General features: G+C 41.6%; 1 protein-coding gene across 2 annotated transcripts; it reads right to left on the bottom strand.

Moving 5' to 3' along the window:
- Positions 1-2607: 2607 nt before the first annotated feature.
- Positions 2608-23157, bottom strand: LOC140487845 (arylsulfatase J-like). Of its 2 annotated transcripts, none has more exons than XM_072587199.1 (2): positions 22845-23157; positions 2608-4409 (listed from the first exon to the last, which is right to left on the bottom strand). In XM_072587199.1, exons 1-2 carry the CDS (start codon positions 23144-23146, stop codon positions 3038-3040), a joined length of 1674 nt encoding a protein of 557 aa, XP_072443300.1. In that variant the 5' UTR covers positions 23147-23157; the 3' UTR covers positions 2608-3037. The 2 variants fall into 2 exon arrangements, with proteins under 2 accessions (XP_072443300.1, XP_072443391.1); XM_072587290.1 differs by lacking the exon at positions 22845-23157 and adding an exon at positions 4528-11664.
- Between the last annotated feature and the right edge of the window lie 48932 nt (positions 23158-72089).

A 72089-nucleotide genomic window follows, 5' to 3' on the forward strand; every position in this document is an offset into this window, starting at 1 on the left:
TGAGAGTGTCGGTGGAAGGGTACTGTTGGGGACGTCTGGAGAGGAAAAAACGGAGGGCTTGGAGGCCCTGGTCATGGCGGATGGAGGTGTAGAGGGATTGGATATCCATGGTGAAGATGAGGTGTTGGGGGCCGGGAAACGGAAGTCTTGGAGGAAGTGGAGGGGCTGCCTGAACTGCTGTGCTCTTCCAGCACCACTAATCCAGAATCTGGTTTCCAGCATCTGCAGTCATTGTTTTTACTCAGCTGCTTATATTGTTCTGTCTTATTCTCTCAATTTAAAAAAAAATCCTGACATGTTTAGAGAAAGTACCAGGATTTAAAATGTAATTTGAAGATTTTCCTTGCTCATCACACAGTATTTCTTCACTAATTACAGATGTGCACTTTTCACTAACAAGAGATTTTCACACTCATGAATTTCTAGGAGATATCACTTTGCAAAATAAGATCTAAAGGATATGATGACACTGGGTGGAGTAGGGACAGCCAGCAGGCCACAGCCAAGTGGTGATTTACAAACATTCTATTTCATTCTAACTGTATCCCAGTGATTTCATTCAGAAAATATGCTAAGTAAAGGTTTATAATCCCTCAGAGGATTAGTGTTCTTATTTTGTAATTCTGATTGTACAAAATGATCTTTGCATGCAAGTGTGACACTCTATTTCTAAGGGGAAAAGAGAATCAGATGTTGTTGTATGTGGACAAGGAATAGAGGCACATTATTAAAACTTATTCTATGATGTGATCTGTGCCCAAGCAATATCAGAATAGATGGTATAGTCATAGAATCCCAATGGTGTGGAAGCAGCCAATTGACCTATCACGTCCACACTCACCCTCTGAAAAGCATTTCGTCCAGAGCTACCCCATCCCTGTAACTCCACATTTCCCATGGCTAATCCACCTAGCCAGCACATTCCTGAACACTATGGGCAATTTAGCCTGGGCAGTCCACCTAAGCTGCACATCTTTGTACTGTGGGAGAAAACTGGAGCATCCAGAGGAAACCCACACAGACACAGGGGGCATGTGCAAACTCCATACAGTCGCCTGAGGCTGGAATCAAACTTCGGTCCCTGGTTCTGTGAGGCACATGCTAGTTATTAAGCCACCATGTGCAACTCATTCTTTAAAGAATTCCAAACTCTGTACATGTCCCATGGCTTTAACAATTGAACATTATAGTTCAAAAAGCACCAACAGATTAGCTTTGAAGGAAGAAATAAAGTGAATATTGTAGTGTTGACAAAAAAAAATAGCTTCCAGACTAGACTGTATCTCACACCTGACCTTACACAGTCAAACATTCCTTGATTAGCAAGACGTTTTGTATCTTCCAATTCTGTCAATAAATACCAGAAACAGAGGGATGATAAAGGTGATATCCACTTCCTTTCATTGGCAGGAATGGACTAAGCAGTACCTAATGTGGAATTGCTGCCTTTCCTGCTGTGTTGACTCTACTCACTGTTTTTAACATTTGTGGTCTTAACATCAATAAACAGACTTCAGTGGGAATTTCTACAAGAAATGCAACTGAAGCACATAGCTCTCAAATGGAATTTGAATCCATTCCTCTAGCACTGCCAAATAATCCTGTTTGGATATCAGAAGGGTGCACAAAACCAAGTATTAAAATATTTTTTAGTGGACTGCAGAGGAACAGAGCTACAATGACGTTCTGAGCTTCTGCAACCCTCAGCTTCTTCCCTCCACATAGCCTCTTACCACTTATCAACTGGACATAACATTGGTGGCAGCAACGTTCTGCTGATGTAAGTGACTGGCCTCAGGGCCACGAGCTTTTTATCTTCCTTTATTGCCAGCTGTCACTTCTCACCAGAGTTGGCCAAGCAATGGGAACAGTCTGTGGCCCGAAACAGAGTGAGAACAGCTAGTGGGCCTGTGCAGAGTATGGACAGCCATGGGCCAGATTGGAGTGGGGGCAGCTAGTGGGCCAGATTGGAGTGGGGACAGCCAGTGGCCTGGAGTGGAGTGGAGGCAGCCTGGGGTGAAGATGGATACTGGTTGAGAACCGGTGGAGCCCATGTATATCACGTCAAAATCCGTATGGAAAGACTGTAATGTCTATCCTTTTAGCTTTCATTCTTATTTTCCTAACTTAGATAGATTACTTATAGGGTGGAAAGAGGCCCTTCGGCCCAAAAGTCCACATCGACCCTCCGAAGAGCAACCCACCCAGACCCATTCCCTACATTTACCCTTCACCTAACACTACAGGCAATTTAGCACAGTTGCCTAAAGCGGGAATTGAACCCAGGTCCCTGGCGCTGTGAGACAGCAGTGCTAACCACTGTGCCACCCCCTATTAACTATACCGGTAACATGGAGTGTCTTCTTTCTTTATTTTCTCAATTTTTTGTACCTAAGATTTGTACGCAGGTACTTTGTGTTGGTGCGTATGTTGACAACATTGTATACTTTTCACCGTACTCCTGTTCTTTTGTAACTGGAATACTCGTGACAATAAACTGAATTCTAAAACCTAACTAAACCTAATTTGACCAACAGCATTAAAATGAGATCACACTGTTAAAATCTCCAAGGTTGAAGACACAATTTTTTTTTATTTTGTGTAGAAATTCAATTAGAAATCTGATATAAACATTATCATTAGAAACACATGTTCCCAAACTTGACCCAAATGCTAGCAAAAATATATTTTTAAGTACACCTGAGAAGAAAGGGATGTCTTGGATTTCTGCTGATACAAATCTATGCATTCTGTAAAAATAAAGACATATTTACAGCTTTCACCCTGTATCTCACGATACTGGTGAGTGAAGTGCAGAGGGAGGGAGGCCCTGTCCTTCTCCTGAGCAGCCCTCATTAATCGTCTGTTGGTCCTGTGAGGGTGGCAGGGAAGATAAAACACCCTCCCAGATTGTACATTAACTTGTTGCTGATATATCACAAATTACTAACACTAGCACCATTTTAAAGTGTAAAGTGCTATCATAGCACTAATTAGACATATTTCTTTTATATAACTTAAATTTCTAAAGTGAGCATTAACCCCAAATGGGTTTTTTGAAACGTAGTATGGTATTACAGATGTTGCAGGGCTTTGCTCCTGCATTGCTATTAATTTGGTTATTTTCCTCATCATCCCCATTGTCCCATGGCATCCAAGCACCACCATTGAGATTAGGATTGCTTCTTGGGTCTTTTGGTGGGTACTTGACAGGAACTGCAGTTTTGTTATACTGTGCAAGTCTCAACAGCAACCTTTTGACAACCTCAGGATACTGCTGAGAAAGGTCAACTCTTTCATACGGATCAGCTGTTATGTTAAACAGCCAAACCGATTTTCCTTTGGCCCATATTATTCTTTCAAGATTCCACCACTTCCCGCCAAAATTTGGGAAGGTTTGAGGCGGGATCCAGTCACTGAAGCCTGGGTTCCCGGTGAGTAATTTCCAATCTCTAACTCGGATTGCTGCCTGGATAGCTGTGTCCCAAATTCCAAATCCATCGTGAGGTGATCTGGTTTTAAGACGTGTGTAAAGAGGATCAATGTTATGCAGTATATCAGTCCGTGGAGAAGGTTTACCTTCACTGATTGTTTCCCATATATCATATCCATCAAGTCCCAAATTCTCCTCAAGTTCTCCCTTTGCCAGTGTCACTAGAGTTGGGTACCAGTCTGTGATGTGCATCAATCCTTGACTCACACTCCCTTTGTTTTTTATTAGAGGACTATGGACAAAGCCAATACCACGAATTCCTCCTTCCCAGTAAGTTCCTTTCCGCCCACGTAGTGGCCAGTTGCTCCCCCCAGCTAATGGTTGGCCTCCGTTGTCTGAGGAATAGATTATCACAGTATTGTCATAGTAGCCATATGTTTTTAATGCCTTTGTAATGTTATTCACTGCCTCGTCCAAACACGTAACCATAGCAGCATATCTCCGCCGGCCTACATTCTCAATTGACAAGTACCGGCCCAGGTACTTTTTGGGTACCTGCAGAGGTGTGTGTACAGCTTGGAAAGCTATATAGAGAAAGATTGGCTCTTTAGGGTTGTGCAATTCCAAAATATCGATTGCTTTTTGGGTATACAGGAAGGTTGAATAAGAGTGAGCTCGGTACTCCCAAGCTACATTTTCATCCTTATGCAAGTCAAAGCCACAACTCTTGGGTCCATCGCAGATGTCGTGGGTGTAATAATCACCACTACCAGTAAGTGATCCAAAAAAGGTGTCAAATCCTTTTCGTGTAGGAAGACACTCCTTTTTATAAAAGCCTAGATGCCATTTTCCAATCATGTGTGTTGAGTAGCCAGCTTCTTGAAGTTTCTGAGGTAGTGTTACATTGGCAAGGGGTATACAGTTAGGCTGCCCAGCCCTTATGATAGAGTGCTGAAGTCCTGTGTGTATCTGGTACCTACAAAATGAAATAAAAGAAGACAATATCAATCCATTTCACTGTGTAATATATCTCCAATGTATAGACACAATAAATTGGACCAGGTTCTGCTGTGAGCAGTAAATGAATATCTTGCCAGGCAATAATCTGTACAAAGGAGGAAGTGAGGACTGCAGATGCTGGAGAGCAGAGTTGAAAAGTGAGCTGTTCGGGCATCAGGTTCCTGATGACGGGCTCATGCTCAAAACATCGACCCTCCTGCTCCTCAGATGCTGCCTGACCAGCTGCGCTTTTCCAGCACCACACTTTTAGGCAACGATCTGCAGAAACACTAATAATGCATTACGATATACCACACTGATAAAAGTAGCATTTAGAGTGGAAGCTTAACTTTCTGTGGTGAGTTTTGTTTGTATTTTTGATGTTGGTATAGGCGCATCATGAAATTTGATGCCATTTTCGCACAGCTCATGAAGGAGCATAAGAAACTTGGACAGCAACTTCAGATGTCATCCCAACTCCCACAGGATAGGTCACAATGCATGTTGCTAAGAATCTCATCAGATGCTATACACCCCTGCTTACATAACAACAAGAACTGACCTAATTGTGGTCAGGACAATAAGAACAATGTAAGCTAAGGTTGGCACAATCGTGTTCATTGAGCAAAGTCACCCATTTCCTCTGATGTTGAGAATTAGATAAAGTTCAGGGTTAGAACACATGCACCTAAGAAGTTGCTTTATCAGAATGAGTAAATTAGTGCATTAGGAAGAAATGTGTAGACTGACACAACACTGGAAATAAACAGATGGAAGGAGGACTCAAGCTATTTAGAACAATTTTCAGAGATGATCAGAAGTCGACAGTTTATGAAGGACAATGCTGAGTCGTCTGGGGGGTCTTAGGGACACGGGGTTTTTTAATGCTTAAGAAATGTGAGAAATTATTACATTTTAGGTGTCTGTGTGAAAAGAACTAGTTTCAACAAATGTGATCTGTGAAAAGTTATTTGCCTAAAATCAGATTCCTGAAAGCAGTCACTGGAAGTTGTTGGCTGATTTGCACATAAATAGCAAAAAGCCTTTCCAGCTACACCATTACCCTCTCAGCAAAATTCATATTGAGATCTGAGGGCTTAATCCATTAATAAACCAACAACTGAATTGAAAGTGTGAATGATGCACTGTTTCATTCCCGTTAATTGGATGAGATACTTGTAAATTACCTTGTCTTTTTAGACTAGTTGCAAATACTGCATTTTTAGAGAACTCCCTCAAAGGACCGAGGGTAGCCAGAAATTCATTTTCTCAAGAAGGTGATGTTCTGTTGCTGTAGCAACTCATCTAGAGTTTCCACATTAACTTGCAAGGCAAGGGGACATGCAGAAGCCTGAAGAAAGCATTCTTAGCAGGGGGGTTTGTAGATCTGATAATTATTATAATATGTTTCGACATTTGATTTACATGAAATGAAAAGAAATTGGAGCAAATGGAATTTGAACAATTAATCCGCAGGAAACTCACAAAGTGACTCCCCATTAGAACTTGAACTTAAATTTACTTTCATCAAATTACTTTCAAAAGTAACTCTGTGGTGTCAGAACTGTAGTGATTGGAACAAGATCAGCTAGGTGGACATCATAGAATATGAGTTTCCTGATTGGGGCTGTTAACTGGTGGACAGATAAGAACAGAGTGTCAGAATGCATTATTTTTTTCCGGGCAAATGGCATTGGAGCAAATGAAAGACAATGCGTAATTCTCCTGACAACTTATGGATCCGCAGCTTTTTCTGTTATTAGGAGCCTGACTTTCCCTGAGACACTAGATATTAATACCTTTCAAGGGTTGATGAAAAAAAAAGAACAGATTGTCTGATCACGCAGCATTCCACTTTGATGTGAAGGGCAGTGCTTGTCACTGGCCACCTGGGTGTTTCCCTATCTTCCTGGTGGTGGAAATGGAATAAAGATTCGTGCACCTTGTGTCTCTCACTGTGTCTCACACCTGCACACGCACACCATGGGTGCTGGGGAAAAAAATAAGCACTACCGTAGTTAGGCGGTAGTGTAGGGGTTAAAAAAGAAAAAGAAAAGAAAAAATAATAAACAGGTGTGAGCATTGCCCTTTGATATGAAGGGCAGTGCTTGTCACTGGCCACTCTGGTGTTTTCCCTAAAAATAAAAAGAACAGAGTGTCAGAATGCATTATTTTTTTCCGGGCAAATGGCATTGGAGCAAATGAAAGGCAATACGTAATTCTCCTGACAATTTATGGATCTGCAGCTTTTTCTGTTATTAGGAGCCTGACTTTCCCTGAGGCACTAGATATTAATACCTTTGAAGGGTTGATGAAAAAAAAGAACAGACTGTCTGATCATGCAGCATTGCGCTTTGATGTGAGGGACACTGCTTGTCACTGGCCACCCGGGTGTTTCCTTTCTTCCTGGTAGTGGAAATTTGAATAAAGATTTGTGCACCTTGTGTCTTTCACTGTGTCTCACACCTGCACACACACAACATGGGTGCTGGGGAAAAAATAAGCACTACTGCAGTTAGGCGGTAGTGTGGGGGTAAAAGGAAAAAAAAAGAACAGGAGTGACAGGAGTGACACTGTGAGAGCTGCCTCTGAGGGAACTAGATGAAAAAATAAATAAACAGGAGTGTCAGTGGTTTTGTTCACTCTGAGAGCTGACTATGAGAAAGCTGGAGCAGTGTGAAATGCCATACACGTAACTAAAGGGTCACTTAGTGATGAGATATTTTTGTGGGGACAAGAGTAGTGTTAAGAAAAGAAAGAAAAGAAAAAAGAAAAAAAACACACAAAAAAAGAACAGAGTGATCACGCAGCATTGCCCTTTGATGTGAGGGACACTGCTTGTCACTGACCACTCGGGTGTTTCCTTTCTTCCTGGTAGTGGAAATTTGAATAAAGATTTGTGCACCTTGTGTCTTTCACTGTCTCACACCTGCACACACACATGGGTGCTGGGGAAAAAATAAGCACTACTGCAGTTAGGCGGTAGTGTGGGCGTAAACAAAAATAAAATGGAGTGTCAGAAAAAAAAGAAAAGAAAGAGAAAAAGAAGAAAACAACAGAGTGTCAGAGGTTCTGGTCACTCTAGGAGCTGGCTCTGAGCTAGCTGGGTACGTGTCACATCATAGAGTCAGAGACGTACTGTATGGAAACAGGCCCTTCAGTCCAACTTGTCCATACTGACCAGATATCCCAACCTATTCTAGTCCCACCTACCAGCACCTGGCCCATATCCCTTTAAACCCTTCCTATTCGTACAGCCATCCATTTGCCTTTTAAATGTTGCATATGTACTAGTCTCCACCAGATCCTCTGGCAGCTCATTCTATACACGTACCACCATCTGCGGGAAAAAGTTGCCCCTTAGGTCTCTTTTATATCTTTCCCCTCTCACCTTAAACCTATGCCCTCTAGTTCTGGACTCCACAATACCAGGGAAAAGACTTTGACTATTTATCCTATCCATGCCCCTCATAATTTTGTTAACATCTATAAGGTCACCTCTCAGTCTCCGACGGTCCAGGGAAAACAGCCCCAGCCTATTCAACCTCTCCCTGTAGCTCAAATCCTCCAACCTGGCAACATCCTTGCAAATCTTTTCTGAACCCTTTCAAGTTTCACAACATCTTTCCAATAGGAAGGAGACCAGAATTGCACGCGATATTACAACAGTGGCCTAACCAATGTCCTGTACAGCCACAATATGACTTCCCAACTCCTGTACTCAATACTCTGACCAATAAAGGAAAGCATACCAAACACCACCTTCACTATCCTATCTACCTGCGAATCTACTTTCAAGGAGCTATGAACTGGCACTCCAAGGTTCTTTGTTCAGCAACACTCCCTAGGATCTTACCATTAAATGTATAAGTCCTGCAGCACCTCACATTTACCTAAATTAAGCTCCATCTGCCACTTCTCAGCTCATTGGCCCATCTGATCAAGATCCCGTTGTAATCTGAGGTAACCTTCGCTATCCTCTACACTTCCAGTTTTGGTGTCATCTGCAAACTTACTAACTATACCTCCTATGTTCATATCCAAATCATTTATATAAATGATGAAAAGTAGTGGACCAGCACCAATCCTTGTGGCACTCCACTGGTCACAGGCCTACAGTCTGAAGAACAACCCCTCACCACCACCCTCTGTCTTCTACCTTTGAGTCAGTTCTCTAGCCAAATGGCTAGTTCTTCCTGTATTCCATGACATATAACCATGCTAACCAGTCTCCCATGGGGAACCTTGTCGAATGCCTTACTAAAGTCCATATAGCATTACAGATGTACTGAGGGAGGATATTCCCAAAAATGCAACCAGGCAAGTTATTTGGGTGGAACTGAGAAATAAGAAAGGGATGGTCAACTTATTGGGATTGCATTATTGACCCCTAATAGTCAGAGGGAAATTTCAAAACAAATTTGTAAGGAGATCTCAGTTATCTGTAAGAATAATTGAGTGGTTATGGTAGGGGATTTTAACTTTCAAAACACAGACTGGGAATGCCATAGTGTTAAGGGTTTAGATGGAGAGGAATTTGTTAAGTGCGCACAAGGAAATTTTCTGATTTGATATGTGGATGCATCTACTAGAGAAGGTACAAAGCTTGACCTACTGTTGGGAAATAAGGCAGGACAGGTGACTGATGTGTCAGTGGAGGAGCTCTTTGGGGCCAGCGACCATAATTCTATTAGTTTTGTAATAGTGAAGGAAAAGGATGGACTAGATCTAAAAGTTGAAGTCATAAATTGGAGAAAGGCCAATTTTGACGGTATTAGGCAAAAGCTGATTGGTGGAGATGTTCTCAGGTAAAAAGACAGCTGGAAAATGGGAAGCCTTCAGAAATGAGACATATAAATAAAGGGTGACTTGGTGACATGATACCAGCCTCTCTGGAGTTATTTCAGGAACAGTCTTTCAAATTTTGATAATGAGACCACTGCATGTATCTTGAACTTTAAGTTTCTGTGTTCTCTGATTTTAGGCAACATGCAAAAGGTTCCTTGGAACAGTAAGACTCTTTTCCAAGTGATATTATCAGAATTTGCTTTGTTCCACTGATGCAATTTCCTGTTTTTTCTTTCATCTCTCCAGTTTGCAAGTTCTCAAAATTAACAGTGGAGAGTTGCAAAGACAGCACTGGTGTTTACAGATAAATTATAATTAGAGGGCTAATTCCAGTGATATTAAAACTTTCTGCAGACACCAAATACATGCATTTGATAAGTATAACCAAATCTGACAGGATTAAGCAGTGAAGAAGCATTGGATGTTTTTCTTCTTAATTCATGTCATGTCAAGGCACAAAAATACAGGTGAACCTTAACCTTAACCCAGATGGAAAGAAAATACAAAGAGGACAACACAGCTCACACTGCTCTCAAGTGACCTCAAGGGCCCTATGTTTGAGGTTTACTTGTTCACTTTCTGTTCATCTTTTTCCTTCAGAAGTTCTCACCTTGAGATTTACTGTTTAAATTTTAATGTTTGAATGGTAATGCATATAAACAGAATTATACTCCAAGAAACAAAAGGGTTAAGTCCGTCGACCGATTATGCAAAACAACCTCTTACAAGGATAACTTAGAATCCCATTAATATTCACACTGAATGATTTCCCTAACAGCTGTTTGATAGTACAGAAATTGAATAGTGCCTGAAAAAAATGACATATTTTGACAAGGTTTTTTATCTTATCCTTTCATTTGCATGTCAAATGTCCAGATGAGGGGAAGATGAAAAATTTCAATAAGATGTGTCTTTTCGTCAACAAGGCACAAATTTCACAAAGCAAAGCTGGGATTTGTGCACACCCAGGCACCCTCCACCAACCTTCTCACACCGGTCAGGCTCTGTCCAGATTGTATTTCATTCTGTGGTTTCAGGAGGGTATAACCACTGGCTGATAAGGGCCTTGTAAATATTCACATGTCAGGATCCTGTTATGTAATTCAAACCCTGACAAGAATTGACTTCCAAGTCCTGAAATCTTAAAGGGTGTTGAGTATGTCTATGAAAACTAATATTGGAAGGACTCAGAGGAGGCCTGGCATAGTAGCATTATTTATTTTTGTTTATTTCCTTATTAGGCTTGGACCATCCCTACCTTGAACTTTCCCTCCTCCCTGTCAGTGTGATTGGTTCTCAATTCTCCCACCCTGATGGTTGGATCAATGGGCTGAACTGTCTATTCTGGTTTCTACTTCTTGTGATCCCAGTGTTTCTAATCATTTTCAACAGCCCCCAATGGCAGCCCGAATTCCCACTCCTTCCTGCTGATGCCTCCATCCTTGTTTGTGTGAGAATTGATTTACAAGGCTTCAGAAGCAAAAACAGAAATTGCTGGAAAAGCTCAGCAGGTCTGATTGCATCTGTGGAGAGAAATCAAGGTTAACATTTCAGGTCCTGTGACCCTTCTTCAGAACCAGCAATTTCTGTTCTCCTTTCTGATTTCCAGTATCCGCAGTTCTTTCCGTTTATTTTTGGCCTGGGCTTCACCGCTGCATGGGTGTGCAAGACTATTTCTCACTTCAGCTCCTACAACCTATACTGATATTATATTGAACTGTGCCGAAAAGACTCTTACCAATTTTTATAGATGCATCATAGAAAGATTCCTATCTGGATGCATCACAGCTTGATATGGCAACTGCTCTGTCCAGGACCATAAGAAACTACAGAGAGTTGTGAACACAGCCCAGTCCATCACACAAGCCAACCTTCCATCCATTGACTCCACCTATACTCCTCGGAAAGGCAGCCAACATAATCAAAGAGGTAAAAACAATGACTGCAGATGCTGAAAACCAAATACTGGATTAGTGGTGCTGGAAGAGTACAGCAGTTCAGGCAGCATCCAACGAGCAGCGAAATCGATGTTTCGGGCAAAAGCAGTGGAGTGGATAGGTGGAAAAGAAGAAAGGCAGGTTGGACAAGTCAAGGAGACAGTAACTGAGCTGGAAGTTTGAAACTAGGATGAGGTGGGGGAAGGGGAAATGAGGAAGCTGTTGAAGTCCACATTGATGCCCTGGGGTTGAAGTGTTCCGAGGCAGAAGATGAGGCATTCTTCCTCCAGGCGTCTGGTGGTGAGGGAGCGGCGGTGAAGGAGGCCCAGGACCTCCATGTCCTCGGCAGAGTGGGAGGGGGAGTTGAAATGTTGGGCCACGGGGCGGTTTGGTTGATTGGTGCGGGTGTCTCGGAGATGTTCCCTAAAGCGCTCTGTTAGGAGGCGCCCAGCTCAGTTACTGTCTCCTTGACTTGTCCAACCTGCCTATCTTCCTTTCCACCTATCCACTCCACCCTCTCCTCCTTGACCTATCACCTTCATCCCCTCGCCCACTCACCCATTGTACTCTATGCTACTCTCTCCCCACCCCCACCCTCCTCTAGCTTATCTCTCCATGCTTCAGGCTCACTGCCTTTATTCCTGATGAAGGGCTTTTGCCCGAAACGTCGATTTTGCTGCTCGTTGGATGCTGCCTGAACTGCTGTGCTCTTCCAGCACCACTAATCCAGAACATAATCAAAGATCCCGCCCACCCCGGTTATAATCTTTTCCAACCTCTTCCATTGGCAAAAGATAGAAAAAAGGCTTAAAAACACAGACTAACAGATTCAAGAACAGCTTCTTCCCCCCGTTATTAGACATTTAAATGGCACCTCTCAAGTTTCAATTTAATGTTGACCTCAGTCTTTGTGCACCATCTTTGCAACCTAGCAATGTATTCTTTGCTCTGTTCTATTACCCTAATGCACTTTGTATGGTATTATCAGCCTGAACGGCACACAAAACAAAACTTTTCACTGTATCTAGGTACATGTGACAATAATAAATCAAAGCAAAAAATCATACTTGTTCAAGCATGTGGATGAATAAAATCTCATTAAAATTGAATTGAAAAGATCAAAGATGACTTTGTTAAATCATCTGGATTGATAGCTTAAAAAATGTTGCACCACAGAACCTCTGGCTTTCTAATAGAGTCTGGTGTTATTACATTAATTATTTCACATTCCAGATGACGGCAGCTTTAGATTTGGGTTAATGTTCCCATGGAAGTATTTCAGTTGTGATATCATCATTGTCAACACTGCAGAGAAAGCCTTCCTGATAACACTGCAGAAAGTCATTAGTTATACTTCTGGTAAAAAACAGAGATAAGACAACTACAAGCTTTTCCTGTAATTGTTCTCCTCCCTCTTGTCCCTAATGAAATAAAATTCCCTTTTACAGGATCCATTTATGTGCAATACTTTTTACATGTTCAGTCAGAACACAAACTATTTGGAACTATTCCCGTACCAAACTGGAGCATTTAGTAGGCTGAAAAGAATGTAGTTAAATGAATCTGTGTGAAAAGAATCAGCTTAGCTTTGTTGAATGTACTTCATTCTGTCTGACATTTCTGCATATTTGAAAGCTAAAACCCATTCTACACTTTCTGGTTTAACGAATGGTGCTGTAATAGATGTGGAATTTTATTGGCATAGGTCCAAAATGTGTTCCTTATTATGGGCCTCAAAGAGATGGGTAGGCAGTAAAAACTTGATTTTAAAAAAACACCTAAATAATGCTAGCCTGCAACATATTAGGTTCTGATTAGAAAATTAGTGTTTCAGGGGAAACGGATCAACATGGTTACTTTTTAAATGTTTATTTGGTACTTTCAGTATGTCAGACAATGTCCAGATACAATCAGTCTTCTGTAATTGTATTACCCTGACAACTGCTTCTCACCAATGTGCATATGGCTGTAAAAAGTAAATATTTATTTTATATTCGAAACAACTAGAACTTAGCTTAAACAAAAGCATTGGTATAGGGCAGCTATTTGCCAAAACCAATTCCAAACTTCCTACTCACTTATGATTTTATTGTTTGTTATTTATGCCCTGGGTTTCCACGTTCAGCTTGAAAGAAACAATCAAAATCACAATGTACTATCTACTGGAGAACATTTCTCCCATCAGCTCAAAAGCTGGAAAATAGAAAACCACTAAATCAATGTGCATAGTCCTCACAATTTGGCCAGATTTATTTACAGTTGGAAGATAGACATTTTTAAGGTGCCAAAACTGTGCTATTACCAAGCATAGCACCTGTTTCAAACAAAGTGGAAACTAAGTCAATAAATAAAAATGGAAAATGTTAGAACTGGCAGCTTGGATAACATCTGTGGAGACTGAAGTGAAGTTAGCAACCTGGATTTTGCCACAGACTTCAGGACTCCGTCACTCGAACCAAGCGAGAGCCCTCGGCTTTCATCTTCTCTTTCGGGTCGGGTAGGCATAGGTGGGAGAAGTGCCAGCTCTACAAACCTGATATTGAGAAACATCTACCTGCACTTTCCCATTTTTAGTAGAGCAGAGGGCATTAGCGTGAGCGAAATCTAGGCTGGGCAACAGGGAGGAGAAAAGGTGCACCCAGGCACTGTGTTCACAGTTCCAAAATTATCATAAGACCATCAGCAATAGGAACAGGAACAGGCCATTCGGCCCCTCGAGCCTGCTCCACCATTCAATATGATCGGATACTCCTCACTTCCACATAACCCTCAATTTCCCTACAGATCAAGAATCTATCTGTGCCAGCCTTAAATATGCACAAGGATTCTGTACTCACAGCTCTCTGTGGCATGGAGTTCCAAAGACTCAGAACCTTCTGAAAAAAAATCCTCCTCATCTCAGTCTTAAATAGGCACCCTTTAATTCTGAGACTATGCCCTTTGGTTCCAGAGTCTCCCATGAGGGGAAACACCTTAGCATGTATCCTGTCAAGCCCCTTAAGAATTGTATGTGTTTCAATGAGATTATCTCTCATTCTCCTAAACTCCAGTATCAGCCGGAATCGAATGGTAGAGCAAACTCGATGGGCTAAATGGCCTAGTTCTACTCCAATGGGAAAGTGAGGACTGCAGATGCTAGAGATCAGAGCTGAAAATGTGTTGCTGGAAAAGCGCAACAGGTCAGGCAGCATCCAAGGAACAGGAGAATCGACGTTTCAGGCATAAGCCATTCCTGAAGAAGGGCTTATGCCCGAAACGTCAATTCTCCTGTTCCTTGGATGCTGCCTGACCTGCTGCGCTTTTCCAGCAACACATTTTCAGCTCTAGTTCTACTCCAATGTCATATGATGGTCTTATAGTGAATAGCGTCCCAACCTGTTTAATCTTGACTTATAAGACAATCTTCCCATTACTGGACATCATCTGAGTGAACCATTTCTGAACTGCTTACAATTAAATAATATCTTTTCTCAAAATCGCACACAATACTCTGGATGAGATCTCACCTTGTATAGTTGCACTAAAGCTTCCCTGCTGTTATATTCCAAACCTCTTGAAGTAAGAGTTAACATTCCTGATTACCTCATATATTGGTGTGCTAGCTTTCTGTGTTTTGTTCACAAGTACTCCCAAGTCTCTTTGCATTGCAGCCTTCTAAGCTTTCTCCATTTAAGTAATACTGTTTGTTCTTTTCTCCTTCCCAAAATGAATAACTTTACACTTTGCCACATTATACTCTTTTTTTACCCACTTTACCTATCCTATCAATATGCTTCTTGCAAGCTTTTTGTATCCCTCTCAAATTGCTTTTCACATAGCTTTACATCCTCTGCAAATTTAGCTACAGTACAGTCACTTCCTTCCTCTAAATCATTAATATATATTGTAAACAGTTGCAGTCCCAGTACTGATCCCTATGGAACCCCACTGATCACCAACCTGAAAAAGAAGCCCTTACTCCCACTAGCTGTTTCCTGGCCATTAGCAAATTCTGTATTATACCATGGAGTCCCAGATAGATAGGATAGTGAAGAAGGCATTTGATATGCTTTCCTTTATTGGTCAGAGCATTGAGTGTAGGAGTTGGGAGGTCATTTTGCAGCTATACAGGACATTGGTGAGGCCACTTTTGGAATATTATGCGCAATTCTGGTCTCCCTCCTACCAAAAGGATGTTGTGAAACCTGAAAAGGTTCAGGAAAAATTTGCAAGGATGTTGCCAGGGTTGGACGGTTTGAGCTATAGGGAGAGGTTGAATAGGCTGGGGCTGTTTTCCTTGGAGCATCAGAGGCTGAGGGGTGACCTCATAGAGGTCATGGACAGGGTAGATAGACAAGGTCTTTTCCCTGGGATGGGGGAGTCCATTATAATACAAAGCATTTAACTTTGTTCTTTATCAAGTTTCCCTACACCTTTATCCTTCCTTGGACATTGCTAAGACATTCACACATTCTGTCCTTTCCTTTCATTTTCTGGTAACAATCTGCCCATTTCTAACCTACAACTGAACCCAACCTCCTACTATTTAGTTTAAAGCCCTATCCACAGCCCTAGTTTTGCAATTCGCCAGGATTCGGGTCCCAGCATGATTCATGGGGAGCCTGTCCCATTGGAACAGCTCCCTCCTTCCTCAGTACTGGTGCCAATGTCACATGAATTCAAACCCATTTCTCCCACACCAACTTTTCGGCTACATGTTTACCTCTCTAACATTAATCTTAATCCTCTTGATCCTGTGCCAATTAGCTCATGGCTCAGGTAGTAATCTGGAGATGGACCACAACAACTGGATCTTTCCCCTCCCATTCCAAGTTCCTCTACATCCCAGATGAGATATCCTGAACTCAGGCATCAGGTAGGCAACACACCTTCGGGACTCTCAATCCTAGACACAAAGAACAGTGTCTATTCTCCTGACTATACAATCCCTGATTACAACCATATTTCTCTTTTTTCCCTTCTAATCTAATCTTTTGAAAGGCTCCCTGTACCACAGTGCTGTGGTCAGTTGATTAGCTTCCCTGCAGCCGCCACTCTCATCTACACAGGGAGCAAGAATTTCAAAACTGTTAAGACAAGCTGAAAGGCTGAGGCTTCTTCAACATTACCTCCTGGATGTCTCTAACTGCCTTGCTCATAGTCACATCCTCCTGTCCCTGACCACTGACTAAATTTGTGGTAGCTAATCTATGGGGTATGACTGCCTCCTGAAACACAGCATTCTGGTAACTCTCCACCTCTCTGATGTGTTGCAATATTTGAAGCTCAGACACCAGCTCATCAACTCTGAGTTGGAGTTCCTCAAGTAACCAAGACTTGCTCCAGATGTGGTCATTATGTAGACCACAATGGGGTCCACCAGCTCCCACAGGTACAACACATCACCTGGCCCATCATCGCTATCTGATTTACTTAATTCTTAACTTGTTTTTAAGAAACTTTTCCTACAAGTCTTCTAGTTTTTAATTTGCCAACTCCCACTGAGACCATGAACCATGGCCCATGCCCAATCCTGCCTCAAACAAAAATGTGAGATGCTGGATTTTAGGGTGGGATTTGGAACTCCTGGCTTCTCCAGTAGTTTTGCTGCAATGGAGCCTCTCTCCAGCACGGTGAAAATCAGTGCCCTGAGTCCAAATATGGCAGGAGAGTCAGCCCATGAAATAATCTTCCCTGTGAATGCCTATCCACCTCTGAAGTTGTGTCCCATTAAGAAGAGCAAGCAGTTGGCCTGCTCACTGGGCTAGAAGCTCTGGAAACTCAATAGCCTTGCTTGGAGAGGTGGCTGCTGCTGAGGTAGGTTGGGAATCAGGAGAATGGCTCAGCAGGTACAACAACTTGTTGAAAACCCTACACCCTCTTTGCCACATGGAGATGCTAGTGACACTCAGGAAGCGGGTTCCAAAGACCTACAACCCTCTGAGAGAAAGAAGTTTTGTCTCACTTGTTTTGAATGGGCAATGCATGATTTGTCAACAGATATATTCATAGCTTCTCCAATAAGAGGAAATATCCTGCCCATATCTATCCTGTGCAGTTCTCGCAGGATCTTAAACATGTCAGGAGAAAGTGAGGACTGCAGATGCTGGGGATCAGAGTCCTGAGTGTGGTGCTGGAAAAAGCATAGCAGGTCAGGCAGCATCTGAGGAGCAGGAGAATCAACGTTTCGGGCATCAGGAAGGGCTTATGCCTGAAAGTTTGATTCTCTGCTCCTTGAATGCTGCCTGACCTGCTGTGCTCTTCCAGTTCCAGACTCTCAGCTCTTAAACGTATCAATCAAGTCAACAATACAAATCTACTCTTGTCCAACCTTTCCTCAGAAGATAACCTTTGAATTCCAGGTATTAGTCTGGTAAATCTTCTCTGAATTGCTTCCAACGCACTCACACTCTTCTTTACATGGGGTGACCACTACAGTGCAGAAATACTCTGAGTGTAGTCTCACAAATTCTCTACAGAGTGTACCCACCTCTCAAAGTTAGACACTCAACAGCATGAAAATTCCTGAATTCTCCACTATCAACATTCCTGGGGTCACCATTAACCACAAATGTAATTGAACCAGCCATATAAATACCGTGGCCACAAGAGCAAATAGAAGACTGGGAGTTCTGGAGTGGGTAGCTCATCACCTGTCTCTTCAAAGCCTATTTACAAGGCACAAGTCAAGAACATGATAAAATACTCCCCACTTGTCTGGATGAGTGCAGCTCCAACAGCAGTCATATAGCTTAATACCATCCAGGACAAAGTGGACTGCTTGATGGATGCCCCATCCAACAACTTCAGCATTCACTCTCTCTACTGTGGATGCATTGTCTTAGCAGTTTGTACCATCTAGAAATTGCACTGCAACAACTTACTGAAGGCTCTTTAGATGCATCTTCCATCACCTCTGCAACCTACAAGGACAAGGACAGATCCATGGGAAAACATAGCTGTAAGTTTCCTTCCAAGCCATGCACCATCCTGACTTGGAACTATATCACTATTTCTTCACTGTGTCAAAACCCTGGAATTATTCCCCTTCAACATCTTGGGTGTTCCTACATCCCAAGGACTGCAGCAGTTCAAGAAGCCCCCTCGCTTCTGTCTTTTCAAGGAGAATTAAGGATGGGCCATAAGTGCCACACAGCCTACATCCTGAGAATGAATAAAATAAAAGCTGATTACTTGTGGGAATTTTAAAGATATACAGTCAGTTTGCCACACTGGTTGATTTCCTGAAATAGACAATTGAAAATACAAGTAGCTCTGGTTGATATTTACAACCTATTAGTTCCAGCATGAAAAACTTAGCTTCAGTCTCATGGTCTATCTGATAATACAAGTGAATGACTTCTGATAATTCCTAATATCATTCTCTGTGTACTGGCAATACCTTCACCAGAATGTAAAGTGCAGCTTTGAAATAAATATTTGATTTTAACTTAACATTGCACCTAGTGCTTCAGTCTATCTAGGCCACCTAACAGGAGCTGATAGCTCAGCCAAGACTTGGAATGAGATCCAAGTTTCCTAGTCTAATTACTCTTTTTTTTCCACTTCTTAAAACTTATGCAACACAATTTTCAGGTTGGGAAATTCTACTTTTAATCCTCTGCTGAGACTCCTCCTTGGTCAGCTCCTGACTTGGAAAGCATTGAGCAACTACTTGGCAGTCAGAGTCATATCATGAACAAGAAACCAGCTGTTTGAGAGCAATGCAAGTGTTATCCTGCATCTTTTTGCTACAAGCCAACTTGCAAGCAGCATCTTGCTGCATCACTAAAATGTCATGAGAGATTTGTAAAACAATGTTAAATCATTAGGATGTAAAAATGAATGGAAGTGGTTGAAGTGCTCCTTATGAGAACTGATAAGTCCTCATTATACACACTAATGATAAATTCTGCTCAAAAATTTGATGTCTAAGACTATCCAAAATTCAATGAGGATGCACTATTAATGGATTTACTACTTCATGAAAACTGATATACCCCTCATGCTCTCTGTTTGAAGACCCTAGTATTCTGGGCTGTAAGATTAGTATCACTATTTCATTATGTTTTCTATTGGCATTGAAACTTAGGGTTATCTAAAATGAGGCTTTGTTGCTATATTCCTTCAATTCCTGATGAAGGGCTTATGCCCGAAACGTCGATTCTCCTGCTCCTCAGATGCTGCCTGACTGGCTGTGATTTTCCAGCATCACACTTTTCAACTTTGTTGGTATATTACTCATTTACTTCATGTTACGTTCTACCACAATCTCCATTCTTTCTCATACATACTTTAATAATGTGCATTCTGAACTGATGCATCGATAGTTCAGAATTTAGCATTTTAAGTAGGGCTGCCAAAAATACTCCATTTCTCATTTATGAACCAACTTTTATGTTGCAAATTGCCCAAGGCCCTTCACAGAAGTGGAAGTACAATCTGATATTGAGCCTAATCCTAAGGGACAACAACTCTATTTGTTAAAAAGAAACTGGTGTGCACAATTAGAGAGGTAAGGGACAACATAAAATGAAATAAAATGTAAAGGAAAGAAAAATCACTCAACCTAGTAAATGGGAGAGTTACAACAAAAGCAAAGGGTTACTAAACAGATAGCATGAGCTACAAAAGTGATTAGATGCCAAAATCATGATAAAAATCTTTTACATTTATATAAAGATGGTAAATGACAGCAACATGAGTCATTTAAAAACTGGTGATAATATAAATCAAAATGAGAAAAAGAAGGGCATGTGTAAGATTATTTTTCATCAGTATTACAGTAGACGATAAGGACAGCATTGTGGACTTTCTAAGAAACCAGTACCAAATTAGGGATGGGAGTTGGTGGTGGGGGAGTTGGTGGTGGGGGAGTTGGTGGAACTCACCAAAATTAACATCAGAAAATTAACAAACCTGTTACTAAATAATGTTACTAAAAAATGACAAGTAGCCAAGATCAGATGGTTTTCATCTAAGGATTAAAAGAAATAGGCAAGAGTTTTGCAGATGACCTAGTTATGGATTTATAATCTTCTTTTAAATAAGGAGTGATTGCTATTGATGGGAAATTGCACAAGTTACTCTACTAAAGAGGTGAGAAAAGGAAATCAAAGAGTTATCGCCCTTTTTGGTTATTACGTTGTCACCAAATTACAAGGTACTAAAACAGCATTGGAGTGACTGAGCATTTTCAGCTGATTGGAGTGAGCCAAAATGGATCTGAAAAGGGTAGATCATGCTTAAGAAACCTGATTAAATTTCTAAAGTTATAACTAACACAGTAATCAAGTGAGCATCAATGGATTCTTTGACGCGGATTGCGAAGACATTTGATAAAGTTTTGTTAGCTAAATTTAAAACTCGTGAAGTTGGAATTGATTTACCTGTACTCAGGAGAGTGACTGAGTGGCAGAGTGTAACAATGATGGGCAAGTACTCTAAGTGACAGGATGGCAACAGTAACATACAACACTGGCCTCAACTGCTTGCTATTTCGTAATGATTTCAATGCAGGGATAGCCAAAATTCAAGTAATTCACAAGTATAGTTGTCAATATTATCAATGTAGTTGGAAGATCATGCTTAAGAAATCTGATTAAATTTTAAAAGTTATACGGCATAGTGGCACAGAGGTTAGCACTGCTACCTCACAGTGCCAGAGCCCTGGGTTCAATTCCTGCCTGTGGCAACTCTCTGTATGGAGTTTGTACATTCTCCCCGTATCTGCCTGGGTTTCCTCCCACAGTCCAAAAATGTGCAGGTTATGTGAATTGGCCATGCTACATTGCCTGTAGTGTTGGGGAATGGGTTGATGTGGACTTGTTGGGCTGAAGGGCCTGTTTCCATGCTGTATATAATCTAATCTAAAAAAAACATTTCAAATTTATAGTAATAGATTAAGTAAATGGATAAGACTATGGCAACTGGATTTCAATGTTGTTAATTGTGAGGTCATTTATTTTGTATGTATAAAGTTTAAAACAGAGTGTTTCCTGAACAGTGACAAGCTGGAAACAGTGGAGCTTTAAAGAGACTTAGGAGTCCATGTACAGAGATCATTGAATGTCATGGATATATACTTACATGTATATAAAGGGCAATGGAATGCTAGCCTTTGCATCTCAAAGGGAAGATTACAAGCAGTTTAAAGTAATTCTCTTGAACTTCCCTCATAGACTATATCTGATGTAAAGTATTCAGTTCTGGGCACATCTTTAGAAAGATATTTTGGCCTTGGAGGAAATGCAACATAAATTTACTAGAATGCTGTAACTCCTGACACAGAGTAAGAACAGTGTGCACATGCTTGCTCTGTCTGCTGACAGTTGCATGGTTTCTCCCACTGTTAACATTGTGTCTGCTGTGCACATTCCACTTTCTTCACCTGACTTGACCCTGGCCCACATTCAACTCATCCTCATGCACTTTGCTTTGCTGTGATCTGCATTTCACGGCTTCCACGCATTGTCAACCGTTCAACTGGACCTCAAGTGGATTGAACCATACCCCCCCCCCCCCCCCCCCCCCCGCAATGTCCTCTCCCTTGCAGGTAGAATTCAGGTATCAGCTGCTAACTGGTGATGGAATTGCACAGTGGTGGGCATTATTGAAGTGGCCATGCTTGAAGCCATGGCCAGCAGCTGGATTGAAACTATCAAAGATGACAATGTCCCTCCTTCCCACTTCATCCCACCATCCCTTTGAATTGCAAATTGAACCCGGTGTGAGAATGAGCTCTGAAGAAGTCATATCAACTCTCCACAGATGCTGTTGAAACTGCTGAGGTTCTCAAGCACTTCCTGCTCTTTTTTTTAATTTCAGATTTCCAGCATCTTCAGTATTTTGCTTTTATTTATGTAAAAATGCACACTGTGGCTTCCCCTGTTCTCTGACCAGACCCCTATCCTTGCACTATTCTCCTTGAACATAGCCATGGACAACAAGCTGGCTAATCAGCAGGGCAGGAGCTTTCGAAGTTAACCCCTTAAGCACCGTTATCATTCTGCTGGATCTGAGCTGTCCATCATTTCCAAATCCAACAAACCTTTCCTGACGTTTAGTCTCCATTCTGGTTACAGTGGTTGAGATTGGGGCTGACCAAACTCTGTACAATGAAGCCATTGTTTGCACACGTTAGTATTCAAACCCTGAGGGGGAAAGGCCGACATACTCATCTTTCTGACTGTCACGAGGAGAATAACTCCTCTTTGTAAAAATCATAAGAGGGAGGACATCTCCATAAGATATGGAGGATACCTCTCTCCAGTACTTGCTGTGAAGGATTACAGAAAATAATAAATCAAACAAATTACATTTACCTCTTCTGTCAACACCTCGTAAAGAGGACGTTTTAAAGAGCCATGCTTTTATGTCTTACCACACACTGTGAATTCTTTATAACTTGTAATCCAGAAGAAAATATATATTTCAGCGCATTAGCAGGGTTCCGGCAGGTTTTATAAACTTCACCTGCAGTTTTTATTTGCGTTACCTGCAGGTCCCGTCTGACTCACATTTATTCACGGCACCTAACTGTCGACTGCCTTGCAATTCTTGGCGGCAGCGTGCAAGGAGAGGGAGAGTGAGCGGACAAGCAGTCAGGGGCAGGGATCTGCAAAAACAGAACGTGCTCAATACTTAACCGGCCTGTCATGAGCTGGCTCCTGGACGGGGTGCAGATGGGCTGGATGTAGTAGTTCTCCAACTTAACTCCTTGCGCAGCAAGTCTGTCCAGGGTCGGGGTGTGGATCTCGGAGCCGTGGTAGCCCACATCGTGGAAGCCCTGGTCGTCAGCGAGGATGAAGACGATGTGCGGTCTGGAGGCGATCTCGCCGCCGGGATCCTGCAAACCGGGGGCTTGGAGTTCAGGTTCCAGCCAGTCCCAGGACAAGTAACCGAAGGTCAGTAAACTCGCCACTGAAAACCCAGCCAGGGCACCAATCATGACGGAGACGGCGAAGTTTTCCTCCCCCCCACTCCCCTCCCCACCCCACCCCAACCCCCTCCACTCGGTTGACTGGAGAGGTCAGGTCCTGGAGCACTCTATCACTGTGACTGACATCGGCGGGAATGTAGCCGGGCTTTGGGGAACATCAGCAAGAGAGCGGTTAGTTTGTTTGGAGGAGAAGCCAGGCACAAGGGGATAGAGCAATGCAGGGTGGCGTGGGGATTTGCAGCGGGTTTTCCTTCACCATGCTGGGCTCCAGTGCAGGGCGATGCTGCTGCTGCTGCTACACTCGGTACTGGGGCCGCTCGCCTCTCCCTTTCGGTCGAACCGATCCTCGGCATTGCCCGCCCTCCGCCCACCTCCCTTCATTCACCAGGGTCGGCTGCCTTCTGAGGTGGTGGGGGAGGGAGCTGCTGCTCCGGGCACCAGGCTCCGAGCCGCTGCAGCACCGCCTTTGCCGGGTGACAAACACCTCCGGACGGTCCCAGCTCCCTTCAGCGGCTCAGCGAGGCGGTCAAGCGTGCTCCAAGTCACCCCGCTCAGATCACACCGGTCCACCCAGCTCTCCACGGCACTCCCATCCCAATCCACTCCGTGTGCAGTAGGACACCGCCTTTACCGTTCAAGGAGTTGCAGAGTTGGGTCGTGTGCTTCTTTTAAACAGTGCGAGAGGGGGATGGACTCTGGAATTTCGACTCAGGGACTTCCTGGCTGGGGACAGCAGAATGTACAGTGGGGTCCATAAGAGGCCTGAAGTTCTCTGTGCACACCGACTCGATTCAATATTCTGCCAAGTGAAATAACAGAACTTCAGAGCACAAATAAAATCACTTCACTGCGTAAATACATGCACTTCATAACACAGTTAAAATTGCTTGAAAACACAAATAAAATCACTTAATAGCACAAATGAAATTACTTATTTAAGGCTGGAGTGTAGCTCTTTTTAAAATCTTTTTGTTTCCTGTACATCAATTAGCAATTCGTTTTTTAAACCTGCAGTGTGTCTATGCCATTTTTCTCTGATACTTTCAGCAATAACCTGACAAAGCAAATATTCTTCCAGGCTCTGCCAAGGTACCAGACAGAGCATCTTGACCTGCATCTATTGGGTATTGACCCCAGAGAGGTGGACAGCTTAGTTCCCAAATTAAATCAATAGATGAGAAAAATGATGAGCAAACACCTTCAGTAGTTTGCAGCTGAAGAAAACAAGTGGAAGCATCTTTTAGTAGCTGTAAGTGGATTTGTTCCCATAAAACTGAATCTCTAAATAAAACGAATCAGAATCAATCATCATGTATCCTCTTCTAACAAAAATGTCAACTTGTGTCAAACCGGTGTTCATAGTAATAATTGATGTCTATCCAAATGATATGGTTGCCCACCTGTGATAATATCTTTCTGTCCATCCCATTTTAACACAATATTCATGGGGATTCTCTTTATTTCTGCTCTGTGGCTGCTCCTTGCCACAACATCCACTGCTGATTGAGGATGAACGCAGAGAACACTGGATAAACTCAGAAACTTCAGAAGAGCGGTTCTGGAGAAGTCATTCTGGGCTCGAAACATTAACCTTTTCTTTCTTCATGGATGTTGCCACATTTGCTGAGTTTCTCCAGCAATCTCTGTGTTTGTTTCAAATTTCCAGTATGTTGTCTTTAAACAGGGAATTACTGCCTTTATCTTTAATATTCTCCCAATAGAAGTGCCCCCTTTCAATGCTTTGATCTAAGTTTATAATTTTGTTCATATTACCTTAAAATATACACATAATAATCCATAATAAAACATTGAAAGAGCAATATATTCCACCGTGGATCTATTGCAGTGTTCCAGAGAAGCCCAGTGTAAGCTAGTGAGACAGTATCTCATTTTCTGGATTCAGCATTGAGTTCAACAACTTCAGATCACAAACTCTGTCCTCCATGTTTTTCCCCACCTTCAACTAAAAGTAAATCTAAGGGATAAATGTGTTGGGAGAGAGCTTATGGTGCCTTTCCAGCACATTTGAAGGTGACTTAGTGTAAAGGAAGTGGGGGCTGCTTGCTGTATGCCCATCAGAGACACTCTCCTTTAAGCTCACATTCCCTTTATCCCTTCCCCCATCCTGTTTCAGTAAGCCAGCCCTCACTGCCACTCACTCCTTTCCCTGGGTCCTATCAGCTAGACCCTGCCAACAGCCTGAGCTTACCTTTGATCAGGCCTCCATTGGCTGTTCCTTTCCATGGAGCAGCTGTAGTTCCAGCAGTGAACACTATTCCAACTTCTACTGCTGGGGGTCAAGAGCTACCAGTCATCTAATTCACTTGCAACCCTCATAAGTGGGACTTCCTCCTCAAAAGCAGATCTATGTCTTGCCTTGAGCCAATTGATAGCCTGTCATTTGTTAAATGGCTGCATCATCGATATATTGGAGAAAGACTTGTGGCAGACTCAAGTAGGACCACTGGGGAACATACCCCACAAAGAGACAGGTAGAACTGGGACCCATGTCTGTACTCACAGCCACATGTTTGACTTTGGAGAAAGTGAGGCAAGGAGAAATTGTTCAAAGTGAGAGTGAGCACAGCTAGACGAAGGAGGGTGGTGGTGGGTGTAGACTGTTTTGGGTTTCTTTCAAGGAAGAAGTTGGAGGTCTTCAGACCATCCTGATGGGGTGAACATGTCAAGGGATTGCATATCCATGGTGAGAAAGAGGCAGCTAGGGCTGGAAAGCTGCCATCTGTGGAACTGATGTTAAGCATCAGAAAAATCACAAAGAGACTGGGAAGAGACTGAACAAGGGGAGAAAAAATAGTGTCATCACGGGAAGAAATAAGTTCACTGTGGCAGGGACAGCTATAATAATGGGTCTGCTGAGCAGTCCTGTTTGTGGATTTTGGGAAATAAAGATGGAAGTGGGATGTGTATGGTGTATTATAAAGCTGTGGATGGAAGATCTCCAGAGGGGAGGAGGTCAGTGACTTAACATGGCTCCGGTGTATTTATCTCTTTTTTGTTGTCCCCAAATGCCATGTTTCCTGTTCTAGTTGTTATCCATGAAAAAGGTTTTGACATAAAATAATGTCACTGGCATTAAAAAAAATATGAACATTGAATCGACATTAAATCTGGAATCCACATTTTAAGAAAGACATGATAGTACTGGAGAGAGAACAGAGGAGATTTACCAGGGTATTGCTTGAATAAAGAGCTTTAGCTGTGAAGAGAGATTGGATAGATTAGTGTTGTTATCTTTGGAGCAGAGGATATTAAGGTGAACATGATTGAGATATATAAATTTGAGGGGCATAAATAGGGTAGGCAGGAAGAAATAGTCCCCCTTGGTGGAGTGATCAATGATCAGAGTACATAGGTTTATGATAAGGGGCAGGATGTTTAGGGGGATGTGAGGAAAATAATTTTCACCCAGAAGGTGGTGAGAATTTGGAAATTGCTGCCTGTAAGCATGGTAGAGACAGAAATCCTCATGAAATTTAAGAAGCATTTAGATGTGCTGTGCAAAGACAAGACATGCAAGGCTATAGGCCAAGTGCTGGAAAGTAGCATCAGAATAGTTGAGTGCTTACTTTTGACTGTCAGAGTCAGGATGCTGGCCACATAAAGGGTAAGGAGCTGAATGTCAGTCTTTCTGCCCTTTTGCAGGCTGGATTTCATCCTGAAAGTATTGTGGGAGATGAAAGTGGGTGGCACCTTTGGTGCAGATGGGAAGTGTCCTGAGCGAATGATAACAGAGGGCCACTGCAGCTTGGGGTGGGTGATGAGGTGTCACGGGCAAAAAGTAAGAGTGGTAGAGCATAAACTTTGGTGGGAAGTGGGTGCAGTAGCAGAGATAGAGTGAGTGTGAGGTATCGGACAGAAACTGGTTGCACTTATGTTACCAGAGTGGACATTCTTCCTACAATTTTGTTCCCACTGACAGTGATGTGCATTCCTCCAGATGGCTGAGACTGCTTTAACCTCATTGGTAAGCTCAGACCAGGCTGGTATGTTGTACTGTCATGTTCTACATTGCTGGATATAATGGAAGAGGAATCCACACCTCTGCACTATCCTTTCCAGCAGGATCTTTAGGTCCCCGCCTATAAAGCGAGGTGCCCATTTCCTACCATTTCCAATGTCCAGGTCAAATGTCAGGAACCAAGCAGGGAAGCTCCAGCTGACAGTGCTTGTCCTCGTGCACAATGGGTTTTGAAAAACCAAGGGATGCTGGGATATCCGCTGAGCTTTGAGTTGTTCTACAAACATAGCAGAGTAAGATGAGGCTGGAACCAGATGTGAGGGAGACTACTGGAGTTGGAATAGGTAGTTATTGAAGCGAGTTTGGTAAGATTTGGCAAGCAAACTTATTAAGTACTTCAGTGGAAACATCTGTCCGAAAGTCACACCCACAACTTGGACTTAGCCAAATGAACATAAGATCCAGCACTTGGTTTCTTGCACCTTAAGTGTGTTACATTTACACCTCAGTGTGTAGTCATTCTGAAATATTCAAAATAACTTTATGAAAATTAACCATTTTGACATCACAATGGTCTACAGAGTACTATAAAAATGCTAATTTACACAAATGGCGTAAATGTCTTTCAATAAACAGAGTTGATGTTCCTCATTAATAATTACCTCAAAAGTCTGGCAATCTGTCTTTGAAGTTGAAGCAAATTTATTTGACTTTACATCAACATTATTCTTTGGTTTGATATTCTATGGGAGAAAGGGGAGTGTTGTCACTTCTGATGTCCAAATACATCAATTACCAGCTGTTGTCTAGTCATTTTGACAAATGGAGCTGAGACTGTTTGGGTGGTCCACAGTGCGTGGCCCAGTGATATTCATGTGGGGACCCTCCCTTTCCCCCAATTCTAGCACAGTCCTATCTGTGGGCTATTGGGTCAAACCTTCCTGTAGAGCAACACCTTGTAACAGTGCTTCCTCATTGGCTCACAGGAATGACACTGGCTCTTTTTTGAACTATTATATATGACAGCAATCAGATAAAATTGCTCTACAGAATGGAACAGACAAGTTTCTTTGTCAAAGGCTTGATCTTCAATGTATTGCATTATACAGTCTCTGTTATTTCAAAGACGTCTTACAATGTATGATTCATAAAAGTAGATTTTTAAAACATCAGCTGCTCCCTTAAACAGTCACTTTAAGTTTGCTAAAGAGTCTTTTATCTTAAAACTTGAAGGAAACATTAAGTTGGATATTTTTAAACATTTCTTAGTCACTTTCATCTTGTGAAAGAGTCTTTTGCAATGAAATATCAAGAGTCAGATAAATGTTAATAGAATAAGTCAGATATATTTATAGATTTAAAAAAAAGTTACTTAAGTTCTGTAAAAAAGTGAAATAAATTATATTCTTTTAAGAAATCTGATAAGCCACACTAAAAGATTATATCGGCCAGTAACAAAAAAAGAACAACATTGAAAAAGTCTGCACTTACTTCTGAAAGTTCATATGTACTCCTGCTTGTGCCGTTCTGAAGAGTATAAGCCCTGCTGTGCTATTATTACCAACTTTAAACAAAACAACATAAAAGTTAGTGTTCAACTACATATCTATGTTACTTAACAAAGAGACTATCAACAGATGCTACCCAGAGCTCATTCGTGCATACAACAACTTCTGGATTTTGGCCCAAGCATGAGCACTGTAGAAATTGCAATAACGTTACCACTCCCATTAGTGGTGACCAGCTCAATGTCCTCCAAAACTTGAACTGCAAAATCTGATCAAAAACAAGAGGCACAGTAAGTTGTGCAGTGTGTTCCGAAGAGATGGACAGATTAAATAGGCTGCTCCTTCCTTGACCTATGGAGATTAGGTCATATGACGATAAGAAACATGAGCAGGAACTGGCCTCATGGCTCATTGAGTCTAATCTGTCAACCACTGAGCTTGTCACTGATATGATTGTAGTTCATTTCCCTGTCTGTCCCCCCATAACCTTTGACTTTCTGGGGGTTTGGGGATGAGAGGTTAGGTGGAAGCAACATTACATCAACTCCATGGCACATTCTTACCACCGGAAAATTTCCCAGGTATTGTTGGTAAATCAGCCAGACAGCCTACTCCACAGAGGTGGCAGCTAATTGAAATAGTCAAAATCCCAGGTGGTGGTAATATTGTAGTCTTCATTGGCATTTGAACACCTTTTCTACCTTGTGTAAAAGTCACCAGCTCAATGCCTGTTCTCCCATTCCATGGTAGGCTGGTGTGCCATTGAAACCAAGAGGTCAATGCCCTAATACACTTACGTCAAAACTAATCCCTTGGAGGGGTTGCCCTTGCTCTAAAAGCCCTATTAACTTCAGTCTTTATCAGTTGCTAATTTTCACTAATGCTTCTGAGGAAACATCTGTGTTGCAGTGTTCTTGCAGTTTCTGATCGGCCTCAGCAGACTGTACCTTTCCTACTGTGTGTGGTTGTGGTGGTGGGGGGGGGGGGGGGGGGGGGGTGTGTGTGTGCGGGGGGAAGGAGGTAGGTGTGCTGGTGCTGAGGGGTGGAACATAAGGAAAATGGAGAACTGACAACATGGGGTCAAACTCCGAAGTTGTGGAATTTCCTATTGGGTGTGGAAGGGTGGGGGAAGTGAGTGATGCTATAAACTGTGCAGAGATGCTGTTCCTCGGATTGAGCAGCTAATAAAACCCTATCTGCTGCCGACAGATATGGAGACATGGAAGCACGATTACAACAAGTCCAGGTTCACTTCTTGCTGCCTCAGGAAGACAGCCAACATCATCAAAGACCCCTCCCATCCCAGTTAAAATCTCTTCCAACCTTTTCCATTGGGCAGAAGATACAAAATCTTAAACACACATTCCTACAGATTCAAGAACAGCTTCTTCCACACTGTTGTCAGATTTCTGAATGGATCTCTCAAATTTTAAATTTAAATATTGATCTCTCTCATTGTGTATCTTCTCTATAACAGTAACATTCTATTCTTCACTCTGTCTTATTATCCTAATGCACCAAGTATTTTATGATCCTGCCTGTACTGCATGCAAAATAAAACTGTTCACTGTACTAAGGAATATGTGACAATAATAAATCAATTTTTAAAAAAAATCAGATTATTTGTCCTTGACATCCTGTACCAACACTTCATGAAAATAAATTAACAGAATTATGACAAACGCTGTTCAAAGTGGCATAAGTGGAACTAATGATCTCCAATTGGGCTTCTATTGTAGCTCAGGGACATTGGCAGGCTTTTGTCTGTGGTGGAATGGAAACTGAGACATATTGGCCATCAGATGCTGCATCACAGGCGGCTGTGACAATGTCATTATGGAGTTGACGACCATGTACATACTGGGAAAGGATGGGCTCCATGCGATTCACCAAAACTCCATGTTATGATGTTGCAGAATCCCTCAGTGCCTCTTGAATCTCCAGCAGGACTGTCAATTCACCAAGCATCTCAGAGTACACATTCATCATTGTTCTTCTATGAGTCACCTACCTGAGCTCCTCATCCCTAAGAAAAGAATTCTCTGAAAAGAAACATTTCTCCAGGGAACTGATACAAAAACTCCTCTGGGATACTGCTCAGGTCAAGTGGCTCACCACTTAACTCCATGCCAGCTTTAAAAGTTTGCCCAGTGCCATCGCCTGGGGTTTTGGTAGTAGGTGTCAGATTAAGTGACAGAGCTTCTTCATCAATGGTGTGGAATTACCTTCTCCCTTCCTCGTGAGGCTGCTGTTGCTGGACTGTTAGCAGTTCCTGGCTATCTGAAAGCATCAAATCAGAAGAGGTTTGGAATTTGTGGATGTAAAGAAAGAGTTTATGGCCATGCTAACTGCCGCTTGCCTCTCGCACAGATAACAGATGAGACTGAGTCTAAACGTGCATAAAGGGAAGGACATGCTATCATTCTCAATGCTCTGGTAATGCCAAATGCACCATTATATACACTACCATTGCCAACCCCATGATATGAAGCACTCTCTCCTCATTGGTTTAGGAAATTAAGGCACTTCTGTGCTATTCTGTTTTACTTCTTTCTATAGTGTACCACTTTGTCCTGCAGGAAGGAGGCAAAATGACATTGGTTGTGGCCAGATTGTGTTTGATTTATGTGTCTGCCATTGCTGAGTAGCTGGAGGTACGTGGGAGGACTTGGAGCTGGCTGGGAAGTTGGTATCATTGGAATATAAATGAGGGTGAGACAGAGTATCTGAGTTGAATGGTGAATGCTCGAAATTGTTGCTGGCTGACTTGGGATGAGAGGTTAGTTAGGGTTAGGGTTAGGGTTATGCCCGAAACGTTGATTCTCCTGCTCCTTGGATGCTGCCTGACCTGCTGCGCTTTTCCAGCAACACATTTTCAGCTCTGATCTCCAGCATCTGCAGTCCTCACTTTCTTCTTAGGGTTAGGGTTAGGAGAGGTCGTGAAGAGATGCAGTGTTGACTGCACAGATGAGGCTTTTGAACTTCTCTCAGCCAGCAGCCAGTCTCTGGAATCAAACTCAAGGCGTTGACATCCCTATTTCCTTAGAGGATATCCTAGAGGCTCTCGGTCCTTCACACAGCCATGACTTCTCCCGTTGTCGAGCTCCACCACTAAGACCTTCAAGGCTGTGCTAGTGATCCTGGGAACTGTCTTTCATTTGTTTTGTACAGCACCATATTGCAGCCACTGTCAGTGCATGCAGCTTCATTCCAATGAGTGCAGTTCTCCTTTAAGAGGAGCAGACTGGTTACACCACCTTCTATCAACACACGCTGTCAGGTTTCCTTTTGAGTCAGCAGGGTGGCCCCACTCAGCTCAACAGTATAATCATTTAACAGAGGAAGAAGCAAGAAGTCTGCATGTTTCCTACTTTAATAGGAATGCTTGTCTGTGAATGGACTGTGTATCGAGACTTCTGCTCCTGAAAATGGGCCTGAACAAATTTCTTTTTGCTGTCACTACTGAAAAAGAAATAACAATTCAGCTATATTTTCCTATTTTTTCAAAAAATGATGTTACTGGTGCACAGCAACTATCTTTCCCCGTATCCTTCCCCAAATGTATACTAAATGCTGGCTGGGTAATGGAAAAAGCACAAGAGACACTTGACAGGGAGGATATTAACACATTCAACACGAATCAGTGGAGCACAAGAATTTCTGACTCCAGATTCTGTATTCAGTATGAATACAAAGTTCCAGCTGCTCAATAACATCACCAAGGAGGAAATGTGTTCACATAGCGTCACTAGAATTATGTTGGGTGCACAGAGTTTGGAATCATAATGGCGTAGTGTTTATCTTGGAATCTTTATTTCTAGCATTTCTCCCTTCTTCAATCACAGGAATGTCTGGACATACTGACCTCATCACACCCTGCCGTGTGTATGACATGGGTAGCAACAAGTGATACAAAAGCAGCAAATAAGTTTTGGTTCTCATTTCTTTTTAGCATGAATGAGATTATTCATTCTGAAATCTGTTTTAAAATGTAATTATTATTCTGTTTTTAGGTTGAATATCTGCCTTGCTATCTAACTGCTGGGTTTTTTCCAGATTCTGAGAGGCTTCTGAATGTTTTATTTCTGTTCAATTTTGTTGTGAGAGTTAACCTTGTTCTGTTTTGAGGCTATCTTGTGTATGATGGCCCTGCATTCATCACTGATAAGATGCCAGGCTATGTAGGGCATTCAGGAAAGCACAGCAATCACTTCAAGAAGCTTGTAATATGGGACATAACTAAGGACCTGTGAACTCAAACTGACATTGGGGTAGCAATGTGCAGTAGCATGTGCAAGGAATAGCCACCTATGCCTTTATGTACCCTGAAAAATGTTAGTTTGTGGCTACTAATTCACTATGTTGATGGTGCAAGATAATTTTGGACTGCAAGTGTTTGATGGGGACACAGCTGGTGACCCAATGTGGCACCAGCACTAAGGATGCAAATATATTCTGGCAATTGTAATAGGGAGAATCGGGTTCACGTTGGAATGGAGAAAAGTCATTGGAGCGGGTTCGGTGATTGACGAGTTTTGGGTGGCATGGCAAATATTCATTGGGTTGAGAAACCCTCTATGAAGCATAGCAAAAATTACATTTTGCAAAAGTGTAGTGAGATTTAGCTCATGTTTTTCCTGACACAAGATGGGCGTTTTGTTATAATATGTGCATAGCAGCATTCTGCAAATGCTAAACAAATCCAGCATGATATACCTGCAACATTTCAGAAAAAAATGTGCAATAATTGAGGTAAGAACCTTATAGAAGTCAGTGAAATTGGAATGAAACCAAAGCAAACAAGCTGAAGTGTTTTTGGGGAGTGTGATGTGGTCAGATCCAAGGACAAACAGGCTTCCATTGCATAGTATGTGGACTACAAGCAGCCCACAAGAGAGTTTTCTGTGACCTGCCAAAGTGTTTTGTTGGTGCTGTGGTAGGGGAAGGCTGCCAACCAAGTCCTTGAATACGTAAAAATGAAATTCATTAAGCTTTTGCCAAAAATATAAAATGGATTAACTGTTGAACAGGACTATCAGTTAAAGAAACACAATTCATTCTTTGTTTATTTTACATTCTGTATTTATAACTGTAAATTCCTTCTCTCCTTTCTTTATTGCTCAGGCAATAACGTGCACAGATGATTAAAAATACAGACTTCCTGATTCCAGTCCAATGCCAGTACCAGTGTCACTCCCAAACTGCCTTCAGAGTTTAGTCCATTCAATAGCCAGTTCAATATGCCCACCACAAATTGAATGAACAACAGTGATTTATAATTGTCTGATGTTAGTTTGTGGCTACTAATTCACTATGTTGATGGTGAAAGATAATTTTGGACTGCAAGTGTTTGATGGGGGCACAGCTGGTGACCCAATGTGGCACCAGCACTAAGGATGCCAATATATTCTGGCGATTGTAATAGGGAGATCAGGTTAACGTTGGAGCGGGTTCGGTGATTGACGAGTTTTGGATGGCATGGCAAATATTCATTGGGTTGAGAAACCCTCTATGAAACACAGCAAAAATTACATTTTGCAAAAGTATAGTGAGATTTAGCTCATGTTTTTCCTGACATAAGATGCAAGCCCAAATTACTTACATTTCATAACCGGAATATGGTCAAAGTGCCCGAGCAAGTGAGCACAATTTTGCCAATATGTTATTTAGGGTACTTTGGCAGTGTGGGAAATAGTCATAACATGTTATTCGCCAGAAATCTGATGTTTTTTCCAGAACCTACCAGTAATGGGAGGATGTCTGATATCAATTAAGGTATTTAAAAAGCCAATGAACTAAATTTTGTAGTTCATGCCAATTTTATAATGGTACATGGAACAACAAGGCTTAAGAGGTCTGGCTTGTTAAAGGAAACAGTGGGGTGAAGAGAGTTCTGTGTTGCATCTTGCAGCCAGCCAGCCAGCCATGGAGTCAAGGTGCAGTGAAAGGGACAGAACATTATGGAAGGCACCACTAAACAATGACAGAAGAGAGGGAGAAGTAAGGGTGCATTCTACCAGCATCATAGAGGACCAGAGGCACTTGCTATCACGGGATGAGCTCTGCTACAATAAAGCGATGAATAGTCAATGGGGGAGAAGGAGCAGGACTAGGAGACACAGGGCAATTCAAATGAGTCTAATCCACCCAGTCTTTATGGCTGTTCCGAGGACCATCTCAGAAGGAAGAAAATCTAAACACTGGTAAGGACAAATCGGTAAGAGCCATGGAGTGCAGAAGGATACAGTGAGGCATGCCAACAACTTTCTGTGTGAAAATTGCCTATCATTTCATGAACAGCTGAATGTGTTCCCGATATCCAAGGTTCTCCCGCAAGTCAGTCACTGATCTCTGCATCACACTTCAATTCCTCCTAATCTTTGTAGGGAGCAAGCGAAGATATTTGTGAACTCTCACAGGATACAACCCATCAAGGGGTGATCCACAGGACTGGTGATAATGCAGCCTACACAACTGACCCTGGTGGGGAGGTTCAGCACAAGATACTCCTAATGCAAGGTAATTGCATGTAGGTGGCCAGGACTCCCACAGCTTTCCACTCCCTCATTGTTCAAATGGGCTGCAGCCACCAAAATCAAAGTATCATTCCTGCCTACTCCAGTATCCTCAGGTACCAGCATTGTTCCAGACCACCGCTTGCTCTTTCAGATATAGATTCTCAGGGATAAGGACTACCTATTCAAGATAGGATGTGGAGAGCCAGTGTTGGAGTGGGGTGGACAAAGTTAAAAATCACACAACACCAGGTTCTAGTCCAACAGGTTTATTTGGAAGCACAAGCTTTCAGAGCACAGCTCCTTTATCAGGTAGAATGGTGGAATGGTATAATAAGACAAAATTTACAGCAAAAATTTACAGTGTCATGTAACTGAAATGATATATTGAACAAACTTAGATCGCTGATAAGTCTTTGATCTTTTAGCACAAGTTGCAGGTTTTGCTTCATTAATATGTGCATCCCAGATCTAAGTCATATTCTCAAGATAACTTAAGGTTTTATAAAAAGGTGACATCTCAGCTCAGACAATGCATTAAAGATGTGAGGTTAGAGCCTGTCAGTACCCAGTCTTGAGGTAAAAACAATGACTGCAGATGCTGGAAACCAGATTCTGGATTAGTGGTGCTGGCAGAGCACAGCAGTTCAGGCAGCATCCAAGTAGCTTCGAAATCGACATTTCAGGCAAAAGCCCTTCATCAGGAATAAAGGCAGTGAGTCTGAAGTGTGGAGAGATAAGCTAGAGGAGGGTGGGGGTGGGGAGAAAGTAGCATAGAGTACAATGGGTGAGTGGGGGAGGGGTTGAAGGTGATAGGTCAAGGTGGAGAGGGTGGAGTGGATAGGTGGAAAAGAAGATAGGCAGGTAGGACAAGTCCGGACAAGTCATGGGGACAGTTACTGAGCTGGAAGTTTTGAACTAGGGTGAGGTGGGGGAAGGGGAAATGAGGAAACTGTTGAAGTCCACATTGATGCCCTGGGGTTGAAGTGTTCCGAGGCGGAAGATGAGGCGTTCTTCCTCCAGGCGTCTGGTGGTGAGGGAGCGGCGGTGAAGGAGGCCCAGGACCTCCATATCCTCGGCAGAGTGGGAGGGGGAGTTGAAATGTTGGGCCATGGGGCGGTGTGGTTGATTGGTGCGGGTGTCCTGGAGATGTGCCCTAAAGCGCTGTGCTAGGAGGCGCCCAGTCTCCCCAATGTAGAGGAGACCGCATCGGGAGCAACGGATGCAATAAATGATATTAGTGGATGTGCAGGTAAAACTTTGATGGATGTGGAGGGCTCCTCTAGGGCCTTGGATAGAGGTGAGGGAGGAGGTGTGGGCGCAGGTTTTACAGTTCCTGCGGTGGCAGGGGAAAGTGCCAGGATTGGAGGGTGGGTTGTTTGGGATGTGGACCTGACCAGGTAGTCGCGGAGGGAACGGTCTTTGCGGAAGGCGGAAAGGGGTGGGGAGGGAAATATATCCCTGGTAGTGGGGTCTGTTTGGAGGTGGCGGAAATGTCGGCGGATGATTTGGTTTATGCGAAGGTTGGTAGGGTGGAAGGTGAGCACCAGGGACGTTCTGTCCTTTTTACGGTTGGAGGGGTGGGGTCTGAGGGCGGAGGTGCGGGATGTAGACGAGATGCATTGGAGGGCATCTTTAACCACGTGGGAAGGGAAATTGCGGTCTCTAAAGAAGGAGGCCATCTGGTGTGTTCTGTGGTGGAACTGGTCCTCCTGGGAGCAGATCCGGCGGAGGCGGAGGAATTGGGAATACGGGATGGCATTTTTGCAAGAGGTAGGGTGGGAAGAGGTGTAATCCAGGTAGCTGTGGGAGTTGGTGGGTTTGTAAAAAATGTCAGTGTCAAGTCGGTCATCATTAATGGAGATGGAGAGGTCCAGGAAGGGGAGGGAGGTGTCAGAGGTGGTCCAGGTAAATTTAAGGTCAGGGTGGAATGTGTTGGTGAAGTTGATGAATTGCTCAACCTCCTCGCGGGAGCACGAGGTGGCGCCAATGCAGTCATCAATGTCGCGGGCGAAGAGGTGGGGAGTGGTGCTGGTGTCAGCCTGGTTCTATTTCCAAAGTAGGAATTTACAAAATGTCACACGGATTGACTGCCTGCATTGACTGTCTGCAGATTGTACGCTTTTTGAGCAAAATAGAATGCATCTGCAATTACAATTCTGCAAAAGCAAATTCATCCATAAACCTTTATGTGTGTGTGAATTCATGTGAAAGAAAGAGAGAGAGTGTGAATTTGTGCCTGTGAATGTGTGCATTTGAGTGTGCATGCTTGGTAAAATGTGTGTGTGAGTGTGATGGAATATAAGCCTGTGAGAGGGTGTGTGTGTGTGGGTGTCAGTGTGGGGGTTGTATATTGGCAATGAACGAATGGACACCGCGCAACAATCGCCAGACAGGGGTGTTTCCTCCCAGTTGTGGAACACTTCAATGGTCTGGCCTTGGATCTTCGGGTGACGATCCTCCAAGGTGGACTTCGGGATACACAACAATGCAGAGTGGTTGAGCAGAGGCTGATAGCCAAGTTCAGAACTAATGAGGATAGCCTCAATCGGGACCTTAGGTTCATGTCACACTGCAGGTGATCCCACTACACTCTACACTCTCTCTCTCACACACACACACACACTCTTACATACACACACACACTCACGCAGACCCTCTCTCATTCACACGCTCGCTCTCTCATACACACATACATATAACCCCCATACTCACATCCACGCGCACACTCTCTCACAGGCTTACACTCTTTCACACTCACACATGCACTTTATCAAGCATGCAAACACTCAAACACTCCACTCTCTCATGCGTGCTCACACTCACATGCATACATCTACACTCACTGTCTCATGCATGCACACACACATATAAGTCAATGGGTGAATTTGCTTTTGCAGAATTATATTTGTAGATACATTCTATTTTGTCAAAACGCACAAGCTGCAGGCAGTCAATGCATGTAATATTTTATAAATTCCTACTTTGGAAATAGAACCAGTCTGACTCAAGTTTGGGATACAGACAGATTTTAACCTCACACCTTTAATGCATTGTTTGAGCTGAGATGTCACCTTCCTTTATATAAAACCTTCAGTTGTCTCAAGAATGACTTAAAAGAAGTTTTGGTATTTACCTATTAATGAACTAAACCTGCAACCCATTCTCAAAGATGAAAGATATAACAGGAATCTAGGTTTATTAAATATATCATTTCAGGTGCATGACACTGTAGTCCTTTGGTATAAATTCTGTGTCCAATGATCCTGTTCCACAGCTACCTGATGAAGGAGCAGTTCTCTGAAAACTAGTGCTTCTAAATAAACCTGTTGGTCTACAACCTGGTGTTGTATGATTTTTAACTTTATTCAAGACAGGGCTACTCATGCCTGTAAAAAGCCTTCACACTGCAGTAGAAGAGCAGTACAACACTTGTCACAGGTCTACCCAATACACTTTTGACATTTCATAGATTATTTCCATTGACATTTCCTTTTTTCTTTTATCCTCAGGTTGTGGACAGTGGTAGATTGCATGTCTGAAATTAGTTGCTATTAGAAGGTGGTGTCATCAGCCTGCAGAAAATTCCAAATTGCTCCAACTGAATGGTTTGCTAGGTGATATCTAATGGCGTTAATGTTGAGTGAGGAGTAAAGGATGAATTTATTTGCTGAGATTGACTCCAACTTTAGTGAATTCACAGAATGACAGTCTCCACACCTATGTCTCATCTCAAAAACGTGCAGATTTATTAAATTCATCATTGTGACTCGTAATGTTGGGATGCTGAACACATGATTTCTTGGTTGCAAAACTAGCATTGTAACCTCCACAATACTCTGCTATATGATTTTCTGAATAATTATAAGCTACTGTTTAGTCGTTTAATTTTTTTGCCCCAGTCGACTTTAGCCAACCCTGTCTTTGTACCCTTGTGATTGACTTTATTTAAGTTTAAGGATCTATTTTCAGGCTCACATCTTTCATCGTAAAACTGAATTTGAAATTCTTGCATGTTATGTTCCCTTTTACCTGAATGATCCTTTATTGTGAGGTTATTAATCTAATCTGGAATTTCATACTGTAAAATATGGAAAAGCCGTGCATCCAGTCGATAATGTACTTTAATGCATTTGAAGATTTTTCTACTTTTACAATTCCTATCAATCACTTAACAGCTTGCCAATGATAGACATGACAACCTGGCAACTTGGCAATCACATTAATAAATAGTCACTTACCTTTTCAAGACACTTACCTTATCATTCACTGTATTAAAAATATACCGAACTTATAATAAAGCATTTTATTATAACACGTGAATTTGATAATACTTCATGAGCTTACCTTTCAAACAGTTCCCAAACATAGTGCTCCTCAGTTCATGACACCTCTGCACTGGCCTTGTCAGTCATGTCTAGGGGCTATTCATTGAAGTGAGGCAGAGATTTGGGCTGAATAAAATCCTGGAGTTCCATCCACCAAACTTTCAGGAAGACTCAAGGGGCAGGGTCTGTCAAGGCAGCAGAAGGACAGGACAGATTTGAAATAATGACATTCCTCTGATCACGAATACTCTTAATAACAACTACGAATAATGTTGGAAAAGTGGGGTAGGAGAGCGGGAATGGAAACAGTTAAAAAATAATTCTGCTTTTCAGTTCATCAATGATATTTGGGCTGAGGTGAGGGGATTGCTACTGTGGGAAGGCTCAAACTCTACATATCCTTAAATATTTTTGGATTGGATAATTCAGGAACCTGCTGGCCGTGCTGCCCATGTAGAGCTCCAACAATAGCATGTATTTACTAATGGCCTGGTATGTTATATCTGCAATAACGTGGAACAATTCCAACCTGTGCAATTACCACCCCCATCAGGCAACTCTCAAGATGAGGCAAGCAGTCATTGACAGTGCTATCAAGCAGTAACAACCTGCTCACAAATGCTCTGTTTGGATTCTGCTTGGATCAGCTTGGCACCTGATCTCGTCATAATTGGTCCATAAAGGTAGACAGAAGAGCTGAACTTTTCAGCTCAGGTGAGAGTGACTGCCATTATCTTCAAGGTAGCATTTGATTGAGTGTGACATGGAGGAGTTCTTGCAAAACTGAAGTGGCAAATTCTTCATTGGTTAGAGTCAGAGCTAGTATAAACAACGACTGTTGTGATTGGAGGAGGCGAATCATCTCGTCTCTGAAACATCGCTGCACAAGTTTCTCAGGGCAATACCATCTCTAATTACCTCATCAGTTAGCTCCCTTCTATTCTAAGAAGAGAAGTATAGATGTTTGCTGATGATTATTGATGTTCAGTATCCTAGATGACCTTTCAGATATTGAAGCTACATGTGCCGATGTGCAGTAATAAGTAAACAGCATCTAGACTTTGGCTCACAAGTGGAAAGTAACATTTGTGCCAGGCAAGTTCCAGTCACTGACCTATTCCAGCATGTGATAATTTAATTTTCCTTGACATCCAACAACATTATCATTCTTTGCATTTTCTATTGTCTACATCCTAGTGATTATCATTAACCAGATACTGAACTCAACTAGCCATATAAATATTGTGATTCCAAGAGCAGATCTGATATTGGGAATTCTGAGTGATTAAGTCATTTTCTGACTCTTTAATCCTTGTTTATCATTTATGAGGCACATGTTCAGCTGTGTATTGAATACTCTCCACTTGCCTGAATGCATGCAACTCTAACAATACTCAAGAATGTGGAAGCATCCAGAATGAATCAGTCTCCTTGATTAGCACTCTGCACACTTAAACATTCACTCCCTACATGTCATCGTGTAAAATGCCAGCAGTTTGTACCATATATTAAAAAGAATCACAGTAGCAACTCGCCAATGCTCATTCCACAGTACCTTCTATACCTGCAACCTATGTCACTTGAAAGGTCAGGACAACAGAAGGTATGACCACCTCCAAGTTCCTTTTGATTCTAACTTGGATCTATATAATTTCTCCACTTGGACCAGAATCCCAACAGTATGAAGAGTCAACTGAAACCACAAAGATTGCAATGGTTTAGTAGTAATTGCATCAATGCCTTCTCAAAGAAAGCATGGATAGAAGAATGGCCACTAACAGAGGAGAGAGTTGGGATAAAGAGGGTGCATCTTCGGAATAGCAATCTGTAACTAATGGAGTGCTACAGGGATCAGTGGTGGGACCACAATTATGTGCAATATATATTTATAACTTGGCTGAAGAAAGTGAATGTACTATAGCCAAGATGGTAGATAACACAAAAATAGTTGGGAGGGCAAGTGGTGGGGATGACACAAAGAGTCTGCCAAGAGATATAGACAAGCTAAATGAATGGATAAATCATGGCAGATGGAATATAATGTGGGAAAATGTGAGATTATGCACTTTAGCAGGAAGAATAGAGGCCCCAAATATTATTTAAATGCAGAAAGACTAGAGAATATACCTATTTGTGATAACCAGTAGATCATGGTACAGAAATCTGATCGTGTTTTTTGTTCACTTGATTCCAACACTCAGGTGAATCGGGGCTTTGTGTATATTGATTAAATCATTAACTTTTGTAACAACCCTGGAGGAATGGGGTTTAAGATTGGTATACATTTCCCAGTGGATTGTGACAGCTGGACTATTCTTACAACATCTGGCAGCATAGTGTATGCTTCTATATACAGTATGTGTGTGAAACCCAATCCCACCTCTTTATCTGCTTCTTCATCACCAATCACATTCATCCAGACAGACTGCTTGATACCAAATTACAGATGAGTCATGTCTTCCAGCTCAGCGTTGATAGACAATTCACAACTGATTTTGGACCTGATCCTGAACTCCTTTTTAATTCAAAAATATACTTGATTCATAAAACTATCTTTATATACATACTTTGCCACTTTAGCAGTTCTGTTCTGTACAGTAGCATATTAAGAAACAAACAAATGTTGGAGTTTGACTTTATCCAGCAAATAAAACAAAGGCATTTCTTGCTTGTTCAAGTCTATATTTACATTAATTTGAGGCCCCCAAGTAGGGTGCCAATGACTGAATGGACCCCATTTAACTTCATCAGAAAGACCGTAGATAGTGATCTTTCCCTACTGTGCCTTAGCAGCAGCTTTAGTGTGTTCCTCAGCACGTAGACCTGGATCTTGGAATGTGCCAATCTGCAACACTTGGCCAAGGTCAACTCCTTGGTCTGCCAGACCAATAAGTTTTGGGCAGACCAAAGATTGTCTTCTGTGAATTAATGGTCCTCCATGCACTGTCGAGGTTTATCTTGGTGTGCGTCCCAAGGAGCATAACATAGAGTGAAGAGTCCTGCATCACAGAGCTGCTCAGGACCTGACCCTGAACTCCAGTGTTGTGTCATTTATCTGCCTCTTTGGTTTGGCTTCTTTGACAGCCTGGTCTTTTCTAGCTGGGTAGCACATTTAACAATGAAATTTACGTAGTTGTTACTCTAAGTTTGTTTTTGCACACTGCAGTTCTGGCTATAGATCATTTTAGTATTTACCCTTGCTGAATCGTTTTTGCCCTGTTTGTTGGTTGTGAGATAAACAGAGAAAGTAGGTTTAAGCCACATGTCCTTCAAATAGGATTTGATTCTTCTGTATCCTGTAATGAAAGAATTTCCATTGGTAATATTTGAGGACAGATGTTGAAAAGATTGTGAAAATTGGTTCATTTGAGACAAAGGAGATGCCAGGATCTTTTTATTTAAGTTTACCAGAATGACACTTCACAGTTTTTTTTTAAGAAGGCACACTTACTGGAAGTGACAATTCAGCCAAAGAAAGAGCCCAAGCCTTACAGACTTTGGAACTGCTTGAATCAGTTTACTGAGAAGTGATATTTCAGAGCTTGTTGCTGCCAAGAGTTTTTGGGAGTGTTGTTCAGAAAAGTCAGCTGGGATGTAATCTATTAAGGGAGAAGCCACACATCATTCTTTCCCAATTTTTATAGAAACCGTTTCGAGAGAACCACTGGTGGGGGGTGAAAAACTAACTGCAGCAAATTTACAGGAATCCCTACAGGACAGCAAGAGGTCATTCAGCCCATTAAGTCTGCAATTACCCTCCAAAAAGCATCCCAGACCACACAACTCCACAGAGACAGTCATCCGAGGGGTGGAATAGAACCCAGGTCCCTGGCACCGTGAGGCAGTAGTGCTAACCACTGAATTTTCTGTATGTGTTAATTTAGAAGGGTTAATATTTATGCATTCTTATTCCAAACTATTTTGGAGCTGTGCATTTATGTTGACAAAGTCTTGTTGCAATAATGAGACAATATTATTATTGTTTATTAAGGAAAACTGGTTCTCGATTTTCTTTTTGTATTCTAATTTTTTTGTACAAACTATAATTGACCATATTTGCATCTGCGTAAAACCTTTAAATACATATTGTGACCAGTGAGTGGTGAAAATAGAGAAAGCCAGTGCACTTCTCCATCCTCTATTGTAACAGTACTGTGTGCTCTAAAAGTATCAAAAAGTCATTTGAATATATACTTGGATTCAAGGACTTTTTGAGAAAAAACAAAATCCTAAAATTATTTCAAACATTAATCTTGTGAAGTGCCATTATATCTCTGCAGGGATTGTATGTAGAGCCCATCTGGGACTGGGTCCCATATTAACTCATCACCTTTCACTCAGCTAGAGACCAACTTGCAATTAATATATTTCAAAGGAAATTCTTGATCTCTTGGCTGAAACTTGGCAGATTTAAACTTATTAGAAGTACAATAAAGATAACTGCTGTCTGTTTGCCCTCCTCCTTCCAACACTAACAGCTCACTCACATCTCAGAAAATCCTTGGCCATTTTAGTGCACTCCTACAGCTGCTGAAGTGTGATCGAAAAAATGACAATTTATAGAATTTATAGAATCCCTACAGTATGGAAGCAGGCCATTGGCCTGTAGTGCTCATGGAAATGAAGTGCAAGAAGGGCACAAGCAGCATGTTAAACCTTTATCTGTAAAATGGAGACATTGACACTGAATTCTGAACATTCAGGCAAGGTGGCAACAGTGCTTCAAATTGAGAGAAATTACACTGCTGTATCAAACCTACCAAACAACAGCAAACAGGGTCAAAAGGGTAATAATACTAAAAAGGTAAAATTTATGGATCTTAAATACACATAGTATTTGGAATAGAATTAATTAATTAATGGCACAAATAGAGTTAATGGGTATGATCTTATGTCCATTAAGGAGATGTGGCTACAACAAGATCAAAACTGGGAAATAACTGTTCAAGGGTATGTGATTTTTCAAAAGGACAGACAGGGAGGAATGGTTGGTAAAGTGGCTTTGTTAGTATGAATTAGAATATGTATGATGGCAAGAAATGATCTTGGATTGGGAGGTGTAATGTCCATCTTGGTGGGATGAGAAGGCACTGGTGGGTGTAATTTATAGCTTGCTAACAGTAACTATACTGTAAAACAGAGAATAAAGCAGGAGCCAATGAAGTCATATAAAAAAAGATAGTACATTAGTCATGGGTGTCTTTAATCATCATGTAGATTTGGAAAAATTAAATTAGTCAGAGGTAGTCATATGGATGAATTCTTAGTTTATTTGGAAAATACCTTAAAACTAGTATAGCCTAGTAAAGTCCTTTTGAAAATTCTGCCACGAAAGTATAAAAAAAACTCTTTATGTCTTGTGAACATGGCACACTCTAGTTCTTTAGACCACATATTTAAAATCTACAACCTTTGTTTACCACCCCACTTACAGAGGAAGTAATGTCTCTCTACGTTATAATAACATCTGACAATTTTTAATTATTCTATTGGATTTCCCCTTAAACCATCCCTGCTATAGAACATTGAACCTGCATCAATAATAAATGCATCCTTTATATGCCCAAAAGAATAGAATATGTGAATTAGGTAGGTTAGAAAGAATATGTGGTTATACATATAATTAATTAAACATAGAATCAGATTCCAAGAGGTTTTCTTTTTATAGGAGTCACAGATATTTAAAATAAGTTATCAGTTCATGTGGTGTTAGCAGATTTGTCACATTCTCTGAAAAGAAAGTTACTGGTGAAGTGTAGGAATGGCAGGTAAAGTCTCGGGTAATGCACCTTGTTCTTTTTGATATTTCCTGGAAATCATTTTTCATTACCTTTGTGGTTCAGAAAGAGGTTTCCCTACATTTTTTTTTACAAATCTCATGGTTACCTTCCAAGAGTTTGCCTGGTGTTGTTGGTAGAATCATAGAATTGTAGCTGTGATGAGGGTGAGTGGGGAGATTTGAGAGTCTGTCATGTTGTTGTCACAGGACAGGCTCGATAGACAAGCTGATCCTTTTCAGCCAACTTGTAAATAGGGTTTTATTGCTTCTGCCTGGAAAGTCCATGAAAGCTAATGAAGGTCAAAGTGCACTAAATAAAACCTGATCCAAAATGTAAAGTGCTGGTGAAACTCGGCAGGTCTGGCAGCATCTGTAGAGACAAAACAGAGTTACCGTTATTTAAAATCAGGATTCTGAAGAAGGGTCTCTGGACCTAAAACGTTGACTGTTTTCTGTCCACAGATGTTGCCAGACCTGCTGAGTTTCTCCAGCAATGTCTGGTCTTGTTCTGAAGAAGGGTCACTGGGTGCGAAACATTAACTCTGCTTTTCCTCCACAGGTGCTGCCAGACCCGCTGAGTTTCTCCAGCAATTCCTATTTTTGTTTCAGATTTCCAGAATCTGCATTTCTTTGCTTTAAAGAAAAAGTTGATGATCTTTTTATTGGCATCTAATTCAGTTTAGTGGCCTGGAGTAAGGCATTCACATCCACCTGATATCTTTGTGAAGATTCGTAGTTTTGTCAAGCAAGCTGTATGAGACTGTTGACAGACCTAATTAATGGACAAGAAAATTGTTGAGGTATTTGTAAAAATTTTGATTATGTACCCCAGAAGGTGCAGTCCCCTATTGGAAATGCAATTTTGTTAAATTACCTGCATAATGCATTTACTACAAAGAAAAATAGGTTGCTTTACTGAAAATTAACAACTTTCCCCAGACATAGCAATATGGATTAAACTTCTAGGCACCTGACTGGTCGTTCAAGCAGTAACAGCAATGAGCTATTGTATTAGATTTAGCTTTAATTTTTATGTGATTTAAATTCAGTTCAACACAAAGAGGCCCACTCTTGTTCTAACAATCCCATAGGATGCAGAATTCTGAAAAGAAAAAAAAAATCCCTTCCACATCAATATGTATACATATTACATTGGTATGAATATAAATTAAATACATATGCTTACATATAAACAATGAATCCAGCTGCATTTTATATCCAAAACTCATTCTCTTTTGTCCTGTCAGCCTTTTTGGATTAAGCAGTCCATTTTTCTGTCTATGATCCACTTGACTGATAATCCTAATCTCTCATGTGACCACCCTGCTTCCATATTCCTTTACTCCCTGGATCCCCCAGGACACTGTCCTCCTAAGCCTTGGTTCCAGTATGGACAAAACAGCTGGATTCTAACAGTGAAATGAAAGTGATTGACCCGGATATCAAGCCAGCAATTGATTGAGTGCGGCATCCAGGAGGATAAGGAGAAAGTGAGAACTGCAGATACTGGAGATCAGAGTCGAGAGTGTGGTGCTGGAAAAACACATCAGGTCAGGTAGCATCTGAGGAGCAGGAGAATTGATGTTTTGGTCATAAGCCCTTACGGGTGGCATGGTGGCTCAGTGGTTAGCACTGCCGCCTCACAGCGCCAGGGACCTGGGTTCAATTCCCACCTCGGGCAACCGTCTGTGTGGAGTTTGCATACTCTCCCTGTGTCTGCGTGGGTTTCCTCCAGGTGCTCTGGTTTCCTCCCACAATCCAAACATGTACACATTAGGTGAATTGGCCATGCTAAATTGCCTATAGTGTTAGGTGCATTAGTCAGGGATAAATGTAGGGGAATGGGTCTGGTTGGGTTGCTCTTCGGAGGGTCGGTGTGGCCTGTTTCCACACTGTAGGGAATCTAAAAAATCAGGAACAAGCCTCATTCCTGTTGAAGGGCTTATGCCTGAAACGTCAATTCTCCTGCTCCTCGGATGCTGCCTGACCTGCTGTGCTTTTCCAACACCACACTCTCAGTCCTGGAGGATAAGCAAAATTGAAGTCAGTGGGAGTTAAGGAATAGTCCCCTTGAATGATCTCACACCTAGTTCATTGTAAGAGGTTATGCTGGCTGAAGGCCATCATCTCAGCTTCAGGGTATCTCTGCAGAAGTCACAGCCAAACCATCTTTAGCTGATTCATTAATGGCCGTCGCCTCACCACAAGATTGGAAAAAGGGATGGTTGCATAGTGTTCAGGACCATCTGTGGCTCCTCACACCTGAAATAGTGTATGCGGCCTTATTGTGAGACTTGGACAGTATTCAGGCTTGAGCTGATGAAATGATTGAAGCTATAATTGAAAGGGCTATACACAGTTTGACTTAGAAGTATTAAAGGAAAATGAGGTAAGTAGAATAGAGACAGTAGACCAGATGACCAACAGCCAGGTCATGGAGTGGTGATAGAAAAAGGAATGCAGCATTGACTTCACATTCAGCAAAATGGGGTGGGGGCGCGGGGCTTGTTTGGATATGAGTAATGTCTGCTATGCATACTGTGGAAATAAATTAAAAATCACACAACACCAGGTTATAATCCAACAGATTTATTTGGAAGCACTAGCTTTCAGAGAGCTGCTGCTTCATCACGTGATTGTGGTGAAGGGGATCTCATTTCCCCTTGTATACAGCTGATGAGCAATCATAAACTGTATAAGTATATTGGTGGTTTGTCAAGTTGAACCACAAAGGCATCTGGCATAGTCAGAAGACTATTTTGTTAGTCCCAGTACTGACTTATATTCAGGTGAGTATGTTCTTTGTTCCCACCCATAGATACGGAGAACGTGAGGACTACAGATGTTGGAGAGTTGGTGTCGAAAAGTGTGATATTGGAAAAGCAAAGCTGGTCAGGCAGCATCCAAGGAGCAGGAGAGTCGACGTTTCATCAGGAACATCACCCACCCATAGGTAAGGCAGGGAGACATAATGAAATAATGTGGGGGAGGTTGTAAAGAATCTGAAGGAAGACTAAGGAGTGGAGGTGTTGGGTGAGCAGGCAGAACTGTGCTGGCAGGATGGGAGAGCCGAAGCTATGCAGATAGGTCACGCTGTCTAGAGGCTACAGGCAGAACAAATCAGTTAAAGCCATGCTGGCAGGAAACTAAAACTGCATGGGGTAGGTAAATGTCTGATAAAATACATAAAAGTTGGTTTTCAGGAGACAAGTCAGAAAGTTTCCAGTGGAAGTCAGTGAAGAAAATGTCAGGTAAGACAACTTGAAGTGTTTTGCTCTGCCCTTTGAAATCAGGAAGAGTTTTTTTGGTCTACCTCTACATAGCCTTGTATTTTTGCATGTTATTAATTTTAAAAAAGTTTATTAACAGGTGTTGTCGAATATGTTGAATCACGTATTGGGATCCTGACAGAGCCACAATGGCCTTTTATTTGTTTCCTTTATTTTATTTTCTGGAAGGCAACCAGCAAAGAACATCAAGTCCTTAGGTAGGACAAGGAATTTTAAAACAAGCAAATGAATGCACAGACATTTGTGGAAAGCAATAAGTTTTGAAAAAAACATTTTGAAAAAGGTAAATCTGTTAGCCCAACAACACTGTTATTTGTACTTGGAATTTTTGTTTTAGATGGGCAATGTCTAAAGGAATTCAGCAATTTATTTTTGAAAAACTGAAATTAAATCTAAGTGTATCAAATGAACATGCAGGAGATGTTAGTGCTTAGAATTAAATAAAAATGTTTGATTTCTGTTTTAAGAAGATTGTAAGAATATTTAATTGGACATTATAGTTTTCCAGGACTCAGGGTTGATTGTGATCCAGTTCGTGGACTGTAGAAGTATAGACTTGCTTACCTTGACTACTTAAGTGGCCATGTAACTGTATCCAAGGTGCTGGGACTGGAGCTGCCCTTGACTTACTGTGCTGGCACTACCTGACTGATGGACGTCTCCATTGATTTGACTGTGCTAAAAGGCAAGTCGAGGTTGAAGTACTGTGAGCACTAATGCAAAAATGCACAGTAAGGCAAGGAGGAGCTGCTATGAGCATCTAAGCAGGTGCAAAGTGACTCAGTGCTATGAGAGTAAGTGAGCAGTCCTGAGATGCAATCATGTCCAGTGGGTGCCTGTCTCTGTGTGCAAAGTGGCCTTGCAGTAGTATTGTAATGAAGCATGCTGGGTGCTCCTATGTGGCATATGGAAATGAAGAACTGTGTTGCAAGTGAATTGGAGATGTGCCATGACATGCAGTGAGGTGAGGTGAGATTAACTAATAACCAGATATTAATGCATGCAAATAGGATTCTTACTGCTCACTGGTAGAAGTCTTGTCTCACCATTCAACACTTGTTTGGAAATGGGATCTTTTGCTCTTGATGTTGAGAAACTCCTCACTGGCCATCTCACATGATCTTCCCAACTTTCTTGCCAATGTCCATATCTTTTAGGGGCTTGGAAGATGTTTTGCTTTGTGAACTTTGAATCATTTGTCAGAGTGAATTCAATTGAATATATCAGTTTGGGACTTGGATAGGTTATAGTGAAAAGGAAGTCAAATGAGAATCGTATGTATGGACTAAGTTTGGACTGGAAAAAAAGAAGTTTGGGGACTATATTAGGAATAGTAAAGAGTATCCACATGTTGGATGCAGTTTAAGAAAAGGAGAACTGTATGATCTTTTAAGTCTGTTTGATTTGGTAGTTGATGTGAAAAATGGTGATGGGAAAACAGGGTTCAGGAAAAGGCATTGTTGGAATCTGGCACAGAGAGAGAGGTGGAGAGAGAAAGAGAGAGAGAGAGAGTGAGAGAGCAAATGGTGTTAGCTCCACACTACATTCAGCATAACCTTATGAAAATATACCAGAGAAATGCACTGCAGAGGAGGGGAGCCATCTTGGGAAGGTTGGGCAGCTGCTGGTGGTGGCATGGAATGGAAGAGCCAATGTTCTAAGGTTTTGCAAATGCCAATTGGTGTGCCAATGCATTGACTTAGAGTTTCAGACAGACCTGGAGGGACTGCTCACCAAAACAAAAAATTAAGGGTCTTTTCAAAAGTCATGCAAAAAAGCATTGTTAGTGATGCCTGCTATGTGCCAATATAACTGAGGAAGATCAGCCAGAATCTGAAAATCACACTAGTCACAACACAATAGGCCATGTCAGCAGTTACAAATAAATTTCATGGGTGCTCTCACACAGAGTTGGGGAAAGCTATTGTTCATGCATTTTTGCCCAATTTGAAAGGTGGATAGAAGCCTATCCCCCACAAGATTGTTCAGCCACAACTGTTGTTCATGTAATGATGGAAGGGTTAATCTCTCTTTGGGGAAAACCATGACAGATGGATTCACACCAGGAACATATTTTATAGGATGAATGATTAAGTAAGTCTACAAATTGCTGGGAATAAAAAAGTTATAGGAAGGGTATTATCAAACTGAAGAGGATTCAGAAGAGATTTACCAGAATGTTGCTGGATATGGAAGGCCTGAGTTATAAAGAAAGGCTGGATAGATTGGGACTTTTTTTTACTGGAGCCTAGGAGTTTGAGAGATCATCTGTTAGAAGTTTATAAAATCATAAGGAGTACAGATGGGATTAGTGATGGGTGTCTTCTGTCCAGGATGGGGGATTTCAAGAGTAGGGGGCACATTTTTAAGGTGAAAGGAGACAGATTTAAAAAAGACATGAGGGGCAATTTTTTTTACATAAGGGTGATTTGCATGTGGAATGAATTTCCTATGGAGGTAGTAGATGTGGGTACAATTATCATGTTTAAAAGACGTTTGGATCAGTACATCAATAGGAAAGGTTTGGAGGGATATGGATGAGGAGCAGGCAGGTGGGATGAGACTTGGGATAATGTTTAGATGGAATGGTTGGATTGAAGGGTCTGTTTCCATGCTGTATAACTCTATAACATATAGAGCTCAATATGGACTGAGACCTAACATGGGTAATTCAGGGCTTGGCCACTGTGTCAGAGACAATGCATGCAGCATTCGCAGATTGATTAGTGTGCACAAAAATCTCTGAAATGATGCAGTTAAGAATGATGTCAGCAGCACCTATGGATCAAGGATGTTTGAGGAGAGAAGAGAAAATCTGAGATAAATCCATGAAGGTGAGGTGTTCCTGCTAGATGACTAATACACTGTCATGGACAGAATGCATGGTCTGATTGATTGCCAGCTCAAGGGTTGAACAGGATTTGTTTACAGCAGAAAGGGGACATGTACTGGCATTGTGCATTTTTCAACTCAGCAAAACAGGTTACAGCCTTTATAATAAAATAAAACAAATGCTGGAAATCTGAAACAAAAAAAAACAGAAATTGCCTGAGAAACTCAGCAGGCCTGGCAACCTCTGCACAGAGAAAGCAGAGTTAACATTTCACGTTCAGTGACCCTTGCTCTGAAGAAGGATCACTGGAAATGAAATTTTAGCTTGACTTTCTCTCCAGAGATGCTGTCAGAGCTACTGAGGTGACAGCCTTTCTCTGGTTTATTATTCACCCTATCTCCGCGGCATAGGTAAAGAGTATGATTTAAGGACATTCCAATTACCTGGATGAATGCAGCTCCAAAAATAATCAAGAAGTTTACTATCATTGACAGCTGCCCATTTACCCCCTCCCTCCTCGCTAGCCAGGTCTCATAAATTCCTTCCAAGTGAAGCACTTTATTCAACCAAGTCTGATGTATTTGCTGTTCATAGTGTGGTCTCCTTGACACTGGGGAGGTGAAGTGCAGACTAGGTTACCGCTTTGCAGAACCTATGTCTTGACCGTAAGTACAACTCTGAGCTTCCAGATGTTTGCAGTTTCAATCCACCACCTGGCCAACAGTTCTGTCTCAGGCCTCCAGAAGTGTTCCAGCAAGCCATAGCATGAGCTCAAAGAACAGCATCTCATTTTCCGCTTGGGGACCCCACAGCCTCTGGGATTCAGCATTGAGTTTAATAACTTTAGAGCCTGATTCCAAACTTTCCTGCTGTTTATCAACTCCCACACTCTGGCCATGTGGGTTGCTTTCAGATTTGTTAGAAGTTTCTGAGAATATAACAAGCAGGATAGGTGAAGGCAAGGTAGTGGATGGATTTGGTTTTTCAGAAGGTGTTTGATAAGGTACCACACATGAAGTTACTTCATAAAGTAATAATTGTGTTGGAGGAAGCACGGATTGCTTTCAGCACAGCCAACCCATTCTCTCCTTCTCTCAGCTTTCATTATTACTTATTCAGCTTCTCTTCTATTTGGCCTATACCAACAATTCAGACTTTCATATCTCTCTCTGGGCTGCATCTTCACCTATCCACTCGCCTCCCTCAACATCCTCCCCAATTGCTTCAGCAGAAACACCACTCCTTTCTAGCTGCTACCAGTTCTGATGATGAGTCACTGGGCTCAAAACGTTAAGTCTGCTTTCTTGCCAGACCTGCCAAGTTTCACGAAGATTTTCTGTTTTGGTTTCAGGTTTCCACCATCAGCAGTTATTTATTTTCTGTTTAATGTTCCACATCAATGATTTTTTTAGATTAGATTACTTACAGTGTGGAAACAGGCCCTTCGGCCCAACAAGTCCACACCGACCCGCCAAAGCGCAACCCACCCATACCCCTACATTTACCCCTTACCTAACACTACGGGCAATTTAGCATGGCCAATTCACCTAACCTGCACATCTTTGTGACTGTGGGAGGAAACCGGAGCACCCGGAGGAAACCCACGCAGACACGGGGAGAATGTGCAAACTCCACACAGTCAGTCGCCTGAGGCGGGAAATGAACCCGGATCTCTGGCACTCTGGCAGCAGTGCTAACCACTGTGCCACTGTGCCGCCCATGTTTTATTTAACAACAGTGGAAATAAGTTAGAAGAGTTATAGTTTTGAAGCCTTAAAAGAGGGGAGGTGGCAGCAAGAAGAAAATTGAATGTTTGTGACAGGGTGGAGAGCAAGTATGATTAACAAACTAAACAATTTAAGATGCAAAAACCAAATAGCAGTTGATATAATGAAGAAACAAAAGTTCTCTCCAGATGAGTGTGAACAGCTGTATTGTAGTCTATCCCAACATGAAGAGATAAATAAAGATCTTTAAGTCAATAAAAGCAGAAGTGGATGAACTCAGTGTTGAATTGAGAAAGTCACAGAACGCCATGTTGAGAGATGAAGTACTGTGACTTGAGCTTGCATTGATCTTCATTAGAATACTGTACCAGGCCATGGACAGAAAGATCAGAATGGGAGCAAGGTTAGAATTAAAATGACAAGTCATAGGAAACTCAGAATCATACTTGCAGACTGAACAAAGATCTTCCACAAAAGCAGTCACCAGTTATAGCTATGAATAAAAGAAAGAGATGTACGTACCATAGTCAATGAACAAAATATTCAAAAATGCATGTTCTTCTCCACCTGCACACATTACAAAATGATATGGAAACAGTTTAATTTCCAATTTTTGAAAATACATCCACAATAAACTGAAATGCAATTAACTAAGCCTCACTATTGAGTAGAGAGCCAACCTACTCAACCATTCCTCATAAGACAGCCCCTCCATACCTTTGAGACATTTTGATTGAAAACACAATCTAATTAAAGATGCAAGGAGACAAAATGCAGGTAACTATAGGCCAGTTACTTAACATACATTACTGGGATATGTTAGAATCTATTATTAAGAATGCAAAGCAGAGCATTTAGGGATATGTAATATGATCAAGCAGAGTCAGCATAGCTTCATGAAAGTGAAATTATGCTTGACAGATTTATTAGAATTTTTAGAGAATGTAACAAGCAGGATAGTTGAAGGAAAAGTAATAGATGGATTTGGATTTTCAGAAGGTGTTTGATGAGGTATCACACTTTAAGTTATTTCATAAGATAATAATTGTGTTGGAGGTAGCATGGTGAGAAGATTGGTGAGCTAATTGTAGACAAAGAGTTGGGATAAGAGGGAATATTTTCAGGATAGCTTCATATAACTGGTGGAGTGCAACATGGATCAGTGCTGGGTCACAACTATTTACTAAATACACTAATGACTTGGATGAGGAAAGTGAATGTACTATAGTTAATTTAGCTGATGACACAAAAATACGTGAATAGTTAAGTGCTAAGGATGGTTCCAAGGGTCCACCGAGGAATATAGACAAGTAAAGCATGTGGGTAAATCTTAGCAGGTGGAGTATAAAGTGGGGGAATCTGAGATTATGAACTTTGGAAGGAAGGAAAGATTAGAGGAGCTGAATGGAGAAGTACTGCAGAAAACTGTAGTCAGATTTAGGAATCCTCATGTATGAACCACAAACCTACGTCTTGACCGTAAATACAACTCTGAGCTTCCAGATGCTTGCTTACATAAATTCAACAGGTAATAAGGAAGGCAAGTGGAATGGAGTAATAATTCGGGAAGTCATGCCAAGGCATTAGTCAGAGCACAGCTGGAATACTGTATAAATTCTGGACTCCTTATCTAAGGAAAGATATATTAGCATTGGAGGCAGTCCGGAGAAGGTTCATCAGGTATGGAGGGGCTGTCTTATGAGGAATGGTTGAGTAGGTTGGCTCTCTACTCATTGGAGTTTAAAGAATGAGAGATCTTATTGAGACATATAAGATTCTTAGGGACTTGGTCGTATAGAGGTTGTTTTTCCTTGTGAGACAATCGAGAATCAGAAGGCATTATCTCAGAATAAGGAGTTTCTCATTTAAGAAGGAAATGTGAAGGACTTCTTTCTTTCAAAGGACAGAAAATCTATGGAATTCTTTACCACGGAGGGTTGCTAAGGCTGGGTCGTTAACTATATTCAAAGTTGAGATAGACGTTTTTCTAAACATTAAGAGAATCAAGGGTTTTGAGAAAAGTGAAAATGAGGACTATCATATCCAATACGATCTCATTAATTGGTGAATTTGACTTAATGGGTCAAATGGTCTCCCACTGTTATTATGTCTTATGGTATTTGGTGTCCTCTTGTACATCGGTGACTGCTTTGTGGAAGGCTTCTGTTTGTTAGTGGTGCTGCTGCTGGCCATTGTACTTCTATCATTCCTTAAATAAATCACTTCTGTGCATCCTGACGGACCAAAGAGAAACGTTTTGAAAGAAGTTAGTTAGCTTTAATTTTTATTAAGATCAGTAATACTTTGAAAGAAAAACATTGGATAACCTCAGCTATGAGTAAAACCTTGTCTTTTTTGTTGAAACATATTTTTATAGTTGGTAAGGAGCATTCAGCAGTACCAATGTAGCCCAGGTTAATTTGAATGGGACTCTTAAATAGTAACTTTGTTTTAATGAAGTATTTTGAGCTTTCCACAAGTGCATGTTGTTGGAACCTACACAGAGAGTGTTTAGTCATGAATGCTTGCTCCTTTCCTGCTATAGAATCTCTTGTGGATTTGTTGGTTCATTGGTTTATTTTGTTTCTGTAGCTTTGATATGTGGGCTTTCATTTTCTTACAGCCTGTTACCTTCAATAAATGAATAGCTGTGGTCCACATGGGAAACAAAAACACAACTAGACGCTGAACACTGTTGTCTACTGAAAAGAGTGCTGCCTTTCTATATTCATACTCTTATCACTAGACTACTTTCATATTAAGGATTTGAATTTCAGTAAAATTTGTCTTCTTTACGTTGCACACTTATTACATTGCTTATCAGTGTTGCTTCAGGATGAAGTGGCCTTGACATTTCATATGAAATGCAACTTTCTGCTATATGTTCCAATAATCGTCAGTTCATTCATAAATATCTTTGACCAGAATGCTTATTTTTGGATTTATCAATTATAAATGTCGTTGTTATTATTTTGTGCTTTATAAATATTTGATTGTTGCAAGAGAAATAATAAAAAGTGCATTTGGATTGTCTTATTGCTTTGAATTTCAATCTTTTCTTCTTGATTTCCCAACACTTGCAGTCAAGTTTAGACTTTTGTTTAGATACGTTGCAACAATTGGTGAAAATGAACATTGAATGTTGTTTGATTTTGAAATGTCAAATTAAATGACTGTTTATCATATTTGAAATTAATAGAAGTATTAACATGGCAAATATCTAAATTATCTCTATCGAACAAAAACATGCATTCAAAAATGTTTCACGTGAATGAAATGAACACAAGACTTTGATCTGATGAGTGAAAGAGCTGATGTATTTTAAGTACAAGAATTTCAGGAATGGATTAAACAGTTTTAAAAATAAATAAGTTTAACTTATTAAATAGATCTTGCAAAATAATCAACCCATTTAACATTCTGGGCAGCATTCGCATTTCAACAAGTAATTTAGTCCAGAGAAGTCATTCTTTATTCAAGCTGATGCTAGGCCACTTCAATCAGTATTTTAAAATCTTACTGACAGTGTTGTGAAAACCGCCAGAAATCCAGTAAACCAGTGATCACCACTGACTTCAATCCATGATCACAACTGACTGCACTCTGTGATCGCCATTGACTTCAGTCTGTAACCATCATTGGCTTCAGTCCATAATCACCATTGACGTCAGTCTGTGATCATCATTGACTTCAGACTGTGATCACCATAGATTTCAAACAGTGATCACCAATGAGTTAAATCAGTACTCACTGCTGACCTCAGTCTATGATTACAATTGACTTCAGTCTGTGATATCCAATGATTGAGCCTGTGATCACTGTTGACTTTAGAATATGATCGCCATAGATTTTAATCAGTAATCACTATTGACTTCAGTCTGTGATTGCTATTGATGGCACTCTGTGATCGCAATTGACTTCATTTTATGATTATCATTGAATTCAGTCTGTAACCATTATTGACTTCAATCAGTGATCACCATTGACAGTTATCAGTGATCACCATTGACATCAGTGCTAATCAACGCTAAATACACTTGCATTGGAGTCAGAGAGGAAATTGGCAGAGCAGTACAGTATCCCAGCAAATTATGGCATAACAGAACTATGAACATAACTTACTAATTCCATTATTTATTGGAACTGGTAATAAGGGCCCAGATATTGTTGCCAACATTCTTCCTCTTGTTTGTTTTTCTATCTTCTATTTTCCTTACTTATCTCTTGAGCGCAGATGGCATTGCTGGCAGACCTTGTGGACCTCGAGTGAGCTCCGTGCGGGGAGAAAAGGCCCAGCGTGGAGGAGAACAGGTTCAGTGCGAGGGTGAGTAGGCCCAGAGTGGGGGAGAGTAGACACAGAGTGGAGGAGAGTAGGCCCAGCAAATAGGGGAGCAGGTCCAGCGTGGAAAAGAGTAGTCCCAACATGGAGTGGAGCAGGACCAGTGCAAGGGAGAGTCAGCCCAGTGCCGTAAGAGCAAGCCTGGCGCGGGGGAGAGTAGGCCCAGCATGGGGGAGAGGACGCTCAGTGCGGGGGCAGAGCAGGCCCAGTATGTGGGAGAGTAGGCCCAGCATGGGGGAGAGTAGGCCCAGTGTAGGGGAGAGTAGGCTTAGCATAGGGGAGAGTAGATTAGATTAGATTAGATTACTTACAGTGTGGAAACAGGCCCTTCGGCCCAACAAGTCCACACCGCCCCGCCGAAGCGTAACCCACCCATACCCCTACATCTACATCTACATCTACCCCTTACCTAACACTACGGGCAATTTAGCATGGCCAATTCACCTGACCCTGCACATCTTTGGACTGTGGGAGGAAACCGGAGCACCCGGAGGAAACCCACGCAGACACGGGGAGAACGTGCAAACTCCACACAGTCAGTCGCCTGAGGCGGGAATTGAACCCGGGTCTCCGGCGCTGTGAGGCAGCAGTGCTAACCACTGTACCACCGTGCCGCCCAGTAGGTCCAGTATAGAGAAGATTAAGACCAGTGCAGGTGAAGAAAGCCCATCGTGGAGGAGAGTAGGCCCAGTATGTTCAGCACTGTCCCCATGATCTGTCCCACCTGCCTATCTTCCTTTCCACCTGTCCACTCCACCCTCCTCTCTGACCTATCACCTTCATCCCCACCCCCATTCACCCATTGTTCTCTATGCTACTTTCACTCCACCCCCACCCCCTTTTCATTTATCTCTCCAACCTGCAGGCTCCCTGTCTCTCTGATGAAGGACTTTTGCCTGAAATGTCGATTTTCTTGCTCCTTGGATGCTGCCTGACCTGCTGTGCTTTTCCAGCACCACTCTAATCCAGACTTGGGTTTCCAGCATCTGCAGTCCTTGTTTTTACCTGGAGGAGAGTAGGCCCAGCATGGGGGAGAGTAGGCCCAGCATGGGGGAGAGTGGGCCCAGAGTGGAGGAGAGTAGGCCCAGCATGGGGTAGAGTATGCTCAGCGCAGGGGAGAGTAGGCCCGGCGAAGGAGAGAGTAGGCCCAGTGTGGAGGAGAGCAAGCCCAGTGCGGGTGAGATAAGCCCATCATGGAGGAGAGTAGGCCCAGCACGGGGGAACGTAGGCTAAGCGCGAGGTAGAGTACCTCAAAGGAGAGAGTAGGCCCAGTGTGGTGAAGAGTAGGCCCAGCGTGGGGAAGAGTAGGGCCAGCATGGAGGCAAGCAGACCCTGCACAGGGGAGAGTAGGTCCAGTGCGAAGGATAGTAGGCCCAGTGCGGGGGAGAATAGGCCCAGCGTGTGGGAGAGTTGGCCTAGCATGGGGAGAGTTGGCCTAGCATGGAGGAGAGTAAGCCCAGCACGGAGGAGAGTAGGTCCAGCACGGGGGAGAGTAGGTCCAGCACGGGGGAGAGTAGGCCCAGTGTGGGAGAGAGCGGGCCCAGCGTGGGGAGAGTAGGCCCAGCGTGGGGAGAGTAGGCCCAGCACAGGTGAGAGTAGGCCCACCGTGGATTAGAGCAAGCCCATCATGGAGGAGAGTAAACCTAGCATGGACCTCAAGCATTCGTAAAACTGGAGTCATCGAGGCAGCGGTGATGATGGAGCTTGGCAGGAGCTGGGGCCCATTGTGAGCCTGGATGGCAGTCAGTGATGAGGCAGCGGTTGGAACCGAAGCATTATGAGCCGTGGCGAAGCCTGGCATGCCTGGATGGGTCTTAGCCCAGCGTGGGTGAAAGCGTGTCCAGCTCAGGGGAGAGTGAGCCTTCCTGAGGAAACCCGGTTTGGAGCATCTGCAGGCCCATGGCTCAAGAAGTAACTGTAATGTTTGACATTTTAACTTTATTTCTTTATTTTTTCTACTTTGAGACCAAGAAGGCTGCAGTGCTGAACTTTTGTACTTATTTCTTTGTTTCTCTATTTCTGTAACTAGGATTTTGAACCTAGCTACTTTGTGCATATGATGGCAATCTGTGTGGTGACATTGTACACTTTTCACTGAACATGTTGTAACCTGTGTTTGAGTACATATGACATTAAAATCTCAATCTAAATCTAAAAAATAATGAGGTTAACCTGATTGCTGTTATAAATATATAAGGTATCTAGAAACTTGTGGCATGGAAGAGATATTCTGTGAATTGCACATCTCACCAGTTGACATTAATGTATGTGGTAAAAACAATGACTGCAGATGCTGAAAATCAAATACTGGATTAGTGGTGCTGGAAGAGCACAGCAGTTCAGGCAGCATCCAACGCTGCTCGTTGGATGCTGCCTGAATTAATGTATGTGGCTCCATCGTTAGTCTAGTGAAACAGGTTTGCCAGGAGTTTGTTGTAACTGGTGCACTTGCACATTGATTGTGAATTAAACTCATCATAGTATACAAACATATATACAAATCTGTGGAATAGAACCCATTTGGACTACCTAGCTTGCTCCGCTGTTCAGAAATGTTGAGGCTGATCTGATTGTGACCACAACTCTACATCCTTGCCTACTTTTGCATCTTCATGTTGTGCTTGTTAGTCATGAACCTATTTGCCTCTCCTTTAAAAGTATTTGATTACCCTGCATTCATTGCTCTATGCTCAGTAGTTCCAATGATACAAGATGATTTGAGAGAAAAGAAGATCCTCATCTCAGTCTTAAATGGGAGACCCTGATTTTTAAATGGTCTCCCTGGTTCTACTATCTCCCACAAGAGAAGACAGACTCTCAGCATCCTCTCCGTCAACTCCTCTCAGGATCTTATATGTCACAATAAGTTCACCTCGCATTCTCCCAAATTCCAATGGATACAGTTCCAGAGTGTTCAACTTCCCTCATAAGATAATCTTCATAGCCCATGAATCTGTTCGGTGAACGTCCTCTGATCTGTCTCTAACGCATTCACATTTGTCCTTAAATATGGAGACTTATGTACTCCATTGACAGCAAAGTGCTTTGGGACATCTGTGATTGTGAAAGTTTCCACATGAATGCAAGTCTTTTTTTTCTTTTTATGACAACAGTTCATGCAATACCACAATTTCTGCAGCCCAGAAATTTACAATTGAGTCTGCAAAGCCTCTGTGACTGATAGGAAATAGTTGTGGACATTTTCACATGCTAAAAATTATTTTGTAAGTGTTTTTCTTATTTCCCTTTCAGTCTCTTTGTATTCTTCTTAATCCAATTTTACATTCTGCCTCTTAGAATTCTGAGGACAAAAACATTTTGAGCTGAAGGATTAGGAAGCAAGGGGAGATACTTCTATCCAGCAAAATGTGGACCACAGGATGTGCTGTTTGTGCATCCTTACTCTCGTACAAGTTTCCAGCAAAACTAGACATGGGACTCATTTCATATGAGGCTGTTGAATTTTTCCTTGATTTTCGATGGCACTAAAGATGTTGTTTTAGCAATTACTGAGGGTCATTGAGTGCACACAAATGTATGGCGCAACTTTGTAATCAATTTCTGTATCACAATAATTAGGTTGTATTGGCCTTAATGTAATTTTGCTTTGTTAACAGCTTAGTGAAAATTGTCAGCGTTATAGACTATAGTACACTGATATTTTGTTTCTGTTATTACAGATTCTATTAGAACACCACAGAATGACACATTAAAGGTGCAAAAACAAAATTACTCATCCATTTTTTTTGTCTCTTATGCTATTAGGTGGTCAACTGCTGAAACAAAACCTTTATGCTTCCTAAGCTTTAACTGACAATGAATTAACTATTCTTTCATTTCCACACTATTGGTGATGGAGGCCTAGTGCCAGGAGAAAACTCCTGTCAAACTTGAAACAGTACTCTTATTCTATGACTGAAAGAGACATGGCATTCAGAATGGTGTATATAGCATAACATTGAATAAGTATTGGGTAATTGAGAGTAAGTTGCTACATTAAAAGCTGCCTTTGTTAAAAGGTTAATGTATGACCTCTACTGACCTTAACTCTTTTGTTCAATGAGGGCATTAACTTTGTCACCACTTCCTTTCACTTGAACCAATTTGTGGAGCTCAGCTATGAAGAATAAACTTTATGCTGCAGTAAAACCATGTTGACCTATTATTGACCAAAGTGAGTAACCTTGGTTCTCCTTTACTGAAATATCAGTTTAAGAGTTAAATTGTTACGAAAGCTACCACTGTATGATTGAAAAGTGCATAGTACTCCATTTAAGAATTAGCTGTTAAAGATTTTTCTGTGAGTTCAAGTACCCAATTACTTTCTATTATGTTGATGGAACTAATAAACCAACTCTCAAGAGTATATTTCCCTTGTGGCAAACCTGTCTTTGTCATTTCTTGTAATCCCTTTCATTAATCAATCACTAATAATGCATGGTCATTTGGAGATAAGCTGATGTCAATTTTACTTTATATATAGAACTTTTTTCAGGTATGAAGTGGGTTTTAATCTCAGTGCTGGTTCGTCAAATAGTTTGGGGAAATTCATTAATTTTGTGCCATTGCTGTAAATAAAAGTGACCCACTTCAAAACTCATGAGCAGTAATTGGATTTCTGCTGTAGTACCGGGGAGATCAAGCAGAGTGAAATAGCTAGCTTCATCTGTTGCTCAAACTTCTAAGATACTTTGCCATTCAAGGGTAATTTGAGGTAGACTGGGCTTTTCTCAGGACCATGTGAGATCTGTTCATGATTTTGTGAGAAATGATCTGACCATGTAGCCATTGTGGTTGCCTTTTATGCACCTTATCTCAGCGTCAAATGGCTTGGTCCTCATTATGAAGTTGTCAGTTCGTCCATGTTGTAGCATGTGAGATTGTTGGTATCCTAATTGATGTATTGGCAAATGAAGATAGGTTTGCAGTACACAGTGGCTGATTTCTCAAGTAGGACATTGAGAAAAGGAAGCTTCATTTGATTGCTCCTTTTAAAGGTGAATTTGAGACCAGGATGGAGTCTGTTAAGATATCTGAGGAAATTCTATATGCAGCTGTAGATACATATATAGCAAATGTATCATCAATGTATCAGGAATATGCAAAAGTACAGGTTTGTTTCAGACAACTGCTACGAATAGCAACATGAATTTTATTTGCTACAAACAGGATACTGCCATTAAGCCAAAAAAAATTCTGCCCATCACACAAATATGTCTTGTGGAATATGAATATCAGTGTGGTGTGTTGCCAGATATTTAGGCTGGATGTCCCATAGACTGACAGATTGTGTCAAACAGTGTATACCTTGGGTTGTTCACAAGAAGCAAAATGCTGATCGTTCCAAAGCAACTTATGGTTGCAAAACTCAAAATACATCTCCAACATGAGATGGGTTTCCAACATTGGACACCATTTTACTGCAAAATCCTGAGTGCTTGAAGAATTATGCTGGCAACCAAATTAGGATTGTCAGCCATGCTCATAGTGTGGCACAGTCATGTGTATTGGAAGCCACAAAAATGAATACATGGAGCCCTATGTTCTGCAGACAGAAAGGAAATGTATAAATGCAATATATGTTTCAACACAAATAAGAAATAGTCAATCACTTGAATTACTTCTCAGAGCAATGCCTTGATCAATCAGAGTCACCCTTGGCAGTTAACTGTCAGTCATCATAATTGGCAATTGGTGCATTCACCATGGTAACCCATTGAACAATCAAAGTCCACTCACTAACCAATACCACTCTCCTCCAATACAGAATAAATGCTGTTTTCCCTTTACTTTGGTATTTCTTGCTAATTATCCTAACAAGTGTAAGATTAAAGTCGTCACTAAAGTATTTTTTTCACTAATATTCAAGTTCTATGGTATTAAATGACTAAGTGTGACAGCACCTCCCACTGGAAGATGGTACCGGTGTAAAAGCATGGAAGATTGAGAGTATGCAGATTCAAATAATTTTGACTAAAGCTTTGAAGACATTTCACGACCCATTCCAACCATTTAAAAGATTTTGCCACAGCTTGTAAAGACAGAGGGTTTTTATGATATGCAATTTGAAGGATGGTTACTGTACAGTGAAGCTGGATGAAAGCAGCAATTTTATAACAACTGGATGCCATTTGCGAGATATAGATACTCCACAGGCTGATTAGGATTTCCACTACTCCAGAAAAGTATCATTGCAGGCAATATGAGATAGTCAGTAATTGTTCTGAATGGAAACCGTCATGGATGATCTGCTAGTCTATAAATATGGAGACATGATAGCAAAAGCTATCACAGCCTTCTTTCACTCCCTTCACCCCCAATGCTCAGTCACAGTAGTGTCTACTATCTACAATATGCATTGCTAGAAACTCACCAAAGATCCTCAGATAGCACCTTCCAAACCCACGCTAACTTCCATCTAGAAGGACAAGGGCAGCAGATACAAGAGAACACCACCACCTTCAAGTTCCACTCACTATCCTGACTTGGAAATATATCGCCATTCCTTCACTGCCGCTGGGTCAAAATTCTGGCATTCCCACCCTATTGGCATTGTGGGTCAACCAGGTGGACTGCAGTGGTTCAGGAAGGCAACTCACCACCACCTTCTCGGGCAACTAGGGACAGGCAATAAACGCTGGCCCAGCCAGCAACTCCCATCCTATAAATGAATAAAGAAAAAAAAATATGATCAGATCCAGTGCAACTACTAAAGAAACAACCATAGGTCGAACAAGAAAAAGATGCAGTTAGAAATACCTGGAGTCATGGACATTGATTATGTACTGACAGTGAAACAGCTTCACTTCGGTCCTGACAAGGTAAGGGCTATAATAGAAGTACAGTAACCAACAGATGGGAAAACAGTGCAATCATTTGTTGGATTGTATTGCTAATTGCCTAATTCGTCATGGGAATGTGAATGTTTATGCAAGTTCACTGCTAAGCATATGCAGAGATATTGTAGAGCAGAACAAGAAAAAACTTTCAAATGAATTAAACAACGAGCAATAACAGCTCAGCATGCTCTGGAAGAATTGAATCTAAAAGAATCTTGTTCTGATCAAGCATTTACCATTGGAATGACAACCTCTAGAAAGGGAACAACACCACAAGAATGAGTAGAAAGTAGACAAATCATTTAAAAACCAACCTGTAAGCATGCCATTAAAAGATTTGAACACTTTGGAGATTATGGAGGAAATGCAAATGCAGAGAGTGGCACTGACTGGGTTGTAGACATAATATTGTTCATAAACGATCATTTTCTTTGTGCTAGGGACCAGGCCAGATCCCTCAAAACATATCAAGAAAGTAGGCCTGACCCTAACTTTGCCAGTTGTTTTAAGCAGGTGTAGAGTGGATATTTCAGGAGGGATGCAGATGGCACAACCACTTATTTTTTAAACAAAACAGAATTTATTTGCAAGATTGCCAAATGAAACACAAACAAAAGAAAACAAGATATAGAATAACTTAATCTATCCAAAAAGCCAACAGATTATCCTAACTAATGATGCTAATAATACTTCCAAATTTCTGCAACAATCCCCATAAACACTCCTTCTCAAAAAGGGTAAAGTCAAACATGAGGTCTTACGGTAGAGAGAGAAATGGCAGAGAGATTTAGATAGAATGTCTTTTTCCATGTAGTTTTTTTTTGACAAGGTTAAAAATTACACAACACCAAGTTATCTTCCAACAGGTTTATTTGGAAGCACTAGCTTTTTGAGTGCTGCTCCTTCATCAGGTGGCTGTGGAGTATAAGATTGTAAGACAGATTTGCTATAAATTCTGTCTTACAATCTTATTCTCCACAGCCACCTGATGAAGGAGCAGCACTTCGAAAGCTAATGCTACCAAATAAATCTGTTGGACCAAAACCTGGTGTTGTGTGATTTTTAACTTTGTCCACCCCAGATCAACACCGACATCTCCAAATCATTTCTTTGACCAGCAACCTCAAAACTGACAAACTGCTTGCTCTGAACAGCCAGACTGCTAAAAACCAAACCAAACCAAACCAGAGTAAGCTGAGCTGGGAGAACTGGCCACTCCCCTTTCATTGGACAAGAGTTTTTTTTAACTTAAAAGTTTCCTCAAGTAGATCACCCCAGACATTTTGGACCTATGTTTTTACGACGTCCTGAAAAACAATCAAGAACAGCATAACCTTGTTAAAGGAGCATTATCATCACATTTGTTAACCATCTCTGTTGGGTAATTTTGCTACAACTTTTTATGTGAGGGAGATGTCGGAAGAAATGCATTTGTAAGAATACTGTACACTTGTGATTTGCCATAGTCATGTAGCCACTGCTGTAAGTTTCTTCCATTTTAGATCGATAGACATTAAACACATTATCGGCTGCACCGTTTAAGTTTTTCACATCCCTCTAAGTCTGACCACTTGAGCATTCCCAATTTTAGTCAATCCATCATTGGGGACCATGTTTTCGGTTGCTTAGTCCTAAGCTTCGGAATTCCCTTTGTAGACCTCTCTGCATCTGTACCATCCTTTATGACACTTCTTAAGATCTAATTCTTTGACCAAGCCTTTCATAGTCTATCCTAATATCTTTTTACACGCCCCATTACCTATCTTAAGGTACTTTATAGATGTCATAAACATCTTTCTAATTAAGATAATTGACACAAAGTTTGTAAACATTTTCATTGTTAACATTGGGTCAAGTATGTAACATAGAGATGGTGAGTTATGCTTTTAGAACTACAATGTTTTGGTGGTTCAACGATGCTTAGAAAGAGGCTGGTTGTGAAACCACCAAAGGATTTCAAAGGATCATGGAAAACAAAGCTTCTGAAGTGAGTTGTTGGTAGCAGCATGAGCAATGTGTTAGATTCAGTGTAACAAAAAGCAATGCAAATGGACAATGAATTAATCTAGTAAATGTAAACAGTGCCAAGGATCATGTTACCTCAGGAAAAGAAGCACGAACATTTCAGTGATTCACAATAAATCTCTGTTCCTAAGAGGTCAAATTGTGATTGCCTGAACCACAATGATACTTAATAGGATTTGTTCAGAGGAAAGGACTACCACAAAACCTCCCTGTGAATAATAGGGATGTCATGGTGAGTGAAAGAGGAGATTTAGAAAGATGTTGGGAGAAACAGGTGCATTGCAATTTATCACTGAGAAACAGGATCACTGTAACAAACTGCCAGCAGGCCTGTGAGTACAGGGGTATTGAGAATTCCTGTGAGAATGTGGAAAATTGCTGTGGGAATAAAAAGAGTTTTGTACTTGGAAGTAATTCTGATGCAATTTGATATGGGTTAAAGAGGAAAAAAAACAAGTTACGGCTGCATTTGCTCAATGTCTAAAGGTAATATTTTGCAACATTTTGACATTTTGTGACATTTAGACAAAATGTTAATGTTCCAAATAATCAAAGCTATTTTTAATTGATTAGTTTGTTTCATCATATGACTGCAATCCACTTTAAACTGGATAGGTAAAAAGTTAATGTCACAGCAACAGTGAAGTTAAAGTTAGTCACCATTATTTGCATGCAAATTGTACAACAACTTGGGGTGAGGAGCAGTCATGCAGGCAAGCCCAAGATTCAAAGATTGCTGTTTGAGTACCTTCACAAAAAAAAGGCAACTCAGTATAAAAATGGCATGAAGATTCAATGTTTATGCAATAGCTACAAGCTACACTCAACACAGAAAATCTAATCACTATTTCAAACCCGAGGATTGATTTTCCCTAAGGTCTGAACAACATGGCAAATAGCAAGAAACTGGGGAGAATATGTGACAATGAAAATAAAATGCAATTCTCACCATTGAGGAAAAATGTCTGATTTCCCCATAACATTCCATCAGCTAAATAAGAATTTCACTAGTAAACGACCAGGGCTCTATTTTCAAGAATTAACATTGTCATATAATAACATATGTACATGACTTCAGGATTTTAGATTATATCTTTTTCTTGTTCAACTTCAGGTACATCTGGTGCTCTCTTTCTCTCTTTCTTTAGCAATTCTACTAGATCTGATGGTATTCTGCAATGACTTCTTCAAATGTGGCTCCACATTAATAGACTAACAGATCATCTACCATAGCTTCAATCCAAGAAGATTACTGACTCTCTTGCATCGATACTTTTCTGGAACAGTATAAATTCTAAAGTGCATGTGGAGTCATCTCTATCTCCCAAATGGCATCCACCTTCACTTACCAGTAACCGTCCTTCAAACCATGTGTCATAAAGACCCTTTGCTTTTACAAGCTGTGGCAAAACTTCTTAAATTGTTGGCATGAGGTAGTGAAATCTCTTCAAATCCTTTGTTGAAATTCTTTAAATCTATGCATACTCTTAACTTTCTAGGCCTTTATACTGCTACCATCCTCTTTATTTAGCGTGAGGAGTTGTCACTCTGAATCATTTGGTATGACAGAACTTGATTGATTTTGTTAACCTTGTCTCATTTATAGCAGGTTGCTATTCTTTCAGGTACCGGAGAGAAACAAGAAGATGCCAGTTCTCAACTACAAAATCAAAATGGTTTCTTCATGTGGCAGCTCACCAGCTCAAGGATGTTAGTGATGCAAGATCAAACCATTTCATCATTCACCATCATAGACCAGATGAAAGGCGTGCTTACAGTGAGGTTCTGAAGCCTGGATTGATCTGACAGGGCTTTGCAGTACACTCCACGATTGACTGTTTCCGTATCTGAGAAGTTGTGAATGGTGAGTTGAACATTGTGCAATCATCAGCGAGCATCTGACTTCTGACCTTAAGATGGAGGGAAAGTCATTGATAAAGCAGCTGAAGACGGTTGGACCTTGGACACTACCCTGAAGAGATGTCCTGGAGCTGAGATGACTGACCACTAATAACCACAATCATCTTCCTATGTGCCAGATATAACTCCAAAATGAAAAGGTGCACCTCTCCCTGATTCTCATTGACTGCAGTTTTACCAGGTTTGCTTGAGGCCACTTTTGGTCAAATGCAGCTTTATATCAAGAGCAATCATTTTCACTTCACTTCTAGAATGAAGCAATTTTGCTCCTGATTGAAGTAAATCTGAATGTGTTCAGGAGCTGAGTGGCCCCTGCAGAACCTAACTTGAGTGTCAGAGAGCAGATTATTGCTAAGCAACATGATGGCTCAGTGGCCTCACAGCAGCAGGGTCCCAGGTTCAATTCCTGCCTCGGGTGACTGTGTGGAGTTTGCACATTCTCCCCATGTCTGTGTGGTTTTCCTCCGTATGCTCTGGTTTCCTCCCACAGTCCAAAGATGTGTGGGTCAGGAGAATTGGCCATGCCCATGGTGTTTGGTGCGTTAGTTGGAGGGAAATAGGTCTGAGTGGGTTACTCTTTGGAGGGTTGGTGTGGACTGGTTGGGCTGAAGAGCCTGTGTCCACACTGTAGGGAATCTAATCAACTCCTGCGTGATAGTACTATTGATTAACTCTTCCATCACTTTATTGATGATCAGTAGTAGCGTGAAGGGGAAATAATTGGCCAGGGTTAGACTTCTCTGATGTTTCATCGACAGGACTACCTGGGCAACTTTTATAATCAGCAGGTGGTTTCCTTAATCATGTTTGACCTGATGCCATTTCACTTCATATTTAGGATTCCCAGGACAATTTCTTACCAATTATATACTACTGTGATGCTACCCGTGGTTTGACAGTAATTTCCAAGGATGGTGATGGTGTCTGGGACATTGCCTGTAAAGTATGCTTACATGAGGATGACTGTGTCAGTCTGTTGCTTGACTGATCTATGAGATAGTTCTTCCATTTTTGGCACTCACCCTTGGATGTCATGGAGGAAGACTTGCTCGGCTTTGCCAAAGAGTAATTCAGAGTCAACCATATTGCTGTGGATCTGTGGTCACATGTCGGCCAGATCAGGTAAGGACGGCAGCATTCTTTCCGTTGAGGGGCATTAGTGACCAGTTGGGTTGTTACACAAATTAACAATGGTCAACCTGAAAATTTTAGTTCCAGAGTTTTTTGAGTCTCAAATTCATCCTTCTGCCATGCTGGGATCTCAACCCATGTTTGTAAAGCATTATCAGGATCTCTGAATACCAATTCAACAACAAACCTGTGGCTGCAGAATTGGCCAGATTCACTTGAGGGCACACAAATCATGAAGCTTGCAGACATCATCCTCAGTTCAAGGGACTGACACTAACAAAGTTTTCTCTTGCTTTTTCTTTTTACTTCTATACTTCTCTCTTTCTCTCTCTCTTTAGTTCTCTTTTTGTAGCTGATTTATCATAGATATTAGAACATAGAGCATAGAAAGGTACAGCACAGAACAGGCCCTTTGGCCCATGATGTGCTGAGATTTAATCCTAATGTAAAATATAATAACTTAACCTATGCCCCCCTCAACTCACTGCTGTCCATGTGCATGTCCAGCAGTTGCTTAAAAGTCCTGAATGACTCTGCTTCCACCACCACAGCTGGCAACGCATTCCCTCTCTCTGCTTAAAGAACCTACCTCTTACATTCCCTCTTTGATTTCCTCTTAATATCTTATATCTATGACTCCTCGTACCAGTCAATCTTGCCCTGGGGAAAAGTCTCTGGCTATTGATTCTATCTATTCCATACATTATTTTGTACACCTCGATCAGGTCTCCTCTCTTGCTCCTTCTCTCCAGAGAGAAAAGTCCGAGCTTACTCAACCTTTCTTCATAAGGCAAGCCCTCCAGTCCAGTCAGCATCCTGGTAAACCTTCCTTGCACCCTCTTCAAAGCCTCTGTATCTTGCCTATAGTAGGGTGACCAAAATTGGACACAATACTCCAAGTGTGGTCTCACCAGGGACTTGTAGAGCTACAGCAAACCCTTGTGGCTCTTAAACTCAATCCTCCTGTTAATGAAAGCCAAAACACCATATGCTTTCTTAACAACCCTATCCACTTGGGTGACAACTTTGAGGGATCTGTGTACTTGCACACCCAGATCCCTCTGTTCCTCCACACTGCCAAGAATCCTGTCTTTAATCCTATATTCAGCATTTGAGTTCGACCTTCCAAAATGCATCATTTCATATTTTCCAGGTTGAACTCTATCTGCCATTTCTCAGCCCAGCTCTGCATCCTGTCTATGTCGCGTTGCAGCCTGCAGTAGCTCTCGATACTATCGACAACACCTCCAACCTTTGTGTCATCTTCAAATTTACCAATCCACCCCTCAATCTCCTCATCAAAGTCATTTATAAAAACTACAAAGAGCAGAGGCCCAAGAACAGAGCCCTGAAAGACCCCACTCAACACTGTCCTCTAGGCAGAATACTTTCCATCTACAACCACTCTCTGCCTTCTGTCGGACAGCCAATTCTGAATCCAGATAGCCAAATCTCCCTGTATCCCATACTTCCTGACTTTATGAATGACCCTATCATGGGGAACCTTATCAAATGCCTTGCCAAGTCCATATACACCACATCCACTGCTCGGCTTATGTCAACCTGACTTGTCACCTCCTCAAAGAACTCAGTAAGATGTGTGAGGCTTGACCTGCCCCTCACAAAGCCATGCTGACTGTCTTTAATCACACTATGCTTTTCCAAATAGTCATAGATCCTATCCCTCAGAATTCTTTCCAAAACTTTGCTGACCACAGATGTAAGACTGACAATTCTAATTTATAGTTGCTTCCCAGATGATCATGTCATTCTTCTACATTTTTTTTCTCCACCTCTCCCTCACTCTGTAATATCTGTGAGCTTCCAATTCTAGCCTTCCCAGCAGCTTTGAATACAAGCACTCTACTGCTAGATTGCTGTTAGTTCAGGAGTTCCATAATTTTGACCAAAGGCTTATGAAGGAAGATAATATAAAGTCAGGATGTTGCTTTACTTAAATTGGAGATGCTGATCTTGGACTTGGGTGTACAAAGCTAAAAATCATACAACACCAGGTCATAGTCCAACAGGTTTAATTGGAACATTGTGGTCACGACCCTAAATCCTGCAAATCCCTACCCAAACCTCCCATCTCACTTCTTTCATTTAAAATGCTACTGTAAACTTTTGGACTACGCTTTTGGTCATCTCCCATCTTCAGTGTTGCCTGCATCAAATTCTAATCAGAAATGTTCCTGTGAAGTGCATAGGGGAAGCCACTAAATAAATGCAAGTGGTTTGTTATGCATTATTGGATGTGTATGTCTTGGGTGCAATGTGGCCCCCAGAAGCAGGTAGTGACAGTGAAGGAGGTCACTGAGTGAGGAGCAGTTGAGAAGATACTATCTGGAAGAAGATTGTCCTTAATGGGTGAGGTCTGATAAGCAAAGGGAGAACCAGCTAAAGGAGGTGCTTACCCAAACACAAACCACACACTTGATTCCATGTAACTACCCTTGTTTCCTTAGTTTATCCATAATTTCTCTTTATGATTGTAAAGACTTCATGCCAGTGGAATAAAGGATCTCTGCTTCATGGTCTTAGGGCTGTCTGTGAGATAAAATCCTTCATTACACAGATAGGGCATATGTTTATTGCCTGTTGCTAAGAGACTTGAGGAAGGTTGTGATGAGGTATCTTTTTGAACCACTGCAAATATCTGTGGTAAAGGTAAACACCAGGTTATAGTCTAACAGGTTTAATTGGAAGCACTAGTTTTCGGAGCACTGCTCCTTCTTC

The sequence above is a fragment of the Chiloscyllium punctatum genome, chromosome 1, assembly GCF_047496795.1.
Source record: "Chiloscyllium punctatum isolate Juve2018m chromosome 1, sChiPun1.3, whole genome shotgun sequence".
Classification (NCBI taxonomy): Eukaryota; Metazoa; Chordata; class Chondrichthyes; order Orectolobiformes; family Hemiscylliidae; genus Chiloscyllium; species Chiloscyllium punctatum.

Excerpts from the sequence above, each read along its gene's own strand:
- LOC140487845 (XM_072587199.1), bottom strand. The coding sequence starts at position 23,146 with ATGATTGGTGCCCTGGCTGGGTTTTCAGTGGCGAGTTTACTGACCTTC. Across the intron at positions 4,410-22,844 it reads AGCCAGCTCATGACAGGCCG|GTACCAGATACACACAGGAC; the intron begins GTTAAGTATTGA and ends TTCATTTTGTAG.